The sequence below is a fragment of the Antennarius striatus genome, chromosome 6, assembly GCF_040054535.1.
Source record: "Antennarius striatus isolate MH-2024 chromosome 6, ASM4005453v1, whole genome shotgun sequence".
Lineage (NCBI taxonomy): Eukaryota > Metazoa > Chordata > Actinopteri > Lophiiformes > Antennariidae > Antennarius > Antennarius striatus.
The window spans coordinates 3,501,450-3,573,301 of NC_090781.1; the positions used below are offsets into that span (position 1 = coordinate 3,501,450).

At 42.0% G+C, this 71,852-nt stretch overlaps 3 protein-coding genes across 4 annotated transcripts; 2 read left to right on the forward strand and 1 right to left on the reverse strand.

Moving 5' to 3' along the window:
* Positions 1–8,888: 8,888 nt before the first annotated feature.
* LOC137597158 (A disintegrin and metalloproteinase with thrombospondin motifs 15-like) lies at positions 8,889–18,883 on the reverse strand. The gene is made up of 8 exons (XM_068318127.1): positions 17,797–18,883; positions 16,814–16,946; positions 14,808–14,975; positions 14,170–14,453; positions 13,919–14,096; positions 13,194–13,369; positions 12,333–12,508; positions 8,889–11,857 (listed from the first exon to the last, which is right to left on the reverse strand). The coding sequence occupies exons 1-8, from the start codon at positions 18,877–18,879 to the stop codon at positions 11,083–11,085; spliced, it is 2,973 nt and encodes a 990-aa protein (XP_068174228.1). The 5' UTR covers positions 18,880–18,883; the 3' UTR covers positions 8,889–11,082.
* A 1,341-nt stretch (positions 18,884–20,224) lies between these two features.
* Positions 20,225–33,251, forward strand: LOC137596967 (A disintegrin and metalloproteinase with thrombospondin motifs 8-like). Its single transcript, XM_068317813.1, has 9 exons — positions 20,225–21,214; positions 22,305–22,544; positions 26,659–26,791; positions 26,871–27,038; positions 27,782–28,074; positions 29,063–29,249; positions 30,869–31,041; positions 31,363–31,538; positions 32,033–33,251. Exons 1-9 carry the CDS (start codon positions 20,492–20,494, stop codon positions 32,775–32,777), a joined length of 2,838 nt encoding a protein of 945 aa, XP_068173914.1. The 5' UTR covers positions 20,225–20,491; the 3' UTR covers positions 32,778–33,251.
* Positions 33,252–36,378: 3,127 nt separating this feature from the next.
* Positions 36,379–54,153, forward strand: zbtb44 (zinc finger and BTB domain containing 44). 2 transcript variants are annotated; one of them, XM_068317186.1, is made up of 7 exons: positions 36,379–36,771; positions 39,418–39,557; positions 40,174–41,262; positions 42,963–43,047; positions 43,436–43,587; positions 44,549–44,849; positions 49,809–54,153. In XM_068317186.1, the coding sequence occupies exons 2-7, from the start codon at positions 39,488–39,490 to the stop codon at positions 50,203–50,205; spliced, it is 2,094 nt and encodes a 697-aa protein (XP_068173287.1). In that variant the 5' UTR covers positions 36,379–36,771; positions 39,418–39,487; the 3' UTR covers positions 50,206–54,153. The 2 variants fall into 2 exon arrangements, with proteins under 2 accessions (XP_068173287.1, XP_068173288.1); XM_068317187.1 differs by lacking the exon at positions 39,418–39,557 and having other exon boundaries at positions 36,385–36,771.
* The last annotated feature ends 17,699 nt before the right edge of the window (positions 54,154–71,852 follow it).

The following is a 71,852-nucleotide window of genomic DNA, read 5'->3' on the forward strand; positions in this document are numbered from 1 at the left end:
ATGACTTCACACCCACTGTTTTGCAGTAATGATTAATTCATCACTGAACATCATTTTGTATCGTGCCTTTCTTTTTCCTCAAGTGACAATAAACCCAAAAGAGAATCATACATACATCTTATATCATCACACAGATCAATGAAACCATCAAGCACATTTTGTATCTCTGATTTTTTTTTCTATTTGTAATTAAACCTTGTATCATTTGTCTTAAATTGCTCGCCTTTGTCCAACCTGTCAGCGAGTGCTTTGGTGGAAAGTTTGACCACTTGTTTACCAGGACGAGTTTCCCTACGGTAGACCACAATGTCTGAATTAGAGGTAAGATCAGGCCTAAAAAATCCAGCCCGACCTGACCCGAGCCCGAGGGTATTATAGCCCGACCCGAGCCCGAGGGTATTAAAGCCCGACCCGAACCGACCCGAACGTAATTATTGACATTTTGAGCCCGACCCAGCCTGAATGTCGGGTCGGGTCAGGCTTGGATTCGGGCTTAAGATCTTACCTCTACTTTCAGTGCGTACGATTGGAAAGGTAAAGTGACAGAAGATACAGCTGACGCACAGATGGATGTTTTCTCATACAGCGCCTTCTCTCTTTTACCTAAATTATTTATTTTTCAAGGGTATTCCTTAGTTTAATACCCATAGATCATTTGAGATACATAATATATAAATATATATTTATTAAAAAAGTTCCGGTTGGGCTTGGACTCGGTCTTAAGATCTTACCTCTAGTCTGAATTGCCAGCGGTGGGCACATTCACACCCAATGTCATGTCTTTGTCCTCCTCCATATATGAATCCCAACCATCAACAGATTTCAACAAGCAAATTGATAAAAGTCAAATGTTTATCGTCCTCCACAACCAATGCATTAGACTTGCTCCATAGTGTGTGTAGATAGTTAAATGGCCTTATAAAACTTTAATAGCACCACTCATACCTCTGTGAAGAACTGTATCCAACACTTTACCCGGTGCGGAGCTCCTGGCGTCTTCGTGTTGCTCCTCTCCTCTCCAAATGGCCAACATGGTGAAAATCCAGTTATTTCCAATAATCAACCGAAGCACAATATTGACTTATAATAATTATAATTATAATTATAGAGGCTAAACCACGCTTGAGTGATTGACGCAGTGAAGCGCTTCGTTAAACAAGAGTCTGACACGCCAACCTTTTGCTAGACTACTCCCTTTATTTCCATTTCACTCCTCTGTTAACTCGTGAATTGTTAACACTGATGAGCAGCAGCAAAGAAAGTCATAATAAACACGTAATGTTTGGCGAAAGGCGATGTAAGATAATATTCATTTTGAACATTTCTGAAGCTTTACTACGTGCTGAATTTTATCAAACAATGTGACACAAACCAAGAGAGGAAAGGAACGTGAACCTGTGAGACCGTGTTACCTAATATGGTTTGACTTTGGACGCAGGTCAGTTCATTCCAGCTGAACCAACCGCTCCAGCAAGAGGCCCGGTCCAGACGGCAGTGATTAATGTTCTGTGGAGTCCTGAGCCGTGCCGGTTACATCACTCTGCCTCCCCCTCGGCCAGGACGACATCTGATACCTCGCCCAACTAAATGGATCGCATTGGCACCATCAGTCCAGTGTCATGTGATCTGGTAGAGCGCCGCCACGTCCATAACCGACTCTCACACACACACACACACACACAGCTCATCATGTTCACAGTGAAACAACACCCTGTAGTGATACACTCCTGTGTTTTCTCTACACTGTCCCATCTTTTGATAATGGAAAAATCGGGCGCTTTCTAAAGCGTTGGCAGCAGCCATGCCTCTGTAGTCAAACTATTTGACTGCTCTCATTCCCAACTCTGTCAACAGCAGCATTTTGCTTTTCAAATGCCCCCCTCCCTTTCTTTCTTCTTATCAGTGTCTGCACAGACTTATAGTGTTATAGGCGATTCTGCTGCCTGGTCCTAAGGGCTGGTATCCTACAGTTTGCAAGAACAACAAGCAAATCCAAGAAGGAAATCAAGTTGTGTACGTACAGCACATAATGGAAACCACTTATGATAACCTATGTAACCCTCAGCACAATGTAAACACTTGCCCCGATGTCTAACCCTAACCTTCACCCAATCAATCTAAAGCTAAAGCGTATGCAGTGTACAGCCATGAGTCCATGCATGACAGATGGGATCACCAAAAATGACATTTGAAACAGTAAAAACCAATTCTTTGAAGGGAACTACAAGGACACCTTGGTTTTCAAACGCTTTAGACATTGAATAAATTGGAATTCGACCAAAAAAATTCTGATTTTTTTTTTTTGTCTTAGAAGTTGAACAAAATTTGGAAGTCAAACGCGAAACAAACGCCTTTTTTCTCTCGCCGCCAAGTGTGAGAAAAGGCGAGGAAAGTTGAGAGAAAACGCGACAGTAATGTGTTTTTTATTTTAGTTTACTGTTTTCAATAATTTTTCACTTAATTTGCGTTCCATTGCCTATGGTACGAGTTACGGTAGCGTAAACTTCTGTCCAAAAGACGACAGTAATTCGTACCTTAGGCTAACGTGATTACGTCCATGTTTTTCTTTCTTTCTTTCTTTCTCGTGTTTGCTTCTTTCTTTTACATTTCTTTGATACGTTTCATTACTATACAATTTGATATATAAATGACATCATGAAATAACATATTATGTTGAAAAAAGGTAGTTTTCTAGCATCTTGGAACGAATTAAGACCATTTACATTATTTGTAATGGGAAAAATGTATTTGAACTTTGAACAAATCACTATTTGAACAGCCTTCAGGAACGAATTGTGGTCGGAAACCCAGGTTTGTCATGTTGTCCGATGCATCGCCACCATAGGTTGATAACAGTCATTTTTTCCTGTCCGTTCTCTATGGAGGTCCAGTTCACAGTTTGCAGACCGCTCTGTGGCGCCGAACCAAAGCGGTGCAGAGGCCAGTCTGTTGGCATCTTCAGCGGATTCCTGCCATCCATCTCCTCCATAGCCTTCCCATAACAAAAGGCATTCTTGTTGAGTGAGACCAAGCAAGCGTTTAAAATGTGGAAAATCTCAGAGGACTAAGTGACTGAGTGGTCACTGTCTTCAGCAGGATGTCCGGCTGGGTCCCCGAGGTCCTGCCCTCCATTTATCAGCAGCTTGGCCTTCACTTTCTGAAAGTACAACTTTATTACGTTTTGTATGAAAAAAACTGTTTCCATCAGCTTCCAGCATGTATGAAGATTTTATGCTTATATTACAAGTACAGTGTTAGTGAAACTATTATAGGTCTATAAACTGTAAAACTGGGCTGGAATGTAAAGAGCTGTTTTTGGGAGCATGCTTTTCATTACAGTTGAGATGATTGCTGAAACATTAGGAGAGTGTTTGACTAAGCCCAGCCCTTATTTTGTAAAGTCTCCATAGCAACTTAAATCTATGTAGGCATTGGAAATACCCGAGTTTAGCCCCAATGAAATATTTTTTTCTTTTTTCTGAAGTTGTGGGGAACAAAGGAGGATATTTTAGGGTGAATTACATTGCCTTATATGGGAGCAGTCAGGATTTCTAGAAAGAGAGAAATACACTTTATTTATCCCTTTGGGGAAATTTGTTCTTTTTTCACTCATGATGAGAATATTTTTGAAAAATGCGTATATATGTATGTATACAGGCCCCTGAAACAAACACACACAAGGGGCCTGTAAGGCAAGCAAAGTATATACAATGGGACTCAGAGAGATGGGCATCATGGTGTGCCCCATTTGGGAAGCTTGTAGGGGAAGGGGGTGCCTTGCTCAGGGGCACCTCAGCAGTGACGTCTCCCACTGCCAGCTTACACTACAAATGTTTTGGCCCACAAGGGTCTTCAGCTGGCGTCTTCCGGTGCCCAGCCTGTCTTAGTGGACGGAGCTACTGTCCCCTCCAATTTACACCTAGACAGATATGTTCAGTGACAGCAATCGAAATTTACATCCTCCAACATTAAAGTGACACATTAATTGCCAGGAATCACCATCCTATTATTTATTGTCCATTACTTTATGATGGTCAGTAAGAACATACACTTTTGGTAAAACTGTTGCAAATTGCTTTTGCATATTCCATATAGCAGAATTCTGGTGTTTGCAATGGAGTACAGTTGTACCTCTACTTACGAAATTAATTGGTTCTGGAAGAAATTGGTAAGTAGAAAATTTTGTAAGTAGCGACTTTTTCCATGCAAATGCCCTAATCCGTTCCAAGCCCCCCAAAAATTCCGACATAAATGTTTTATAAAGCATAAAAATGCATCAAAACATGTAACAAATACATGTTACAACTAGATTATTACACAATAAATGAGAGTTGTGCATAACGTAAAAAACAAAGAATAGAGTAAAGAATAAAAATGATTGTCATTTACCTTTTAACTGCTGTCCTCACTGTTCTTTGCCCTCTTTGGTTCATGCCCTCTTGCCCCACCATGAACAACAGAGTGAATTCCAGTCCTCCTTTTGAACTTCTCCAACCACCCACACTTCATGGCTCGAGGGCCGAATAACACCTATCTGGCTACACACAGAGGTCCCTCTTAGCCAATGGAATACCAGGATGCTCTGCCAATGGCAGAGCAGCTGTAAGCGTGTTGCATTCAGGGACCTTTGAGAGCTGCGAGTCATATCCTGCGAAGTGGTGATGTATTGTATTGTCAGTGTTTGTGTGTTCGTCCGTCCGTCCATCTGTTTGTCCACCAAATATCTTCGTAACCGTTGCAGATACAAGGATGAAACAAAAAGCGCATTACTTGGGCAGCAAAGGGGATGACAATGAAATGATGACCTTGACCTTGAGAAAAATAGGTCAACGTCAAATTGTGATTTTTTTTACTCATCACAGATTTTCATGTGATACCGTACACACATTCTATTGGATGATGGCATCTGGAAGTGCTCTATGTTCTGTGAGTCTCGGACTTCGGTGAGACGCAAAAGTGCTTTAAACAGTCTATCAGAGTATGGGAATCAATGTTATCAATTTATCATTATATAACTGTGTGGAATGAGGTGTGATAGTTATTCCTAAATATCTAAATCCTTGTTTGGACCAGCAAAAAGAAACATGTTTATTTAAATGCGTAGGCCATTTCCCTGAGATCAGCATTGTTTCTGATTTGTTATTATTAATATTGCATCCTATATTAATATTGCCCTATATTTGTTTAAGCAGTGTAAAAGTTCTGGAATAAAGGTAAGTGGGTCTTTCATGTAAAGCAAAACATTGTCTGCAAAAAGGGCGTTTTTGTGAGGTGACCCTGTTTCATCTCGTAGCCCTTGAGTTTCTGCTTTTGGGCGTTTGGCCTCTGCTGGGGGCTCAATACTGAGGGCAAAAAGGATGGGAGATAATGAATCTCCTTGTCTCACGCCTCTCTCTACATTAACCCCCAAGAACCCACACCCATTCATCTTTAAAGAAAAATGATGTGGGTGACAACACAAACCAAGTGGACCACATAGAACAGGGATATTCAATGTGCGTGTCACACTGTTGTCACCGTGGGTTCTCTCAGGTTAAAAAAATTAAATTTGATCAATTTTGTATTAAATATTTGCATTCTGGTCACCAAAATTGAAGTTAGTATTTTGTAATCTACACATAAAAGGCCCATGGGGTGGTAGCTATTACATTGTAAGGGATCTTTCTCCTTCTTATATATAACTGTTATGACGGTTTAAGAGTTCAATTTGATTGTGTCTCCCAAATCCAATACTTAATTTATATACTTAAAATAGGAGAAAGGTTATTCACAAAAACTTTATAATATAATAACAATAATAAAATACTCCTTGTGATTTTTTATTTTTAAGTTTAGTGATGGTTTCTTTAATTTCGCCTTCTCTAATCGATTCTGTTAATTTATTTATTTCGTCTATCATTAATTTGACCAAGTTAAGAGGTTTCAAAAAATTATGTATTTTTTTTTCTTTTTTTTAAAACTCTGCTTCCTGACCTTTATATAGTTGCGTAAAGATGTTTTGTAAAAGCATTTGATATTTTTGTGTCTCAATCTGATCCATCTCCAGGTGTCTAATTCTAGGGATTATACGGCTAGATTGGATTTTCTGCAACTATAAAGCTAGAACTCTGCTAGCTTTATTTCCCATATCATATTATTTTCTGTATATATGAACCCCGCAGGACAGTGACATTTTTCCTTTATATCCATCCCTTTAAGCTGCTTGATGACTTCATGGACTTCTGCTCACTTCTTCAGTCACTCAGGAGAGTAATCGTGGTCAAAGATCCATTTACAGTGCAGTAGGACCTTTCTTTTACTCCATGCTCCACTGCGTCTTTTACAGCCACATCCAGAAATCTCAATAATCAATTCAGGAGGGGATGTGGAGCCCTGAGATGTAGACAACGAAGAGCGATGTTCCCTTTCACTCCTTATATCCATATCTGGTGGTATTTGAGTACCGTCAGCAGTACTTCTTTCACAAATCATTTTTTCCTCCTTCACTTCCTTCTGGTACCTGGAAAATTCTCAGGTTCTCAGTGAGTCTATGTTCGAGGTGTGATTGACAGATCAATATCACGTGGATCAGGCACTGCAGCATCTGTTGTTGTATCGTCCGCCACGCCAGCTCTTTCCTTCAGCTTTACAATTCTTTATTCATGTTCACCCACCTGGTATTTTACTTAATTACCCTTGTGTTTTATTTCCAGGGTAAGTAAGTAAAGTTCATTGAGTTCTTAATGACATTTGTCACGTGACGGGAGGACATGAGGGTGGGGCGTTCAGGGAGATCTCGGGAAAAGGCAGCTAATCAATGTAAGTGGATCACAAGGGGCATTTAACAATGCAATGCAAAGGTAAGACGCAAACAATAAGCTGTTCTCAAGCATTCCAGAAACATGTGTAGGCCTAACTAAGTCCTAGGCGGACCACCAGGGCATTCTTGCCTTCAGACCCAGACTACCTACCTATCTACCTACCTACCTACCTATCTATTGTCTATTTTGTTAATTAGAAACTTGTTGGAGTCTGAGTAGAATCTAAAGTAGAATCAAGAGGATATTATCGTGCTTCATGCTTTATTGATGGTTGTTAATTATGGTCGAGATTTTGGTGCTTTTTCTCCATGGTGAACCTCAGGTGGAAGTTTATAGCCCCTCCACATTGAATTCTGTAACGCTGGTCATTCCGACTTTACACACCAGTCAGTGTAAGTAAAGGCCGACATAAAGCCTCAGCAGTTCCCACGGACTGGGAAACATTAAACGTTCATGCTCATTAGCCAGGAGTTGGGTCTGAATAGGTGAAATGGCCTCTGTTGTGTGTGTGTGTGTGTGTGTGTGTGTGTGTGTGTGTGTATGTGTGTGTGTGTTCAGAACGCTGCGGGCCGGGGGGTCCACATCCTTTAAATGGGCTCTGGACTCACCCAGGAAACGCTGCGGGTCTAAGCTTCTCTGTGCTCAATAAAGAACATGTCAGTGGCGTCATACCCCACCTCCAGCAGCGAAAAGCCTGAAGTCAGTGTGGTTTGATGACGTTTGTCTCAATACGAAGCTGCAGAAGAATGAAAGAGAGGTTCTCATGGATTTCCTGGAGTAATTAATTGTCTAAAGAAGACTGAGAACCAACATGAGTCCCTGAACCTCAGATGAAGCAGAGCAGATGAATGGATAAACAGATTCTTCATGTTATAACATGGTTTGATGATGTTTATGATGATGATGATGACAGTGAAGTTGTTATTGATGATCGATGATGAAGATAACTTTAATGACGGTGATGATGACGGTTTGCTAGGACGACCTGGGCAGAGCTGCTGTCACATGATCAGATCCAACAGGTCATGTGTTGTGCATTTCACATCTCACGCGAAGCCTCGGGCTCTGCCTGTCTTCATTGTTAGGACTTCCTCTGAGGGCTGAAGATGAATCGTGTTCCATTCCGTCTGCCACACCCATCGTTAGAAACTCATCATTGAACCATGTCAAAATTCTTGGAATGGGTTTTAAAGACTGGGGAGTTTACAGAAATGTCAATGTGTGGAGAAATTAGACGTGATGTTTTCCATTTATAGTAATTAAGCAGATTTTTAAAAAATTCCATCTGCATTTTGAACAATTACCGAAATTACTCTTATAGATAGCAAGACTATTTCAACATCCAGGACTATTTACATATCCCTTAGAAATAAAAGTGATCAATAATCCTAACAGTATGTATTTGTTAAATCCCCAGAAAATGACCGTTGGAGCTCCTTGGCTTCTTCTTTTCATTGTTTTTAATGGGTGCAGGCGTTCTCTAGAGATGAAGGCCATATTATTCCCTATATCCTTCTTCATTCCTGTTGTTCTGGGAATTCAGTGGACTTGTGTCACTTCTGTGACAAACCGGACCAAAGTCAAAACATTTGCTTCCTCGTTTCTGTTGCGGAAATCAAAGATATGACAGAAGATTAAACGTTGCCTGATCTGGGGCCCTAGTCTCAGTGGTACTCTAAATGTCTTCGCTGTTGGGATGATTTTCCTGTAAACATTCTAGATTTCATTTTTATGACCAGCTGCCACCAATGAGTAAGAATTCTTAAACTCTCATCTGGGTCAAACAGGGTGAGGTCATCCCAGTCCATAGTCTCACTGGTCGGTGGGGACCAAATTAAGTGTTATTACAGCACAGTCAGACAATACAGCTTGAATCAGCAGAACAACACAATGAATACATTCTCATTTGCTGCAGTGCTGAGGTATCAGGAACATCTCATCTCATCTCATCTCACATGTCTCAGCAGAGATCAGCTGCAACAGACACCAGATGGCTGACATCCAGTAACTAAGATCAGATCCTGTCTGTGGGAACGCTTCCTGAAAACTTCCAGTACCAGAAGAGATTAAGCACATGGTTTGTTCTCTTTACATACACACATATACTTTATTTTATACAGCTAGATGAATGTATACATAGTATACAAGAAAAGCAACATAAGAAAACACCGTACAAACCATCTTTTAGATGGTATCATTGGTCCCATCAACAGTTCATCCTCCAACTGCTTGTCCTTTGTGACGTTTGTCTCGTTCTAGTTGTGTCTGAATGTTAGTTCAGCAGTCTATCTATCTCAACCCTCACATTTTAAATCTTTGGCTTTGACACACATGCTGGATTGTTCTCATTACCCCAACATTTGGGGTTACCATGTTGTCCACTTCCCCGAAGGTCGGGGGTTCGATACTGCAAAATGTTGAATGCTGGTTTGCATTGTAAAGAACTTTGATTGGTCAGTCAGACTAGAAAGAGGCTGCACGAGTGTAGTCCAGTTCATATTTTCAGACTGCTGATGTAAGTATTTTGAAGCGGCGCTGGGAATGCAGCGAATAAACGATCCTGTGTGGCGTTTTAGGATGGATGTTCCCTTTAAAGTCCCAAATGAGGCTTTAACACAAAGTCTCTGGGTTGATAGATGACACCAGAGCAGATAATCAAATCCTATGCATTTCATCAGGACAGGGCGTGATCTGCTGAGATGGTGCACCAGCCTGCCAAAAAAAGCACAATGGATGCATTCTGTCCTCTCATTAAGGGCCTGAGGTGATTGAACAGCGTGCAGCTTTAGGAGGCTGAGTAGATGCTACTCGCCAACAAGCATTTCCCCCAGAGCAACAGAGCAAACAGCATCAACCTTTATAAGATATGACCAGAAAAACTCAAAGAATAAAATCCAATCAGACGCATTTCATGGAGTTCATGACGATTCAAGGAGCTTACAAATAAAAATACAATTTACTTAATTCGTTTTTCAGAAGAGACGATGACATCTGAGGACTACTTAAGACATTAATAATCAGTGTTGCTACAGATTTATGTTCTGTTCATTGATTAACATATTATTGATTGGTGAACTAATTGTTTTGTTAAATTCTGAGGAAGTTTAACAGTCAGAAATATCCAATGAAAGCACATTTATTTGTCTGATTTTAGTCCGGAATGAATGATATTAAAATGTTTTGGAACAAAGAAACAACAAGTGTTATATATATAACTGAAACTCCATCTGCATCCAGATATCTCAATATGATGCTCAGATTCTGGGATAATGTTACAGGTTTACATAACTTCAACTTGATTTGTAAAATGTAAGAGTTCTGTCAAAATTCAACCATTTTTAAATCATCAACCACATGGAGAGAGAAAATCTCTCATTTGCTTTTACAGCATTCAGATATGTGTTGTTTTTAGTATACTGTTCTCTGAACGATGAAACAAAATACTTTAGAATATAATCTCCTCTTTTTTTTCCTCATAGATCTATCTGGGATATATTTTGTGGACAGGTGTGAGGGGTGCTGGCAACCAGTCCAACAGACGACTGGTTCTTCTGGTCTTTGGTTCCACTGAAAAGCTGAGTATCAGTTGGTTTGGTTTGGACTGAATGGGCACAGATGAATCATAATTACATCATTTAAACAGCCAACAGTCTTTATACAAAATGTGCTCAAATCCAAGCTCTCATTGTTTTTAAATTCTTGATCAGGAATGCTTTGACTGAAACTTGGGTGCTCTGAAACTGGATTTTCTGTCCTTTACATTAAGGAGGAATTAAAGCTTCAGCTTAGTGAAGACGTGGACCCGACTGGCTGCTTGACAACAACCGAACAAAAAGAGATGAAAGCAGATATAGAAGCGTCTTGGACCTGTGTGACTGATACAGTACTTGATTTCACATTCTAGACAGAAGTTGGATCTCACAGTGCTTTAACTGTTCTTCTCATGCTCCTCCTCCTCCTATAACTATGAAAAGACAGCATGGAGCAGATGTGTGATCATTGTCCTGCATATTTCTGCAATGCTTCTCTCTGTATGTCCTCATTGAGGTAGACCAAGCATAAATCTGTCAACACTGACAGTTCTTTTTTCTTATCTAATCAGATATTCGTCTATTCAACCAATGGTAGGAGACTTTTTCCATTGCCATTGATTGCTGCCCTTCGACATGCAGTCAGGCTGCTGTGGAGATTATTACCACCCATGGAATCACTGATTTAGGTGAAAGTTGATGTCAGATCTCCACTTGGACACACTTCACACCAATGGTCTGTCTGTTCGGCGCTAACACAATTCCAGGGTGCAGAGGTCCAGTTCCTGAGGCTTCCTCTTCCCAGAGCAGTGGTCTCTGGGTAGACTCAGGCCATTCTGGGTAATGCAACGCACAGGCCGTCTTTTAAAACCCCTTCCACAGGACCTGGAGCAGTGAGACCAGGTCCCTACGTCCCACATAGGACATGGATCCCCACATGTTCTCACTGCCACAGGTCTGTCAGTGCTGTCACAGTCCACTGCAGCGCGTCCCTCCATGCTCTGGCACTGCACCAGCCTCTTCTGCAGGCCGGTTCCACAAGTTACCGTGCAAGACTCCCAGCTTCCTGTCACCCAGTGACTTCCTGGCCTCTTTCCCATCATCTGCTTCTTTGCTTCTATTCCATCACTGTCTGCCAGGACACTGTTCTGTGCCACATGACTTCTCTCCTTCTGCAGAGTCCTCTCCTCCTTGCTCTCCTTGGTGATGTAGAAGGAGTAGCGCACCCTCGGGGGAGTCATTTTCCCCACAGACAGCACCTCCACAATCAGTGACTCCTGCAAGGGTCTGGTGGTTTGAAGGATCTCCACGGACGAGGAGGTTCCGCTGTAGCGCAGCAGGCTGCCCTTCACCAGGATGTCCCGCTCAGCGGCCGACACCACATAGTTACCATTCAGCAGATACCTACCCTGCCGGTTTTTCACTGCTAAGTAGTTTTCATCGCTGACCATTCCTCGGTAGCCGCGCTGGCGGATATCAATGTTAGAAGCTCCGACGGGCAGCGTCACCACAAAGTTGTAGCCATGGCTGAAAAAACAGACCAGAATAATAATGCTAATGAGTAGCTTACGGCTTATTATGGTGGCTTCTACAGAAATAAGGAAAGTGTGATACATTGCGCCCTCGTTCTTTGTGGTTAATGTGTTCCACGTGCATTAAGGAATCCGCGATCGAGCGACAAACTATTTATCTTATTATTTACTGTAATTTAAACGTTTCTGAACCCCCCCCATACTGATATTAAACCACCTTCTATCTGTATTACCTTTTTCCCACACTCTTATAGACCGTTTAAAGCACTTTTCTGTCTCATGTAAGTCTGAGACTCACGGAACCGAGCGCACTTCCGGATGCCGTCAGCCAATTGAATGCGCGTATGGTATCAAGCTCTTCCAGGACAAGCTACAAAAAGGTGTACTTCACACCTTGCAAAAACAGTGCAGTACAATCCTTCTGCTGTCCCCCCCACATGTAAGAAAGCTTCAGTCTGAAGTCTACTTACACAGGTTTGGAGAACATTCCTGAGACCTTCTTGCAGCCTTGGTTCTCCCCGCCACACACACCACACTTGTCAAACTTCCTGTTAGAGTCCAGCTTGCCGTCACAGCCTGCCTTGGTGCATTTACCTTGGACACACACAGCTGAGGTGTCAGGAGAGCAGGGTGTCCCATCCACGACCTGCAGGGTGTCAGAAACGGCATGCAGATCTTTAGGTGCACCGAATGAAAACAGGAAATGACATAACAAAAATAATTGCTCAACTTCATTCTTGTGATTTTGACCTATTGATCAATAAATAGAAAATCAGACAAAGTACCAGAGAGCATACGGTAAGATTGTAGTTACAGAAGAAGCAATTTAGTCATTGCGTGTTTGATTTTCTCACCATTCCATTTATTGTGCAGCTTTGACTGCCAGTCATTACATCTTACATCGTATAAGTGGAAGAAAGTCCTGAGCTGACAGTATTTCCATCAAAATATTTCAGCTACACCTCAAATGAGGGGTGACTCATGTGGAGGTGTTCATTGACAGGGCTATCACAATAGCTGACACCCATTGAGGTCAGAATATCAGAGTCGTTCAGAGAGATCTGAGTGAGGCTGTTTTCTATTCCTAACAGTGTAATGAAAGCTGACAGTATTACCTTATGCAACTTATACCACTGCAACCACATTTTACTGCAGCTGGCAGGTATCAGACTCAGCTCAGCATCGTAATGATGTTAAAGCAGTCAATTTGTCATTGGCCAAGACTTTAATAACAGAGAAATCGCTGGGTTATTTTGTGTTGTTGGACAAAAACACAGTCATTCTTGGTGATTTTACCATGAGAAAGCCATTAAAACATATTTGTTGCAAACCTTCGGAGCGAGGACGTAGAAGTATCCAGTCCCGTTGGCACGGCAGATGAGCTTGCATTTGTCCTTGGGGGAGATCCCTGAGTATTTCGGAACCCAAACCACGGTGGGACCCAGTCTGTTGGTGTTCAGGTTGAAGCCATTGAACGCCTCACACTGCTTCTCTCGGAAACTCTTACCTACAAATCCAGTAACAGAATAGACCGATAACTACTCCAGCACTGTTGAATTTACACCCTTAATTACTGTTGTTACATTGGGGATAATGTGGTATAAAAGACTGGTTTTATTCATATTCTTGGTTCATTTTCCAAATGAAAGAATCTGTAACTGTGATGGAGGTATGCATAAAACAAATGCGTCATTTTTACTCTATCACTTGCCAATTCTAAATGCTGCTGCTGACAGAGTTCTTTCCAAAGCTAGTGAGATAATTAAGCTAACATTAGTACCATTGATTGGTTGCTAATTTGTGTTTTGCTGATCTCTTGTGTTTCCTGCTAACTCAGTGAAATGTAATACTCTGCAAAAGTGGTCTTAAGAGAAAAAAGTTTTGGGTTAGCGGGACCTGGTTTTACTTTAGAATAAATGAAGGCTTATGGTTTACGGTTTTGAGAAAGCTAATAACAGACACATCTTCCTAGATGGTAACTAACCATCTGGCTAAAAGGTTCCAGTTCGGCTATTCAAGTGTCTTGCTGCATGAACATAAACAGAGTTGGGCCTACCTGTGTCTGGACAAGGGTTAAGGTTGCAGGAACGATATCTGATGCGAAGGCCGTAACAGTATTTGCCTCCGTTCTCAGGAACAGGGTTGTCACAGTCTCTTTTAGCCAGCTGAACCCCTCCACCACAGCTTCTTGAACAAACTCCAAATGCACCCCACTTCCCCCAGCGACCATCCACCTGGACAGAGAAAAATGGACCAACTGAGCATCTATCTTCGAAATAATTGGCAGGTGTGTTCACTGTCCCTCACCTTGATGTCGAGGGTGATGTTTTTATCGGTGCAAGCTCCTTGGTAGCAAACTCTGCCATTGCCACAGTTGGTACCATCTGACCAAGGGAAGTGTCGGGTTTGGCAGACGAGCTGGCCACGGGTCTTTCCGGTGCACCAGAGCTTGGAACAGGGCTGCATGTATGGGCAGGGCTTGGAACCGATGCCAAAGGCCAGCTCACACTGGCGGTGCAGGTTGTAGCTAGAACCAGGCAGGTTGTCTGAGAGAGACAGATGCTTTTGGGGTTGGTCGAGCAGACAGTCTCCTGCAGAAATAAAGCGACAACACAAATGTAATGATCAACTGCTTATCTACGTCACAAATATTGATAACACCTGATTATATTTTTATAGAATCAGGTGTTATCCATCCATCTGTCAGTCTGTCCATTCAACAATCCTTCCATCCTTCCATGGAAGGATTGTTGAATGGTTCTCATTGACTCTGTTGACTTCATCTACACCAAACAGATCTGATTGTGTTTTTTTTTTTTATCCATGAGGGCAAAACATGAAATAAATGTTGATGTCATGGACAGGGTGGACCTGAATCTGTGACATCATTGAGTCACAGTGTGTTTGCTCCAGCCAGCTGGACACATGCAGGAAGTGTTACTGACCGTGACCTCTGTCCAGGAACTCGGTGATTATGGCTGCACTGCATACAGACCAGGGGCGGCTCCTGTCAATCTGGATCAGCGTTGGAGACATCATGTGATTGTCCTTCAGCTTCCCAAACACCTCCTCACATGCTTTCACATTGTCGTGGGGCATGTTGAAGACGTGGCCTGAGGGGAGAGAAATACAAGCTTCCAGTAAAGTATTCAAAGTGTTTCTTCATGAATTGACCCTATGGGGCAAGGGTGTCAAACTAACTCAGTGTAATATAACATAAATGTAACTACTCCTTAATGTTAAATAACTCTGAATTTATTACTTATTCAAGTTACAAACATTACAGTTACACAAAAAAACTATGTTTGCTTGTTTCTCTGTTCTAACATAAATCCTTTTAATTAGTCAGGTTATTAAACCCACAGAACTCCATCAATCAAGGATCAAACTATCAATGACTAAAGAAAAATAACATCACACACAAGTTAGGACGTTAACTTTGTTCAAAATGGTTTCGTCAGAGTTAAAATGGGTTTGATTACTGCATTGTGGGAAATGAAGTTTTTGGTAAAAGTACACTTTTGACCTACTTACTTTTAGACACTATTTATGCTCTTGCGGGCCACATTTGGCCCCCGGGCCTTGAGTTTTTAAAAAAAACATTATTTTTTTTAAGACTGATTCTGATCCCTGATTCTGATTAGTGGCACACTCTAGTTAGTTGAATAGTTGGTTGAATATCATATGTGTTCACTGGCCCTGAACACACAAACACACAAGGGGCCTGTACGCATGCAGGGGGGAGGTAGAGTGGCGGCCAGCTCCTTTATGGTCCGCCCATATGAGCAAACTTGTCAGAGGGATGGCGTCTTGCTCAAGGGCACCTCGGCAGTGCTCCAGAGTTGAGCTGACACCTCCCCCTGTCAGCTCACCTCCGGGTATTTTTTCGGCGAGAGCGGGAATCGAACCGCTGATCTCAGAACACTGGGCGACCCGCTCTACCACTGAGCCACTGCCGCCCCCAATACACGTACAAGCAAACCTTGGTTTTTTCCTTCTTTCTTTTACATTTCTCTGATATGTTTCATTACTACACAATTTGATATATAAATGACATTATGAAATAACATATGTTGAAAAAAGGTAGTTTTCTAGCGTCTTGGAATCGATTAAGACCATTTACATTATTTGTAATGGGAAAAATGTATTTGGACTTCAAACAAATCGGTATTCGAACAGCCTTCAGGAACGAACTGTGGTTGGAAACCGAGGTTTGCCTGTACTATAAGCCATTAGTGATAGAGTAAGGCTTTCTGTTGTGGTGATAGTGATTTCTGAGATACTAACACAAGAAAGACCAAACATGGAGGAGCTAATGGGTGTCTGGGGGCAAACAGACCATGCTTGGACTGATTTGAGGATAATGTCACACCAGACAGGAATGTGTGAGAAGATTCAGTTCGGCTCACGTGTTCTAAAACAGCCAACAGGGGAATTCAGTTCCCAAGGAATTCATTTCATTCCCTCAGTACAAACATGTAGTATTTTCCAAAGGAACCAGAGTACCCATAAACCCTAGCATATTCAATCAGGAGATGTGATTACTCTACATTTATAAGTAGCGTAAGCCAAAGCGTGTCCTGGGACTCGGGTCTCAGCCATGATGACTGCATCTGGTTTCAGGCAGGAGTCTCACTTATTCTAAAGCCATCATTAGAGCTGTATCATAAATAGGCTTTGCTCTAAGCAGAGGGCTTTAGACTTTATGTCATTACATAGCTTTTCATGAAGGATTAGCACCATTCAGCTCCTTACCCATTTTCACCTCTGACAGAACATTGTTCAAGTGGAATTACACCACATTAAATCAACATCTTTACATTTGGGATAAATTTAGAGTCTTGACTTCCCCGATGAAGATGCCAAATGTGCATCACCATACCTCTAAAAAGTAGCAGCACCCTTTGCTGGTGGTCTTTGCATTTTAGAGTTGTTGGTGAAACTTTCTTACCAAGTTCATGGGCGGTTGTGAAAGCTGAGGGCAGGCCGTCATCCTCGATGACAGAGCAGCTCCTCTTTGGGTCACAGATGGTCCCAACGTCAGCCATCCCCAGGGTGTCACAGGTTGTGGCCCCACAAAGATCCTGGTGACACAGATTTGAGTCTGTAGTGTTGTTATTTTAAAAATCTGACTGGAAAAAAGCTGCAGTCCAAACATGATTTTATGTGTCTGGGCTATAGAGGGAGGAAGAAGGAGAGGAAGAAGAACTGTGGTTGACTTACTGCTCTAGTCTTAACGAACGCAGGGGGTCTCGACAGCCTCAGTGCGTCAAAATTTTATACTAACCAACTTTTTAGACGTTTAATACTATTTAACATAACAGGAAAATCGTTCTGAGATCGACCTGAGCTAAAGCTAAGACTCCAGTTCTCTTTTGTCAGCTGTCAATATTCCTGATCAGGGTTTTTGTTCTCATCACATATCAGCGTGATGTTCTGTTCATTCTCAGTGAGTGAACAATGACCTGAGGTCCACCACACTCACCCTCCAACCCGACAGCCTTTTCCCATTGCAGCAGCTGCACTCGTCGTGCCTCACAAACATAACATTAGACCCTCCTGCATACATTACCATCAGCGTACACACAAAAACGTGTTTTGAACTGGGGTGAAGTGGACCTAATGCTAAGCAGATATCGGAGGGGGCCTCAGGATCGCCTGCCAGCTGGGATCCGACCGGATGCTGTCAGGAGTGTCAGCTTTTATCAGTTTGAACGAATGAGCAGGAGAATAGTGGTTCTGAAGGTGTTTATACGGTACAGCCTAGTTCATTTTCTTTCTTTCTTTTTTTTTTACATGGAGGTCTTTCATGGGAAGAAATTGCTCAGATTCTATTTTCCAGATGCAGAACTAAGACTCCTCATCATCCATCCAGCAGAGATTCACTGAGTGCGTGTCTGTAGACGCATCAGGGCTGTTTGTCCTCCTGCTTACCTGTCTGGTGAACAGTATGGCCGTGTCCCAGTACTCCGGGTGTTTGTCACTGTGTTTATTCAGCTTCTTCTGCCAGGAACAGAAGTTGCGCAGAGTCAGGGCGGCGTTACTGGAAACTTTTGGTCCCTTGTCAGCTTCATTCATCACCATGAAGCCCACCACTACTATGTTGATGGAGTTCAGAATGCTGGGGTGCTTGTAGAGCCGAGCTGCTACTGACATGAGGGTCAGAAGGTAATGCTTGAGGTCATCCCCGTGAAATTTGGCCATAGATTCGTCTGCCACCACCAGCACTTCCACAAACCGGGGGATGGAGGCGAACCTCTTTGACCTCCCCAGTGTTTTCAACACTTCCTCAGATAACTGGCCGTGAGCCTCCAGTTTGATGTGCTTGTATTCCTCCAGTGAAATATTGAAGTTGGTGTCAGGTGTGACCACACACCTGCTGGTGGAGTTGCTGCCGGAGCGCGCAGCGCGTCTCCGTTGGATGACGTGCGTCCTTTGGAAAAGGTTCCCAAATCCAGACGTTACTGATGCGTCCTCAGTCCTGGTGCGGTTGATGAAATACTCCATCCCATCATAGTAGAACCCCCCGGTCAGACCTGAGCACAGGCTCAGCGCTGCGAAGGAGTCCGGGTCTGCGTTGACATCACCAGAGTAGAAACACTCTCTGAGGTCAGTGGATGCTGAGGAGCTGCCCTGGGGGGGCCATCTGCTCGGGACAATGAAGCTGGAATCCGGGATGAGGTGGAGGTAGAACTCCTGTTGAAACGCGCTGAGTGTGAAAACAACGCGCTCCTCGGTCACCTGTTCGCGCCACTGCTGATGCTTCTGATGCTTTGGATGATCCACGCGGATTGGTGTGCAGAAATCCACCTCCGTGCAGCGTGTCGGATTGAAATAAAGTAGGACTTTGGTGAAAATAATGACGGAGCTGATGAGTAGAGCCATCTCTGCTCCTCTGGAGTAGCGTTGCTTTGCAGGCTGCGGCTCTGTGTTTGCAAGCACTGAAGTTGTGCGCAGTGCTATGCAGCACTCACTGAGCCCCCCCCACTGCCTTCCAGCTTCATTCTTGTCTTGCATCCGTTTCCTTACTGACCACCCAGTTCTCTCAGCTGCGGACCTTTAAAGCCGCGGTTGGGTGTCGTGTTCAATGTGCGCGCAGCGTTCAGCTCATTGGCCGGCCGTCCAGGTTTGAGCCGCATCCACTTGGAACTCTCCAAATACTGGTGGTCAGCAGGTGTGGCTTTTCTGTGACTATTTAATTATAGAATAAAGATAATATTATAAACTTCACTAAAACACAATAAATTAATCCATCTATTTATATATTATTACTTTAGAGTAATAATGATTTACAACCAGCTGAACGTTACGCGTCAGACATTCGTGCGTAAAATGACGTGCGGGCCTGGAGCGACATCTGCTGGTACTGCGTGACCACCAGCGCCTCTGCGAACACGTTGGACAAAATTTGGGGAGCTTTCTACGCGCCACGTTGCCCCTCAACAAATTTGCAGTGCTTTGGCTCCACCTACAGGCACAGGAGTGGAACTACAACCCTGTGTCGGTGGGCGAAGAGTCACCGTGAGGTGAGTCGGTGGATGGCATGTCTGGTCTTGTACAGCAGCAGAGAATAATCAAAAATTAAATGCATTTTGAGGGCCTCTTGTGGGGCTGGAAGAATAATAATTGTGTTAATTTAATTTAATTTATTTTTAAAATCTTTTTTAAATTAAAGAAGATGAACAAATGTGTTAATTTAATTTATTTTTTTAATTAAAGATTAATAAATGTGATAATTAAATTATTTTTTTATTTATTTAAATTAAATAAGATTAATAAATGTGTTAATTTAAGTTCTTTTTTGTATTTTTAAATGAAAAAAGATAAATCAATGTGTTAATTTAATTTATTTAAAATAATTTAAATGAAAGAAGATTAATAATTGTGTTAATTCAACTTAAAATTACTTTTAAAAAAACTTTAAGAAGTTATTCTCTGTTATCTTGTGATTAAAATATGGGTTTATTGTGAGTGAATCTTTGCTTAATAAACTGAAAACTGTTGTGTGTGTGTATCTGTGGGTGGGGGTCAGCTCCCGGCTCACCCCCAGCCCCTGTCCACAGCCTTGAGAGGCTTCGGAGTCTGCGGGGGGGCCCCTGTCACTCACAGACGGCTCCGAAATATCTCGAGAAGCGGACTTCGAACTATGTGTAGTATAGATGCCTCATAGCACGCTGTGTTAATAATAGGAGCATGGTTGTCAAGCTATTTCAGACTGGGGGGGGGGGGGGTGTCGATGTATCCTCATTGGATCCCTTTTATTCGTGAGTATCTTGAGAAGTGAGAGTGGGAGGAGAATTTCCAGCAACCGAGGATATCAAAAATAAACGTCCTCGTGTCCAGAGGAGAGAGGGACGTATAAATACCCCCGATGCGTCTGGACTGCAGCGGTGCAGCTGAGTGGTGCAACAACACCGAGCGCGTTCAGGGGATTAGAAACGGAAACTGAGAGCCTGAAATGCAACATCAAGACACGCTTTGACCAAGACAGACTTTAGAGCACCGGAAAACCACCTTCAATCACAAAAGACCAGATCAGAGAGGAGACACCCTCCACTGGAAAAGACACTAATTACACATAAAGGACATAAACTGATTTAAAAAAAATCTTTTGTTTTTATCACAGGAGATGTGTTCCATTCTGAATTTGATGTTTTTGCTGCTGTGCGGTGTGAACGCGGCTCTTTCCACTCCGTTCGAATCAGAAGATGTTGTACCTGTTCGGATAAACGGAAGGAGCAGCGGCCGCTTCTGGAAACGCAGCGAGGACCCACCGAGATTCATCCTGAGCGCCTTCGGTCAGGACTTGACCCTCAGCCTCATCCCGGACACCAGCTTTCTGGCGCCCGCCTTCACCATCCAGCGCGTCAAAGCGAGAGATGTTGGAGCTTTACGCAGCGCTTTACGCACGGATCTCCAGACTTTCATGAACCAGGAGGAGGAGAGTGAAGGTCGACTCAGAAGCTGCTTTTACTCAGGGAACGTAGATCAAGATCAGAACTCTGTTGTTTCTGTCAGTTTGTGCTCTGGGATGTTCGGCTCCTTCGTAACGGAGGGGAAAGAGTATTTCATTGAGCCCAAAGTTGGCGGGGGCCTGGGACAAGACCCCACACAGCAGCTGCATGTCATCAAGAGGAGGACATTCACTAAGACCCCCGGTGTTCCCCTCCTGTTTGATCATGCGGCAGCGGAGAGCCGACCGGAGGGGTTGAATGAGGAAAGCTTTACGCACGACCGGAGTGACGCGCAGAGGGAACCTCGCCGGAGACGCTTTGTTTCCGCTCCGCGCTTCATAGAGACGCTGGTGGTAGCAGACTCCACCATGACCCACTTCTATGGAGATGAAATAAAGGTCAGACAACGTTGTGGTAATTCTTTCCTGTACATACCCATGATAGATACCTTAACATCTCAGAGATCATTTATCAGAGGAGATGAAGACGTCATCCGTCTTTACGCACAACCTGTGATTAGAGCCTAGTGGACATATAGTGGCAGGGATTTGTTTTTCTGTGCTACTTCATAAAACATGTCTTGGCTGTGGCAGAGCTGAGAGGAAGTAGACGGGTTCCCTGTTTTCCACCCATTCAGAAAGAGGTCAGGCAACAGAAACGCGAGCAATGCTGAAGCACATTCCTCAGGACTTGGTCAGGATTTGGCAGCTCCGAACTCAAGAGAAGAGTCACAATAAGTCTCCTCTGTCAGTGTCGTAAATTCATTAAATTGAGCGTTTTATGCCCCTGCCTCACATAAAACACACAAAATATTCACACTTCATTCATGACAGTAATATAAAAAGTAAACTGCGGGTTTTTTGGGTTTTTTTTTACTCAAACATATCATCCCTGTGTGTGCTGGAGCTGACCCAAGCCATGCTTTTATTTAAAAAAAGGAGGACAGTCAGTAAGGATCAGCCAAATTCTTGTCTGTTTGTACTTAACAAGCTGCTGTGCTGCCAAAACATCTGCCTCATCCCACATTGAGCGTTTGGCTCCAGACCCGACTGGGGCCGGACAGCAAACCAGGTCGAGGCGGCTCTTTACGCACCACACATGTCTGGTTTCATATTCATGACCCGGTGGGAAACAAAAAAACAGATTGAAAATATTGTTTTTCTGTTCCGCAAATCATTTTCTTTTCAGGTACAAGTTACATGTGAGTGTTTTTGATTGAACTCACTGTCCTGTGTGAAAGAATAGCAAAAAAAAAAACCCTGCAGATTTGTTTGCAATAATCAGAAATTTTTATCTTTCCTTTACCTCATTCAAATAAGGCAAGGTTGTTAAAGTAAAATCTAAAGTATAAAAATGTCACTGCAGACATGGTATCTGCATTGCAGGCAGAAGCATGTCATGCAGACCACAGTAGATGAAGGTTCTGTTACTTAACCCCTTCCTCAGAGCTTGTGGTTTTAAAATGCTCCATCTGTTCTCCTCCCCCAGCACTACATTTTGACCCTGATGTCGATGGTGGCCCAGCTCTACAAACACCCCAGCATAAAGAACTCCGTAAACTTGGTGTTGGTGAAGATGTTGGTGGTGGAGGACGAGGAGGTCGGACCAGAAGTCTCCAGCAACGGCGGCGTGGCGTTAAGAAACTTCTGCTCCTGGCAGCAGTTCTTCAACCCACCCAGCCAGAGGCACCCAGAGCACTACGACACGGCCATGTTGTTCACCAGAGAGGTGAGTGTGAGGCACACACCTGACATAAAACACACCTGTCTGGGAAAACCAGATTAAATCTGGTCACAGCGTGGGCTGACGTTAACTCTGAAATGGAGCTGTTTGATTGGCTCATGTGTTTGACCAATCGATAAACACTTGCACGACTCACCATCCCTATTGGAGAACACCTCTGTCAAAGCTGAATTAAGGACAACCGACATTCCTTGTTCCTTCAGGGTGGATAACACAAACAGGAAGTTTCTTATAAATAAGAAAATGTTCTCTGGTTCAAAATAATAAAATTCTATTTTTAAGGTCATGTGATGACAAGAGAATCATGTGCAAGAAGAAGAGTGTGATCTCATAGGGGTCTGCAAAATTCAAACATCAGAGGGACAAGTATTGATCCTTGGGATCAATACAATTCAATTCATGAGGAGTATCAGAATCAACAGAAATAGGGACGTTTACAATGTTTTGTCGGGAAACTATAATTATCGTTTTATATAACTCAAGCCTGTTCGTAATTTGAAATGCTCAAATAAAACATACAAAGTCAGCAAAAAAACCCCAAAACAACTAAATTCACCATTAAATGTTAATATATTAAATTTCATTCACGCAAAAGTTATCTCAGAGTTCTTTATATTTGTTTCAACTAAAATGTTTGAAGTGCGGTTCTTCGCATTAAATAGTTATGTGTTCGCAAGGCAGTAAGAAAGACAGATACACATCACGATCGCAATCAACTTCATCGGCCAAGTTTGTGCACGTGAAACATGAAACTCCAGTTTAACTTCACTCACAGTGTACAAGGTGTTGGGAATTTTAAGTAAGAAAAAATGGAATAAAGATAAAATGACAAAAACAGTGGTTCAGTGGTGTTAAAACACACACATCAGGGTCCTGGTGGTCCAGGGCCGGACAAGAACAAGGCAAACGATATTACCAAAAGATGATATGAGTGGCTTGTCAGAATTGACGGTCCACTGTCTAAACAATAACTCCCACATAATGAGTGACTAAACGCAGCAGAATTTAGTTCAGCTGTAGTTCATAAAGTGGTTTAGAGACAATAAAAAGGACTTGAAACCAAAATGCATTAGAACAACAGTGATTCATTTTAGGGTGAATTGTGTTTCTTGTGTGTATCAGAGCTGAAAGGACCCCTTGCTCTGGTGCAGTTGAAACAAGGTGAGATTTACCAAAAGAAACCTTTCTAGGGCTTTGTGGAAATGAAGGAATCTCAAGATGGGCGTGTTGTATCCTACAACGAGAGCAAACTTGTTGTGCTCTGATGATGTTTTAAAGGAAATAAATAGACTAATCCTCAGAGTTGAGGTTTCTGCTGTATTCCAACAAAAAAAGAGTCATTGTTAGCTATCGCTAATTACACTGATGTGAGGATTCATGTCATCATGTCGATGCAGTGATGAACTAAACATGTGGGATTTTACAGTCTGGGTTCAGTTGGGAAAACCGTCTTTCGCACTAACCTGGTTTGTGTTTATTTTTCCATTTCTGCGGAGATATGCCTTGAAACGGAGGGCGGAAGGCTCCTTGTGGATGAGCTAACTTTAGTGCCGCTGCAAATCACGCTTGACACCGTTAGAGCCCATTCGCTAGTCAGGCCTAGAGACGGTAGTACGAGACAGCTTGAAGGTGTTTCCACAGTGGGAAGAGACGGTGACTGCTGATAGCGGCTGTTTTGAAGTCGGTTTGCGTGCTGCGGGTTGCGCTGTATGCCATGCACCCAGCATTATTTCCGAGCATCTGTGTGTAGAAGAGTGATGGATGCTACTTGGAACAAGTTTGGGCTGCTTTCAAACAGCAGCTCCAGATGTGTTTTATATCACAGACGGTTCTGCCTTGTGGTTTTGTGGAGGCTGAGGTGAGGCCACGGCTGCATCCGTCTCCATCCTCCAACAGCTCTGATGCACCACACTTTTCCACGTCCCCTCCCCTGGACATCTGCATGCTGACAATATTTATTTGCTCTATGATGGAAAGACCTAGCAACATGTTTTTTAATTTCTTAAAACTAGACTAAAAACAGCTGCTCATAAATAGACAGTCTTCCACCCCACATGATTAGTTTAACAGTCAGACAGGGCCGCCCACACACCTTCTATATTCACTGCAGTGTTTAATATGATGCCATTAGTTTGTCCCCTGTGTCAGCTGGTAGTTCCACTCAGATTTAAATGAAATGTCCTTAATGGTTGCACATCAAATAGATCCACCACATGTGTATGTGTTGTTTTTCTGTTTTGTCTGTTTTATGTCTGTTTTGTCTGTTGTATGTCTGTTGTATATTTCCTGTATATCTGTCAGATTTCTCTTAGACTCAAGGGGAAGTTGAATTTCCCCTAAAATGTCAACAGTTAAATGGTCAAATATGTATTTTTATTTTTTTAAATATATATATTCCTACAAATGTATTATAACACTTTCATCTCAAGGCTCAAGGCATCAAAATAAAATGATAGAACTAGCATAAAAACATTTTTTTTTGTAAATATAGTACTAAATATGAATCCAATATGTGTGCAACTTTATTAGCAGCGTCTTCATAGCATCGTGCCAACGTTCTAATACAATCTGTGTTAGCAGCCGGAGCAGCCCCTTTAAGAAGGTAGTCATGTGACCGAGGCAAGCGTCTTGACAGGTCTAAAGAGTGACTCGTAGACAGATGTGGAGGAGAAAATCTGCTTATTTCCCAAAAGAAATTGGCCCAGTACCAATGGACCCACAGACTGGTACCGGTATGCAGCCTAGGGGTTGGTGACCAGTGATCACTGCTCAGACATTTTTTAAATTATCTGATGAAATTGTGGCACGGACATATGATGGAGCTGCTGTTTTAATGTGAGCCTTCAACGGTTTGCAGTCCAAAGTGAATGCAATTACCCCAAGTGCGACGTTTGTCCATTGCTAAGCACACAGACTTAATGTGGTGTTGTCAAAGGGCTACATGCTTGTGTGAGTGCAGAATATATTTTACATCACTCTCTGGGTTTGCCACATTTATCTCCAAACACACAAAGGGGACATCTTTTCCGGAGTCTGCAGGCTGGTCATGGTTGCTCAGAAACGCTCCTACTCATGGAATCTGGCGTCATGTAGAGAGAGCACAAACAACTATGATGGCCTCCTGCAGACTGATTGATAACATCATTGAAGATAAGTCAATGGACAGTGAGACATTGGACTATGCCAGAAGTTTTGTAAGAAAAATGCAGGATTTTGTGTTCATGTTGTACACATATGAACAAATCTTTGCGGTCTTTGATATTGCCCAGCAGAATGCCACGGACGTTCTGTACTGCAAGAAAAATTGAGTCTCTTCTTGCTTTGGTCAAAGACAAGTGGTTAGAGGAGGCTGTCCAAGCTGTTTATGCCAAAGCAGCAGGTCTCACATTTAACCAATGAGATGAGCCCATAAGAAAATAGAGCGCTACAAAAATATGTACAGGGCCTTCCTTGATAATCTCATGGAGCACGTTCCTTGTTTTTCAAATTTGGAAAGTTTGCACTTCTTAGAATTAGTCAATCCAGAAGTTTAGTGAAAAAAAATGGACATCACAATTTACGTGTAGATAAATAACTAATTTTATGATGTGTTTGTAGTTAATGTTGCTGGTGACAGAAAGTCTACTGACCAAACACAGAGCCTCTACATAATCTCATTTATCATATCACTGATCTTATTAAGTTACTGAACTTTAAAATGTGTGGTTTAAGTTAAAAATAAGTAAAATATAGGAAATTCCTACCTTTTGTTAAATTTTAAGAATAATGGGGCCATAACTGGCAGATTGTTGGTGCTCAAAGATGTCTGTTTGCTTGACGAGAACCAGTAAAATGTTTCTGTCCCTGTGTAGACGTGTCCTCACCACTGTAATGATGTCACCACATTGTGGATATGTCATGACCTTTATGTTATGCTTGAATTCCCCAAAGAAAGTTAAAGATTTTGGGTATGTCATAAAGTTTGTGAGGAGTTTCTAATCGAGATTGGGAATAAAAATTAAAAATGTGAGATATTTTAGTGTAACAGTTCTAAATGTCAGAGGGCATATCTGTCACTATATGGTGGGGGAATAAAGTGGATTATGTACTTGGGTTTTAGGACATTTGTGGACAGAACAGCTGCAGCACTTTGGGTGTGGCCGACGTTGGGACGATGTGTGATCCCAAGAGAAGCTGCTCAGTGATTGAGGACAACGGGCTACAAGCTGCCTTCACAGCTGCTCATGAGCTTGGTGAGCTCACATTTTCAGAATGACATCAGTAAAGTGTTTTACTATCAGCTGAACCGGTGTCTGTCCTCTGCCTGTGTAGGTCATGTGTTGAGTATGCCTCACGATGACTCCAAGACCTGTGAGAGGATATTTGGAGACCTGGGGGGACATTACCTGATGGCTCCTCTGTTCGTCAGCCTGAATAAGACGGCGCCTTGGTCACCCTGCAGCTCTCTCTACATCACTGAATTCTTTGACAAGGGTCATGGTACGAAATGTGTGTGGGTTATGTGTTCTGAGTGGTTCTGTGCCAAAGCCGATGTCTGTCTAACAGGGGTTCTGTTACAGAGGCCATTACATTCCTCTGGATTCCGGCTGTGGGTCCTGCTCATACCTGTAACCTGTCCCTTAAAGTCTTGACTGTAATACTTTATCTAATCCTCACATTTTCTTTTTCCTCATCCTCACCTCCATACCCTTTCCATTTATTCTCTTTGCCTTGCCTCACCTCTGCTGTCCCCCTTCCCATCTCATCATGTGCATCTTGTAGTGTTTGTATGCGCGGTGTCCAATGAGTGAACCTTCTCTTGCACTGAGTCATGAAGTGAGCTTCTTCCTGTTCTTCGTCACTGCAGCCAAAAGCAGCAGCTGGGATCGACCATATATGTTCTTTATCAGTTGGACACGTCATCCAGCAAAGGAATGTTCATTCCAATGTACGGACATCACTGACAACACCAGACAAAGAGCTTTTTGAATGCTAGGAAGAATTATTAGAGGAACACTGAATAAGGTCAGATTTACAATAGCTGTCAGTTACCCAGATTCAGAGCAGGAGGCTGCCGATGAACAGACATTGCATCAGTTACATCTAGAGCCATTTTTATTATCGGGACACAACTTGACCCAAATATCTTTTGTCTGTTGTCATGCCTCAGACAAATGTCGCAGCCCGTATTCTCCATAAAACATAATGAGTCTCATTCTGTGTTGTTTCTATTGTTACCCCAGGGGACTGCCTGCTGGACGTCCCAGAGAGTACCATGCCTTTACCGAGAGAGCTGCCAGGCACCAAGTACAGCCTGGACCAGCAGTGCCAGCAGATCTTTGGAGAGGAGTTTGTTCTGTGCTCAAACATCTCAGCTAGTGATGTTTGCAGTCAGCTCTGGTGTCAGGAGGATGGCACCCATCAGTGCTCCACCAAGAACGGCAGTTTGCCCTGGGCTGATGGGACACCCTGTAGCCCCAACGGTACCTGCCTCCACGGAGCATGCAAGCCAACCCAGGAAGTGATGCAGCCACTGGTACGTCTGCTGGTTTTTAAAGTAAGAACTTGTGTCAGAAAAAAAAGAGAAGGATTAAACCGTTGTTCTGATTCTCGTTTAGAATCCTCAGAAATTTTGATCCTACAACCCTGACTTAATGTAATATTAGCAGTGCGCTAGTTACCAGTTTACCGCTCATGACATGTTGCATGTTTGTGCTGCTGCTCAGCATGCTGCTGCAAAGCGCCCAGAATTCCTGGTGACTCATTTCCTTTGAAACATATGGCTCATTTTCCCTGGAATGGACCAATCGAGTTTATTGTCGTAAAAGTCAAAGACTCTGAGTGTCTCAGCAGAATGATGAGTGACAGATGGTTCTAGTTTCACACTCATAAATAAGCAGAAAATATGTGAATCTATATCTGTCTATCTTTCTGTCTGTCTTTTCATCAGTGGAAGTTTGAAGTGTGTCTGTTTTGTGTAGAAGATGTGAGTGAAACTCCAGGCTAACACAGGATTAGCACTCTGTGGTTTTGTGGTGAGTTTAAATCTGCTGTTTGAGGCCTTTTAATGTTTCCTTAAAGAACATTTATATTTCTCAGTGTTTTTTTGGCTCGTCTTGATATCTTCTCCTTGTGTTCTGATCACACATCTGTTCTTGAGCCCAGAACTGGCAGCCAGGATGTTAGCCGGTCCAAACTCATAAAGCTTCTGGAACACACACACACACACACACACACACACACACACACACACACACACACACACACACACACACACACACATACACACACACGCACGCTGGTTTCTCTGGTAGTGATTGACATGTGCGGGTAGTGGCAGACAGCAGGCGTGTGCCGGGCTTCAGCACAGACGTAGCCTGAAGCTGCGGCGCGCTAACACGCTGTGCAGCCTCAAGCCCAGAAACCAGACTGAGGTTTCTTTTCGCAGCAGATTGCCTTTAGTGCTGATCTCTGGCCAACCACTCAAACTTCTCATTCCCTTCTTCTGGCCTGTTTGACCGCAGGTTGCTGTGGATGGAGGCTGGAGCTTGTGGGGACCGTGGCAGCACTGCTCCAGAACATGTGGAGGAGGGGTGGAGTTTTCCTACAGGGAGTGCAGCAACCCAGTACCTCAGAACGGAGGGAAGTATTGCGAGGGACAACGGGTTCAGTACCAGTCCTGCAACACGCAGACCTGTGACAGTGATAGAGGTGAGAGGAGACAAAACTCAACCCTGATAGATTCTGTGTTAGAAGTTCACGTTCGGAACACAGTTATACGTGAATGTTTTAAGAATTCAGAAAAAGTCTCAAAGGTTTCATTAATTTAAACTCAAACACAGAAAGAGACAGAACCCCCCCCCCCCCCCAGAAGATTTTCCAACACAACCACAAAGCAGAAGGCAGGAAGATAAACAAAAAATAAAAACAAGGCAGTCAGACTGCAACATCCCACGACACCCCAGAATTCACATTTTTCCAAAGGTGAAGGTCATCGTCACAATTTCTGTGCCTCTGGCTTCCAGAAGATGTTGCTCCTTGTTTTGTGATTATATCTCATCTGGTTTCAGAGAAGTGTACCTAAAAAGTCAGTTAGCTTTATTGTCAAGTGTACCATATATACACAACATACAGCACAGATGAAATTGCAGTCCTTTCTGACCCACGGTAAACAGGCAGTACAACTCATGCAGTACAACAGGCAGTACAACTCAGGCAATACAACAGGTAGTACAACACAGGCAGTACAAGGTATAAAAGGTGAAAATTTGACCTTGTTTTTCAAGGTCAAGGTTGAGGTCTAATTTTTATCGCCTTGCCTCCTTGAATATAATGCCTTTTGTTTCCTCTTTCTATCTTGTCTGGTTCCTGAAATATGTACAAAAAAATGTACAAGAGTTGAAATTTGATCTTGACCTAATTTTCCTCAAGGTCACGGTCATCATCTCATCTTCATCCCCTTTGCTGCCCGAGTAATGTGCTTTTTCATATTTTTATCTGTAACAGTTCTGAAGATATTTGGTGGACGGACGAACACATGAACGCTGACAATTACATCACTGCTTCGCAGGATGTAATTAAGTATGAAGATGAACTACAGTTCATTTTCCTTGATGTGAGGAAAATGAACTGTAGTTCATCTTCCTTGATGTGATATTTTTATATGATTATATCATTATTTTCCAGAATAGCATACAGTGTGTGTCCTAAGGCGATAGGTACAGGACTAACTCCATCTGCTGGTGACCTACCTGACTCATCTTCATCTTAATCATTCTCAGACACTAAAACACATTCAGTTCACAGAATAGACAGAAAAGTTAATGCTAACAAGTACAAGTGGATAAAAGGTTGTGTCAGAGAGTTTATTGAAAAATTTTTCTTTACTTAGATGGGTAATTATAAATGTCAGGCAAGACTATGGCGCAGTGGGTAACGCTCTCACCTCACAGCCAGAAGGTTCCAGGTTCAAGTCCTTTCTGCGCAGAGTGTGTATGTTATATTGTCTGCGTGCGTTCTCTCCAAGTTCTCCAACTTCCTCTCACCACCAAAAAAACGCAGTTTATACGAATCGATCATAATTGACTGTAGGCATCAGTGGTTGTTTGTCTTTCATGTGGTACCGGTATAGCAACCCCCATGACCCAAAAAAACAGAAGAAACAAGGAAACGGATGGATGGATAGATTAATGTCAATGTCATGTCATGTCCTGTCTTGACTATCAGACACTTTAATGGCAGTCACCCTGCAGATTCTATTGATATTATTATATATTGACCGGTCCCTATGCTGGAGGGGCTTCCTGTTGACCTCAGTGTTTTTCCGTCAGGGAAGAGTTTCAGAGAGGAGCAGTGTGAGAAGTACAACAGCCTCAGCTACCTGGACTACAACGGGAACATGAAGCAGTGGATCCCGAAGTACGCCGGTGTTTCTCCCAGAGACCGATGTAAGCTGTTCTGCAGAGCCAAAGGCAGCAGTGAGTTCAAGGTGTTTGAGCCGAAGGTAAGGAGTCCCATTGCTGCTCTGATTCTAAGATCACCGACTCACACTCTGCAGACATTTAGAGCATCGGTTCCTGGAGAGCTTCATCTCTCACTATGAGGTTAATCATGGAACCTGATAAGACTTTCAAGGGGACTGATTGGGAACTAGTATGAGGTAAATTGTCAAAATATTAACCCAATGAAACAATGAATAGTTATACTGGACTACAGAAAGCACTGTGTATTCTAACCTCTTATCTAGTCCAAACACCGTTTCAGTGAAGGGAAGTTTTTACATTTAATCTGTGACATATTGATAAAGATACTCGTGTCCTTGCAGGTGATTGATGGCACTCCCTGCGGCCCTGATACCACATCAGTGTGTGTGCAAGGCCAGTGTGTGAAGGCAGGCTGTGACCAGGTGATTGGATCCAACAAGAAGGTGGATAAGTGTGGCGAGTGTGGAGGGAGTGGTCTCACCTGTAGGAAGATTACAGGCTCCTACAACAAGGCAACGTAAGCGTGCTGATTAAAGGCATTAACAGTTGCAGGCATTTTCATGGCGGGTGTTGTTGACTTACTGTGCTATGCTACACTATGCTTTGCTATGCTATGCTACAAATCACCAGTCAGACTAGTTCATGGAAATATTTGAACCTCTATATACAGTATAGCATCGAATGACAGCAGCTATTTTTTAAGGAATCTTTGCCCTTTAGTTTTTCATTGTATTTGTAGATTTAGTAGACACATGTTGTTGAGATTCAAGCCATAATGTGGGAAAAAAATAGTTGTAAATGTTGTGTTGTATTGACGCAAGGAGCAGGTGGGCAGATTCTTTAACCGTTGATCAGACCAAAGCTAGCTGCCTTCCCCTGTCTCCTATGACCTTCATTAATCACATCTCAGCTCTGACTCTATGCTTCACATTTATTCAGCCTCTAAACCTATATGGGAAAAAAACTGATAAGTGACCCATGTAAAAATTCAGATCTTTTCTTGTCCACCAGCTATGGATACAGTGATATCGTCACGATTCCTGTTGGAGCCACAAACATTGACATCAAACAGCGGAGCAACAGAGGGATCAAACATGATGGAAACTACTTGGCTATAAAGCGGGAGAGTGGCAGCTACATCCTCAATGGTAACTTCTCTGTTTCCACGGTGGAGCAGGACATTCCTGTGCTGGGGGCTGTGCTGAAGTACAGCGGCTCCTCCACCACGCTGGAGAGGATCCAGAGCTACAGGCAGCTGAAGGAGGCCATCATCATTCAGATACTGGCAACAGCAGGAGATGTCAACCCTCCCAAGGTCAAATATACTTTTTTTATCCCAAGAGATGTGACCTTTAACAAATCAAAAGAGAAGAAGGGTTTATCACCATCTTTACATGTCATTCAGCCATTCGGTATGCCTGATTGGGTCCTGGGGGAATGGTCTGAATGCTCCAAGAGCTGTGGTTCTGGCTGGTCTAGGAGAAATGTGGAATGCCGAGATAGTGCAGGCTTCTTCTCCAGCCTGTGCGACAAAGACCTGAAGCCTTTAGACATCAAGGCTTGTGGGGACCTGCCATGCCCCATATGGCAGATGGGACCGTGGTCGACATGTTCACGAACTTGTGGTCGGGGAGAACGCCACCGAAGCGTCTTCTGCATAGACTACACCGGGATGACAGTTGATCCAGAGAGATGCGATCCAAAGAAAATCCCTGATCCAGTCTCCACAGAATGCATCAACAAGGAGTGCTTATGAGAGCTCCTAGGAGTCCCAAGGGGAAATTTCTTTTTCAGTCCCACTGCACTCATCAACATGATAGATTACTCAATGTATGCAGTTCTGATGTCTCCGGTGGTCGACAAGCACACACACAAAAAACGACAAATAATTTGTAACAAAGCAACAAAACGACCACCAAAAGACTCAAAGTGATGACAGGCAATGCACAAGACAAACCCAAAGACTTCAAAGTGACAACAATGAGACACAAATGAAAACAGATAAATTTTACCAAAAGAGGTCAACAAAACGGTCATAATAAGAAAGAAACTGACACAATGTCCAACAATGAGTAAATTTCCAAAAGACCACTGCAAAAGGACACAAACAACTATATCCAATCTGTCAATGTTACTGTTTGCCTGTGTGTGTGTGTAACAGTTGTGATTCAGTAGCATTACATTATTTACCACATTATTTAGTCTTTTTCAGTTGTCTATTGAGAAGCAGTGGGGGTGGGATTGGGGGTGGGGATGTGTGGGGTGGGGAGTCTAGGGGGTGGTCCAGGCCAAGGAACCCATTGCTTTATAATCTGTCCAAGTTACAAACTGGTAGCATCAAGTCACATCCAGGGCTTTGCCAGTGACGTACCTTTCATTGACATTGACAACCACTATTAAGATATTTGAAACAGTGGAAATCTACCTCAGGATGTACATGTCACAACATGTATAGAAGCTAGATGAAGGTGCTGTGTGTTTTCTCCACAAAAAAGACGTCTTCTAGTCCAACATTAAAAAGAAGCTAATGATCTGAAGTCTTGTCTTTTCCAGTTAGCTGTCGTCTGAGGTTGGGCTACAGCAGTGAACCCTGCTGTCAAACACCAGCACAGTGTAAATATACCTCCTGTTGTCTTCCACAGAAATAAACCCCTGTAAAGCTTTGAGCCATTTGCCTGTTGAGACAGCTAAAGACTGATGCATTGGGATTTTATTTTCTAAGGCGCTCCTGTTTTTTGTATTGAACATGTGATTTTTATTATGAAAATCAGTATTTCTGACTCATGGGAAAGCATTCAGTGATTTTTAATCTAATACTTCTGGCCATTAGAGTAAACATCATGACAGATTGCTTCAATGCTGATAACATGTGCAGAATTACAGAAAGGGCGAGAATTTGGTCTTAGTGTGTTAAAAGAATTAGTCCAGACAATGGCCAGAAAACTCACGACAGAGTTCCTCTTCCCAGTAGTCTGGTTTTATCTTTCTCCCAGGTGTATTAGTATTGATATTGTTAATATTATTATTATAATGTAACCAGAGGAACAGTGGTTCAAACAATCTGCAACAATCGTTTCTTTAGAGGTGATATTATTAAGTGGTAAGCATACTATCTATCACGTATATAAAACACATTAATTTTCAGACTTATTGTGAATTAATCATGTACAAACTCCCACAGCTGTTTTCAGACTAGTGTATGTATATTTGTTTTCTTCATTCCTGTTGTTAATTTTCAGTATGTTTTAAAACCAACGAGATGGAGCATCTGGTCTATATCCCTTCAGTGAAGGACCATACATACTATTTTATTATTACAGCTTTCTTCATAAGCTATTTATTTTTGTAAAATTTGTATCTTGTTATTTACGTGGCAGATGCTGCTGTCTTTGAGATTATGCTCTCTAAAAATGGTCAAATAAACACAATTATGTCAAAAAGGCAGTATCTCTTTTGATTGACTGGTCCTCCAAGATAAACTAAAGGTCTGTGCAACATTTCACCAGCTGTCCATATATGAAAACATGAAAGAATCTTTTTCCGTTATTTGCTGTGTAAACTTGATTTCTTAAGGAGACTACAGTAGGTTTTCAACAATAGAGCCCCAAAAGATGTTTCTTACCACCCGTAGTGACCCATAAACACCAACAAGTGATTTCCATGTTTTCAAGAGCCCTCTGAAATTGACAGTCAAGAGTGACAGAATTATTTTAAGTGGTTCTACAGAGCTTAAAAGTAAAGCTTCAATGACCAGACAACAAATATCACATTTTAATTATTTTCAACCATAACTGGATTTGGGAGACGTAAAACTACTTCCATTGCTGTTGAGCTTTATATTATTAATTCACACTGTGACTCGTAATTTTTTTTTTTTGAAGAAACTGAAAAGCATTGAGATCACTTCATTGTATGTTTGTGGTATGTAAAGTTAAAACTGTGACATCAATCAAAGAAAAACAAACACACATACATACACACACATAAAATTATTTAAGGATTTACTTATTTATACATACATAGTACATATATATATAGGGTGTGATTTGTCAATAAAACAGAGGGAGGATGTCTTGTTTTGTTTTTGTATCATGAAAAAAAAGAAGTCTTCAACAGGCCTAATTGTTTCTTAGGCTAATGGTAGACCCTATGAGACTAAATTTTGAGTAGTTGCTCATTTATGTTTTAATTTAGATTTAAAAGGACATGAAATATTTAATTTTCTGTGCCACGATGTGGAAGATGAAGATGATCATGAAAATCATCTAATCCAGGACCCTGGCCGATCACGACAACAAGAGGGTTCAGCTTAATGTTAACTGTTTGTAAAATATAACTTTAACATCCAATAGGTTAAGATTTCATGTTATGTCACAATAACTCAGCAAATACATAAGTGAACAGTTTGCTGATGTCAGACTACAAGTGGCCTTTCCAGCTTTCCTGTTGGAGCTTCATCTGCAGCATTTGGTCCTTCTTTTATCCACACCTCTGTGATCTTTCGAGCAGGGAATGAACGCATGCATTAATGTTCATGGAGACGTTCACCAATGTAGAGAATTCAGGTCAAGTCAAAAGTTAGTTAGTGAGAGGAAACTAAACTGTAGACTACCAGATAGAAAACGCCGTTATTTCACACTTTTTTTAGTTTCAATGTAAAGAGTTAAATGATGTATTGGGTCTCCTGGGGATAATTAGTGGTCAGGTATAAGAAGGACCCATTTTAATATTAATTAGAACTAGAACCAATGCAGTCAGATACTGCAACATCCTGCGACACCTCTTAATTCAAAATTTTACCCTGACCTACTTCCATAAGTCAAAGATCAAAGCTAGTGCTCTGACCTACTGTTATAGATCAAAGCACTAGCTTTGATCTATGTTTCTTACACTGGCCTTCTCCCTCATCTTTCCATCTTCTTCGGTTCCTGAGTGTACAAAAGTAGAAACCTGACCTTGAGCTAGTTTTCTCAAGGTCAAGGTCATCATCTCATTTCATCTCATTTTTATCCCCTGTGCTGCCTGAGTAATGTGCTTTGTGTTCCTTGTATCTGCGACGGTTGCAAAGATATTTTGGTGGGACATAAGAACGAACGGACGAAAATGACGAAAATAAACAGTGACAATTACAATACATCACCGCTTCGAAGCGGTACGTAAAAATATTAAGACGAACTGAGCGATACGCTGAGATACGACACATTTTGCAGTACAAAATAGTCGAAATACACAAGATACAAAAGAAAAAAAATAACCAACAAGTTACGAAAAATTGATGCAGTGATGAAAAATGAGTGTGACAATTTTTTTTAATACTCACAACATACTCAAAACATTCCTAATATTTCGTACCTCGCCTGCCGCCGTTCACGCAGCTCCATGCACACAGTCGGGACATGTCGCCAGCGGGGAGACTTCCTGATTCTCTCGTGCCGTTAGAGATGCGCGTTGCATTGTGGGGATACAAATACAGCGCAGAAATGACAGCGGGGAGCACAAAGGAATGAAGAGCATTTCGAAAACTTTTAACCTCCGCCTGTTGTGATGTGAATTCACGTCAGCGTTGGTTCGACTGTGAGTTTGGGCGGCTGGCAGGCGGACAACTGCCGTAGCCGCGCAGGGAATGTGAGTGATCGGAGCGAAGCGGCACGGCTCACCGCTGTCTGCGGCTATCGCTGCGTTTGTCAGCTGAGCGGTTTTGGCATCCCGAGGCCCAGTCGTTCTCACGGACCGGATCCCATCCCTAGGAGGTAAATACCCCGCGTACAACACACGGTGCTCCCGTGGCGTCGCTGCGGTCGGTTTGATCAGTCTGCGTTGTTGTTTGCCTCTCGATGAGCACGAAGGGACCAACTGGTGGCACTGCGTTGTGTCGGCTAGCGCTAGCTTGGTGGCTAACGACCGTTAGCTAGCATCGTAGCAGCTTCGTAAAGCGCACCGACGTTACCTCCGGTCAAACCGGAAGTTAGACAAGGTGGACTTCAAAATAAAATTCTAATTCTAATCTCACTCGAGCAACAAAATATTTATTTTCTACGTATGAATAGATATAAAAATTTGAAATAAGAATAATATATAGTTTACAGATATTTATATCTAAATGCGCTGCATGGCTCAGTTGGAAACGTCAACATAATTCCCTCTGCTTGTTCTTACATGTAAGTGTAATGTGTTACCACTTCTCAGTGTTGTGGTTTTGTGTAAATATTGTAAACAATCCGACTTTCATTTTTGACAGTAAAACGGATGTTTTTGTCTTTTCCTGCTGACTTGACGGTTCAGTACTGCTAGCGACTGTTTGTTAAACTGTGATTGTCACTAAACGTGTTTGTACAGTCAACTGATACCAGAATATTAACCTGACGGTTTCATATTAATCAATCTCTTCTTCTAGATGATGTAAACACAGTAAAAGTAACATGCTCTGTCGTCATCGGAAGTATTTTTATACTCAGTTTAAGTATGTAAAACTAAAAACAAGTGTCAGTCTTTAATCTGACCTGAAGTTAAAAAAAAAATCACGACAAAAGTCGTCTATGATGTTATAATACAAATCAATAAATTTGAATATATCGGCACCGTTTTTTTTAAAAAATTCTAAATATATTTACATAGTCTTTGTGAGACTTTCGGATCAGATCTCTAGCTGTAACAGTGCAGTGAGAGTGAAATCGACACATGTTCTTCTAAAATTCAGACATAGTCGTCAACTTTTCGCTTCATCCAAAGGAAAACTCTCTTATCCGTGACTTTTTACATTTAAACTGTTCAACAGTAAATTGTGGGTGAACAACACACAGTTCTTTTGTTGTATTTGTGAAGTCAGTAGTTCTCTACCTGACCCCTAAACTCTTAAAATTAAACCATGTTCCCTGTGAGTAGTTTTTTGCCCCCAGCTGCCCTGTTATGTTTTATTGCTCTTAAGTTGTGCCTTTTTTTCTTATGTAGTATTGTCTTTGGAATCAATGACCAAATGCAACCTATATTTCTGGGATGTTTTGTAAGTGCCCCTGGGAGGCCATGAACCCTGATATGAGAAAAGGTGCTACTCTTTTGTGCATGTTTTCAGAATTGTGTATGATGATGTTTTTCCAAGCTGAATTTAATGCTTGTTGTTGTTGAGACACCTTCAAAACAGAAGAAGGTTCCACAAATACATTCAATTACTACAAACATTATTCACTGAAATTAAAGACATGATAAACACCGGTTTATCTTTTGGTGTTATTTTCTACCTCTCCTCTTTTTGGTCCATATACAGATGCGTCTAAAAGATTAGAATATCATAAAGACATTCAATATTCTTTGTCACTCACTTCAGAAAATGAAATTCAGACAATATAAAGATTCATTTCACATACAGTAAAAATATTTCAAGCATTTATTTCTTGAAAGTTTGATGATTATGGTTTACAAATAATAACAAGCCAAAATTCTTTATCTCAGAAAATTAAAATATTGTGAGAACGTTCAATATTGGAAAGTCATGATGTCACAACATAATCAGCAAGGTAACTCACAACATATGCAAAGGTTTCCCAAGCATTTAAATGATATTTCACTTAGGGTCAGTAGGGTACACCATCATGGGAAAGACCACTGACTTGACAGATGTCCAGTTGACGTCATTCACTCCATCCATAAGGAGGGTAAGCTACGATAGATCTTAGCTAAAGACACAATGAAAGTCGTTCACAGTGTTGAATCCAAGCATATTCATAGAAAGTTGAATGGAAAAAAACAAGTGTAGGAAAAGGTGCACCAACAAAAAGGATAAATAAGGCTTGAGAGGATTGTTAAGAACAAATTCAAGAGTTTTGTGGAGCTCCAGAAGGAGAGGATTGAGGCTGGAGTCAGAACATCAACATCCACTTTACACAGATGAATCCTAGACACGGGCTGTTGTGAGCACTTGTGTCTAGCCACTCCTGAATCAGAGACAACATCAGAGGTACCTTCCTCGGCTGTGGACAAAACCTGGACTGTTGCCAGCGGCTCAAAGTTCTATTTTCAGATGAGAAAAAAATTTGGCATGTCAGTGTGAAGCATTGCCACTGCTTCTTCTGCTGCTGCTTCTCTTTTTTTACATTGATGCAGTAATTCATGCAAAAGGAGGCCCATCCAAATACTGAGGGCACGGAAGTGAACATATTTGTCAGGACCCTGACATTTTCGTTAAAAAAAAGAAGAAAAAAATTCTGAGACACTCAATTTTTGGTTTTCATTATTTCTCGGCCATAATTCTCAAAATAGGAAGAAATGAAGGCTTGAAGTTTTTATGGGTTTCTTTTTCTCAAATTAGTGGGAAATATTGAGATTTTTCACATTGTTTTTTTTTTAAATTTACCTGTAGTTTTTTTGTTCTTTTTATTTTATTTTTTACTGTTTTTACCCAGAATCCTTGTGGACATCATGTAGTGAAACATTCTCCAACAGGAGACACTTTAATCTCAAAGACACCCCATCATGGAGTCCAAGCTCCTTCACTATTCCTATGGTCTGGCGCTCCTCTCCGGCTGCACCCCCTCAGCCTCAGGTCTATAATTCATTTGCTTTTACTGGGCCAGCGTACCCAGGAGTATTTTCCCTTTGCCTGGTTTTTTTGTGTGTGCACGTAAATTGGACTTTGCCCTCCCTGCTAGAGCCCCTTCATTGGAGCTTTTGTCTGATGGAAAATCTCATGCCTCAGAGGATCCACATGTCTCGCAGACAGCTGCCGAGCATCCTGTAGTGCACCGGCCTCCACATGGGTCTGGCTCGCATCGCTTCACATCTGCTTTCATTGTTGTTACATAACTTGGAATTTTGTCCTCCGCTCTCCTTACTGTGCTTTTACCTACCCCACCATCACCCCCTACTCCTTCTTCCCCTCTCTGAGCACCTATTTATCTCTACCTCCACCCACAGCCTTCTACAATTCAGTTTCTGCCTTTCTGCCTGTCTTTACCAGAGGACTTCTTTTGATTTCTAGTTGAGAATGTCAGAGAGAATCCGTTAGCACACTTGGTTCTTATGTAATGTGATTATGTAATCATCCAATTGCTGTATACAAACAAAAATTGTATTAAATACACCTCATGAAAACTCAGAAAAAAATGTGTTAAATATCTAAACTCTGTGTTTTCTTGGTGTTTCTCCCCATTACTCTGCAGGACAATCACAATCAGAAACGAACTCCACTATGGGGGTCAAAACCTTCACCCACAGCTCGACCTCCCACAGCCAGGAGATGCTAGAGAAGCTCAATGCTTTACGTAATGAGGGCCATTTATGTGACGTCACCATCCGGGTCCAAGATAAACTCTTCCTGGCCCATAAAGTAGTCCTGGCCTGCTGCAGCGAGTTCTTCCGCTCCAAACTTGTGGGCCGGCCGGAGGAGGAGGACAAGTTTGTGTTAGATCTGAATCATGTGACCGTCAGTGGCTTTGCTCCTCTGCTGGAATATGCCTACACGTCTACGCTGTCTATTAGCACAGAGAACATCATCGATGTTCTGGCCGCTGCGAGTTACATGCAGATGTTCACGGTGGCGAGTACGTGTTCAGAGTTCATGAAGTCCAGTATTCTGTGGAGCGCGGGGAACAACAACAACAGCATGGTGGTGGATAAACCGCAGGAATCAGCACCGGAGAGTGCCTCAACAAATTGTGCCATGACGCCATTGGATGGTAGTGTGTCCCCTGTTTCTTCTGACTGCAGTGTGATGGAGAGAAACGTTCCTGTGTGCAGGGAATCACGACGAAAACGGAAAAGCTTTGTAACGATGGCGTCGCCGGAAAGTCCGCTGAAATGCACGACGCAGATGGTCACCACCTCTCCTCAGATCACCAACCCGTCAGCCTCCTTCTCAGACAGCACAGCCCAGCCGGTGGAGTCTTCCCTGGCCTTCCCGTGGACGTTCCCTTTCGGTATTGACCGGCGCTTCCATTCGGATAAGTCAAAGCTCTCAGAGAGTCCTCGTTGTTTAGAATCGGGCGCCCCTGGGACCTCGGAGGTGGTCGTTGGTCGAAGGCTCAGTGACTTCCTGACATGTGAGAGCTCCAAAGTGGTGTCGTCACCAGTGGCTGCAGAGGAAGAAGATGTGAGGGTGAAAGTGGAGCGTCTCAGCGACGAGGAGGTCCAGGAATCCTCGTCACAACCTGTCAGTGCCTCCCAGAGCTCACTGAGTGACCAGCAGACGGTGCCAGGGAGTGAGCAAGTCCAGGAAGAGCTCCTGATCAGCCCGCAATCCTCCTCTATAGGTGGGGCTATTCTCCTACCTCAGTGACTCACAGCATGCTTGACCTCCAAAGCAGTCTTTTTCCACAGGTCTGCAGTGTATTTATTATTGAGATGTGCACCTGTGTCTCCTTATGTTCTTACTTTGGTGTAGAGGTCCAATGTGAAGTCCCTAAACACTGCCCAGAGAGCTTTAGGGCTGACACATCTCCCCTGTGTGGTTGTCCATTCCAGTTCTTTTATCATGAATGACATTGGCTTCCATTGTAAAATATTTATCCTAAGTGGAATATATTTCATTATTCGATTTAGGCACAGCATAAAAGATGCCCCAGTGTTAGAGAGCACAGACCATGGTCGAAGCTGATCAGTTTCTAAATGATGTCAGCTTCAAAATGTGGTACTGATAACCTGAAGACCCTGAAGACCTGCTCCTGTTAGCTGATGCTAGCAGCTTCCTATATCTACTCGTTGCTTTGCTCACATGTGAAACGTGCTTTTAAAAATGAAGCATTTGCGTGGTCTGGTAGTCCCACTAATGGGACCCACATGTGGGTGGGAGACCACTGAGCATTGCAGCAATGAGATGGAAGTGGTTGCATGAAAAATGGTAAAGTAACCCTACATGTGTCATGTGTTGTGACATATCTTAAATACAGTATTTCCCGAACTATAAGGCGCACTGTCGGATTTTGAGAAAATGAAAGGCCTTTAGGTGCGCCTTATAACGCAAAAAATACTGTCCTGGAGCTGTGGTCCCTTACACTTTTCTTTAAGAGATTGATCACATTTGTCAATACGATTGTGGAAACTGAATCTCAGTTTTAACACTTTGTCCTCAAACATTTAACCGTTAAGGTAGAGAACCTCCTTCACCGACACAACACAGCTTCAGTTGTTGAGACATTAGCAGACAGTAGCAGCTCAAAGAGACAACCTTTGAATTTCAGTGATGTTTGAGGCTACAGGTAGATGATTGGAAGTGATAAAACATCCATCTGATATTGGATATTCAAACTAAATGAACTCATCACCTGAATGGAATGTGTGTTTGCACTGCAGTGACTGAATGTCTAAGCTGTTTAACCGTTAACATCACAGTTGAAGTCAGTGTCGTTCATCCAGTACTTCAAATGAACTTCACATGAACTTCAAAATAGTTTTACAGAGAAGATAAAAAGGCCAGATCATCCAAACATCTTCAAAGTAGTATTGTTCTCAATGAATGGATGTATTAATCCACATAAATACAAAAACATGTTTATTTTTATTCACATTTGAGCAGTCAGCCATCAAACAAGAATCAAAGCTGCTGTGGGTGAAGGATGAGATTTACAGTGAGATGGGATCTGCAATATTTTGTCCTTCCACTCATTATAGTCGGTCATCCCTGTTTAGATCTGATGAAAACACCATAATACGCTGTCAGAATTACTTCGGCCCACCCAAAGTTGAAGTGCTGGCGCCACGTCTGCTGCTCACCTGCAGAATTTCTGTTTTATAGTGGTCTGTACATTTTTATTACTTGATGTCTTGAAAAGTTTTTCTGCCCTGCCAATCCCATAAATGAAATGAAAATGGAAACTCATCATCTACTCTTAAATTGTTATATAGCACAGAGCACATAGGATTAGATTACCGGTAGATCTATTGAGATTGGATTTAGGATTAGAGTCAGAGTCTGTCTATGTCTCCATCTCTGACTGATTCTTGTCCCTTCCAGGGTCGATGGATGAGGGCGTGTCAGAGGGTTTGCAGTCTATGCAGAGCACCTCCAACACTGGAGGACATGCAGAAGATGATGAAAGGTGTGTGATTAGTTATAACTTGCAACGGTGTCAGTCATAAGCAGTAAATCTACAGGTCATAACTGTATCCAAGCCACACCTCACACTTGCTCACATCATTTAAATGTCATGTTGAAATGTCAACCCTGATACGCTATAATATAAAGATCTGGGAAAGCTTCAAGCCTCCACTCTGATAAATGTTAGGGTGAGGCTGAAGGCATCTGACCTGTACCCGGCGCAGTAACAGAACGTCCTCAGGGCGTGATGTTTGACATTAACAAGAGGACTGTCATTTCACGACAAAACTATGTGAGGAATCAGATCCGTCAGAAGAGTTACCTCACTGACATGATGAACATATTTCATACAGTGGAAGAGCGTTAAGTGTCTTGTGTTCATCTTTCAGGTTGGAAGGCATTCAGTACCCCTACCACTTGTACATAAGCCCCTCAGCCCGGCCCGGCACCAACGGACCCGACAGGCCTTTCCAGTGTCCGACCTGTGGAGTCAGATTCACACGCATTCAAAACCTGAAGCAGCACATGCTCATACACTCCGGTAGGTCACCTGAGGTCAACATAATCAGAGTAGAAGGTTTCTGAAGAGTGTGTGTTCAGGCGGGTGGAGGATTCTCTCTGTTTCTCTCTAAGCCTCCATTAATAAAAAGGTTGGAGATCTGCAGTTAACAGTTATATTTCTCTTTTTAATCTAAATGTGTCTTCTGTTCTCTCAGAGACACTGTTTTTCACTGTTTGCTAGACTACCAGAGGCTCAAAAAGCGTTCCTTCTTTTTGATTGGCCATTGGTTGGTTTACTTTATGTATATTTGATTGGTTTATTTACCATTTTTTATATTATTTGTTTTGTGAAAATCTCTTTTGTATATGTTCATGATTGTGATTCAACTGTAAATTTGATTTTTGTAAATAAATGTGCTTTATAAAATCAAAATCTCTCTTTAACTCTCTCAGAACTGTGAACATGTTACCAAACAAATTATCCAAATTATTTCAACAATGTCATCATTGATTAACTTGCTAATGTTAGCTTGAGCTATTACATTAGGTTCATCACTCAGTCCACTATTTGGTGCTACTTCACCAAATAATTTTCCCTTAGAGAGCCTGGTGGGAGGTTTCACCCACTGGTAGTTCATCAATCACTGCATTGACATATTAGTTGTCTAAAGGACAACTTAAGGAATGTGTAACAGTTCAGGGGAATTCCTTCTTAGCCTCTTTGAATTTGGTTTGGTGTTGAAACTGTTTTCAGCAGCTGAACTTAAAGGGAAGATCTGGTTGCTAATAGAGTCTTAATAAAAAATGAAAAGATGCGTTTGTTCTTTTCTATATCCTGTTTAAGGTGTAGTGATGAACTGATTTTTTTCAGGCATTCTGGGGAAACTGATTTAGAAAACAGTTACGAGGCATTTGTGTGGAAAATGTGTAGTCATAAACTCCCCCCTCGCCCATATTCGAATTCTAAGGCTTATGCTAATATAAGTCTTCTTCTTCCTCAGGCATTAAGCCTTTCCAGTGTGACCGCTGTGGGAAAAAGTTCACACGGGCCTACTCCCTAAAGATGCATCGGCTGAAGCACGAAGGTAAACGCTGTTTCCGGTGCCAGATATGTAGCGCCACATTCACGTCCTTCGGTGAATATAAGCATCACATGAGGGTCTCCCGACACATAATCCGCAAACCACGGATTTACGAGTGCAAAACGTGTGGGGCCATGTTCACCAACTCTGGCAATTTAATTGTACACCTGAGGAGTCTGAACCATGAGGCGTCCGAACTAGCAAACTACTTCCAGAGCAGGTGAGGAGTTTTGGGACGTTGACACCATCATTTACTCAGATCTCACCTGGATCACAAAATAGCTTTAGAATACCTGAGGTTCATTGATTTGTTTCTCTTTTCATGACTTGTTGAGATGATTGAAGTGATTTGAATGCTCAGACTGAGTGTACCTGACGTACGTATGTGACTGCTATAGAGAGATTTTATGTATCTGACAGATTAACTTCTCATTTTAGGACTTATGATGTGTAGATATAACATGATAAGGATAATAACATTCTATTTTTTGTATCAATTAGCAGGTGGAGCCAGCTGCTGATTAGCTAAGCATGGAGTGCTAACTGCAGTCCTGCTGTTCATAAACATTGTTCAACCCATATAGAAAAACAATTTGTAATTGTGAAAATGTATATTGTGTTCTGACAAAGTGCACAGATTTCTCCAAATACATGCAGTGTATTGTTCATGAGCAGCCAATCACACTCTTTATTTTAGGAAGTCTGAACAGTTCAAACTTCCTGTCTACAGTCATTCTCCATCAGGTTACCCTCCTGCTGTCATTCTACCTTTTGCCTGGAGGGACGAATGCATGTAGAGTATTACTGTATTAAGTATGACTGTATTAAGACAATTTCCTAACAGTAGCTGTCTCTATGCTGCATTATTTCATTGCTGGCTCCTTTCAGACCTCAGAGGAATGGCAGAATGCAGTATTGTCATTGAAGCTTATGAGTGTTTTTATTTCTCAGACTCTTCCCTCACAGGTTGGCAGAGGATTTATAGTAGCAGGTTGACACCTCTCATCATAACAGTGGAAACTTCTCTGGCAGAACTGGCACACTGTATTTTTAATGTTGTGTTTGCAGATTGAAACTTGTTCTCTGTAGTAGAGCAGGTCAACGCGACTAAGTCATTTCAAACTTTCTTCATTATAAGGAACGATTACTTCATGTGCTCTTTTGACATGGACTCAACATGCTTAGGTTCTAGCCCCCCAATCTCCCTCTCTCTCACTCTCTCTCTCTCTCTCTCTCTCTCTCTCTCTCTCTCTCTCTCTCTCTCTCTCACATACACAATTACAGTCTACTAGTAGCTCAATTCCCTACCCTTGGACTATATGTAAGTTTCAACAAAAACAAATGTTAGCTGTCATTAGTAACTGATTTTTATCATATACAGTAATCCCTCGTTACTTGCCTTTTATGCGTTCTTGGACCACCCATGAAAAACGAAATTCCGCGTTATAGCGACAATCTATTTTATTATTTACGGTAATTTAAACATTTATGAGCCCTCTCCATACTGATATTAAACCACCTAATGTCTGTATTACCTTTTCCCACACTCTTAGACTGTTTAAAGCACTTTTGTATAAAGAAAAGTCACAGGAGGAACCATGAGTCTGAACACAGCGCACACACAGTTGCTGTCAGCCAATGGCATGCGCGTATGGTGTCACGTGACTACCTACTAAAAATCAGCAATGTAGTGAAGCTGTGCATCTTGACGCGCGAACTAGTGAGGGATTACTGTATTCAGGGTCCTGAAATGGGGTCCTTCACGGGACCCCTGTAGGGACTCCATTGTTCTCATGCAGGACTTCAATGCACATGTTAGCAATGATGGTAGACATCCTGGAGGGTTGTGATTGGGAGGAATGGCATCCCTGATCTAAACCAGGGCGGTGTTGTGTTGTTGGACTTTTTTGTGTTAGTCATAGATTGCCCATACTTAACACCGTGTTCGAACACTAGGATGCTCATAAGTGTACCTGGTACCAGAGCACCATGGGTCGGAGGTCAATGATCGATTTTGAGATCTTATCATCTGACCTTGGTCAATGTGTTTTGGACACTAGGGTGTAGGGAGGGGCAGAGCTGTCAACTGATCACCACCTGGTGGTGAGTTGGGTCCATTGGCGGGGAAAGCCTCTTGATTAACTGGTAAGCCCAAACGAGTAGTACAGATGAACTGGGAAACATCTGGAGGAAGACTCTGTCCGGACTTCAACTTCCACCTCCGAGGGAACATCTCTTGCATCCCTGTGGAGGCTGAGGAAATCAAAAATGAATGGTTGATGTTCAAAGCTTCCATTGCTGAAGCTGCAGCTGAGAGCTGTTGTCTCAAGGTCTTGGTGCCTCAAGAGGTGGTAATCCTTCAATACCGTGGTGGACTCCGGTGGTCAGAAAAGCTGTCCGACTGAAGAAGGAGGCTTTCAGGGGCTGTAGTCCCTGGGGACTCCTGAGGCAGTTGCAGGGTATTGACAGTCCACAAGGGCTGCAGCCTCGGCTGTGATAGAGGCAAAACAAGTGTGGGAGAGGTTTGGGGAGGCCATGGAGAAGGACTTTCGGACGGCACCAAAGTTGTTCTGGAAGACTATCGGACACCTCAGGAGGGGGAAATGGGGGACCATCCAAACTGTGTACAGGAAGGATGTAACACTGCTGATCTCGACTAAGGAGGTTGTTTGGTCGAAGGAAAACTTTACTCCTGAATCCAACTACGCTAACTGACCCGCTACAACATACTCGGTTGGAGGATGAAAGGGGACTCGAATCAATCCCTCTGGGGGGAAGTCACTGAGGTCTTTAAACAACTTCATGATGGCAAAGCCCCGGGTGTTTTTGAGATTCCCCCTGACATGCTGAAGGCCCTGGGTGTTGATGTGCTGTCATGGATGACACACCTCTTTACCATGGTGTGGAAGGCTGGGACAGTACCAAAAGAGTGGGAAACTGGGGCGTTGATTCCTCGTTTTAAAAAGGGGGACCAGAGGGTGTCTACTAACTACAGGGGTATCACACTCCTCAGCCTCCCTGGGAAAGTTTACTCCAAGGTGCTGGAAAAAAAGGGTCCCCAGGGACATATTGTTGGAGGTACTGCACGAGTTTTTGTTAAGGGGGCCAATCCTCATCCAATCCCTGTATGCCCAAAGTGAGAATTGTGTTTGAGTTCTCGGCAGTAAGTCTGACGTGTTTCAAGTGGCTGTTAGCCTTTGCCAGGGCTGCGCTTTGTCACCAATTATGTTTGTGATTTTCATGAATAAAATATCAAGGCGTTGTCGTGGTGAAGAGGGTTTAGAGTTTGGTGGGCTAAGGATTGCATCGCTGCTTTTTGCAGACGATATTGTCCTGTTTGCATCATCGGCCTGTGACCTGCAGCACTACTTGGTCCGGTTTGCAGCTGATTGTGAAGCAGCAGGGATGTGGATCAGCATCTCCAAATCTAGTGTTTTCTGGTCCTGCTGACAAATGAACAACCTGAAACCCCAACCCATGGAAAAAAAAGCTGTTAATGCCTAGTAGTGAAAGTAGCATTAGCCGTAACATACTCAGTTAAAGCAGAGCCGAGGGTAACGCCACCGTTCACTTTGACTAACAGAAGTTCATATTTCAGTTTGTCGCTGAACTGACAGCTTTAGCACTGCTCACACTCCTCATCACAAGTCAGTCACCAGTCATTGTAACCAAATACACACAGTACGCATTATCATACAAACAACTCTTTACGACCAGACATATAAATCCACTTATCCACCTACAAAGAAAAGCATAAAAAGCTGTCAGAATTTTAGTAGAGTTAATACCGAGAGGATGGGATGGAAACGGTCTTGTGTAGCCACTTTGGTTTAAGAACACATTCTCAACATGATGCCAGTCTTTAGCATAATCTCCCAATCTGTTAAACTATGCAATTGCAATTTATTCCCCTCGGCCAATCAGCGTACCCCTCTCCCCAAACAAATTACACTTGTTTAGATAATAAATGGTGGATGTACTGTATTTGATGATGTGGATCTGTGCAGTGTGAGAGCAGAAATAAGAAGACAAAACCCTTTTAAGAACAGTCATCAGAATTCATACCCTTTTTGTCAGACAGGTGTGAAGAAATGCCTCAAGGCAAGAATGACTCTAATATACAGAAATTTCTTATGCTTATTAATTTGCAAAAAGCAAAGTGAGCAAACAGATAAAAAATGGAAATCAAAGCAATATCTATTGTAACGTTTGTCTTCAAAACAGCATTAATTCCTCAAGTTATATTTGTAAATTAAGGATTTTATAAGATCATAGACAAGATTACCAGGTACTAATGATCTCCAATTTTATATATAGGTTTAAACGGTTGTTAACTGAAATAGAAACAGCTGTGTAAGAAACTTAAATCTGGGTGAAGAACACTAAACTGTTACCAAGTTAAGTTGTGGAAGACATTTCATGTCATAGATCATACACCATGAGAAAACTGAGCACAGCTACAAGATAGCAGTTCCTTGTGAGTTCTGGGCTGCATTTGAGTCAAAAGGGGTTGGAGATTTGGTCGGGACGAATATTTAGAAGTACACTCAGATTCGTATCCACCGTGCAACACCATCAACGTGGCATCTGATAGGCCCCAGACTTTGGAACCATCTTCAGCGGAAAGAAGAACGAGTCCTGGAAATGATAGAATAGCTCCCACGGATTCCTGCTCACAGGATCATGGACTGAGAGGAGGACCTGAAGCAGTTTACATCCACAGAAGACCTGTGGTTAGTTCTGTAACAACCTGCTTGTCCAATTCTTTCGACTGTGGGCAAGTGAACCTAGAAGAACTGATGCTGTTTTGAAGGCAAATATTGATAGATATAAACAAATTTTATATCATTATATCATTCTTAATTTGCAGCATTTCCTCATACCTGCACAGCACTGTATGTCATAATGTATAACAAACTGTTGAATGTCAGTTCCTGAGTGTCCTTGTAGAAGAGTGATGACCTCTGTGGAGGCAGTTCTTTTTGGAGCTCCATTTGTATGACAATGTTTCTCAGACTCTTTTAGGATAGAGTTTAAAGAAGAACTTTGTTGTAGACCTGAAACGTGTATATGTGGAACATTTGATCATGTAACATCTTTAAAATTTAAGGGTTAGGAGAGTTTATAACAAGGTTTCAAATGATGTGCTGTTGATCTCACACTGACTTCATCTTTACAGTGATTTCCTCGTGCCCGACTACCTGAGCCAGGTACAGGAGGAGGAGGAGGCCCTGGGAGTCCAGTATGAGCTAGAGGAGTCTCAACATCACCCTATGTACCCGGGCAGCACCTCCACCTCTACTACCACTGTGACCTCACCCTCCTCCTCCTCAGTCCAGACGCCCGTCATCTCCCAGGTGTCCTCCTCTACCCAGAATTGTGAGAATTCCTCTGGCTTCCTGTCACCCGATCCCTTGGAAGCACCCGCCTCCCTCAAGATGGACATTGATGAGACGGCAGTTTTGAGAAAGGAGACCAAGATGGACGACAGTGAAAGCAACAGTTCCCCGGAGGTGCTTGAACCGGAGCTGCAGCATGCCCCAGCCAAGGAGCTGGCCTCTATCACCATAGAGTGACTGTTGGTCCACTAGGTCTTACTGCGCAGTCATGTCATATGGGAATATCTTTTGGAACGCCTCTTTGCTTGAAGGAACCAATGGGATGCGTCCGGGAAAACAAGGAGACACTGTGATTGAAGTTTCTTGAGGACTTCAGTTACTGTGATGTTTTTCCACTTGTATGTTTTAAGACTCTACCAATCCAGCAAGTAAATGATCTGTTTGAGTTTCACTGTTTTCTCACTGGAATGAAGCTGCCTTCTTGCTGGTGCCATGAGACTAAACTAGAGACTCCCCCCCAACCAAAACCAGTGAACAATGGAAACCAGTGGGTGTGTCTACCCCAGTACTGTCATTTTGATCACATCAAACATGTTTACCATGGATGGCTATTTCATGGAACTACCGTATGAATGTCTGTAAAGTTAAGATGCATTGAAAATGTCAACAACCTAAAGGTTTGAAGGACAAATGTTCTCTAGATGTTCTGGTTTGATTGTAAAGGATTGAATACAGGGACAGTGTAGAAACCTGATAGTAAAAAAACAGAAGGGGTGGGGAGATTATTGAAGATGTGTCATTTTCTAAAGACAGGAAACCATAGAAGAGTCTTACTTCCTGTTTCCCCCTGACATAGGAGAGTTTGTCCCAAAGGTCACTGTCCTTCATTGAGTTGCGAGTGATCATTAAAAGTATTGACCACCTGAGCAGACATTTCTCCCATATGACATGAATGCAGCTCAAGCTAAAGTCCTTTCTGTCTTAGACAATTTGAGGTTTAAGTACAAGCCTTGTCCTACTTTGCAAAGTGCCTGAGAGTTCCCGTTTTATCAAAGCAGCTTAGAAGAACAAGAAGAACATGAAGTCTTGATTTTGCCAACACTGACGAATCAAGTCTTTGCAAACTGAGCTCAACAAAAAACCTTGTTTTTCATTTCTAGTGATCATGCTAGTTTGTTTGGGCTGAGACTGTGTTTTTCTTTCAGTGCCGTCGCTATAGGCAACCTGTTAAATGTCTCTTATCTATATTGCAATAGCTTGTACTGTAGTTTTTCTATTTGAATGCTGTGTATGTTGGATGTTGTGGAGTATGATTCGTCAGGTGTGTGTATGTGCATTTCTTTTATCTATTTGAACAGTACATTTCATTTTTTAAATGTTTAAAACTTGAATCTATATTAACAGAGAATTCCCACAGGATTATTGTGCAGTATATATTTCTGACATTTTCCGTTTGAATGAACACTGTTGTTAAATCAAACCAAGTAAAAAAAAACGACCTAGATCGAAACAATACGACTGAAAATTTTGCAAAACAAAGAAAACAAATAGTTTGAGAGTTTTCTCCCAGCTGCAGTGTTGTTGTCTTAAATGTGCTCTAACATATGCTAATGTAGCATTTGTCCCAGATGAGGTTTGTGTGGGGGTTTTGGATATTTATGTCAAATGTAAGTTGTAACTATTTACCAACATCCTAATGTTGTAGCATTAGCATTAACGGTTGATGTACCGTACAGGTTGGTCTGCCTCCACCACCATGCTATCCCAGCAGCACTGAGGAACCACCAGGGTCTTAATTGTTTTTTTCAAGGGGAATAACTAGTAGAAAATTTCCCTCTATAAAAACAAAAACAAGGAACAAACAAAAAATGTATATCTGCATCAAGGAAGACAGGAAGTGATGCAACATGAAGGCTTCTCCCATTGCCTTATGATATGGATGACAGACAAAGTTTCTTCAAATCCCCCAAACTTCGAACCGATCTCTCACATGTCAGATAGCGTGTGCTGCTATAATGTTGTCCAGTGGAGCACATGCCTCCACAACACACACGCATGTACAGAGTCATCAAGACGAATACAGAAAAGAGTTCCTGAATCTGTACCTTTCTTCAGATCTTCAGTTGTTCCTGATCTGTATCCCACCCTTGTGCTCATATCATTGTACCCTTACCCCTCTACCTCCTCCCTTCTATCCTTTTACCCTCATCCTTCTACCCCTATCACTTGTGGTTAATCCTAGCAGTAGACAGATTAAACAGCTGTGGAGAAATGGTAACGTTGATGGAATGAAGTGTTTCCTAACCTGGTTCTGACACCTGTTGAGACCCAAGCTGACTCAGACTAACTTCCTGCTAGACCTTCAGGTCCTTTGGTGTGCCGGCCCTGCTGTTAGGCTGACCTCTGGCACTGGGTGTGTATTTTCTGTATTGTAAGGAGATAATGACGCCGTGGTGATGACCCATGAGCTGAACGCCACTAACTAAACTGTTTCAGTGAAATATTTTTTTTGTTTTTTGTCCCATAAACAAACATCTGACTTGCAGTATTATTGTACTGATGGGCAGGGTTGATGGTACCTGTACCGGTGATGTAAGGTCTATCCCACAGGATTGTATCATCCTGTTTTTCAAAAAATTGTGCCATTTTGCCCTTTTTCACTGGGTGTGAATCATGCTGTTCTCCTTTTGGACCAAATGTTCTCTATCATATTGGGGATTTGCCATGGCAATCAATTATTGCACATAATCAAAGAGATAATCATTTGAAATGGTCCACGTTATTTCACAGAGGGGTCCTTTGCTGTGCCCCTTTAAACACTGTATGATGTGCATTTAAGAGACTAGCCTTAGTGAATGGACCTATTAACTCTAGTTGCACAATATCACGATCCTAAAGGGTTTTCTATTCTCCATTTGTATTCATGCTTTCATTTGTTTTATCTGGTGTCTGTATTCAAACAACTTTTTTAAAATGAAATGCTGCTGTTTGTTGAAACGCAAAAGTGCCCAAAATATTTTTGTGAACCGATAGTGTGCAATAAATGAGAGGAGCTGTAAAGGTTTTGTTCTTTGGGGACAGTGAAGAAAAAGAATGTATTGTTTAGTTTTACTCTAAATGTGACTGAAGATGAATCAAACCGGGAAACCCGTGGGATCTGTGAAAGACGCTCTGTCGAAGGAACGAGCGCTTTGTTGGCTCCTTCCTGTTGCATGTAGGTGTCGTGAGGTGGAGAGCATGTCTTCAGCTGACGATGACTCTGTCCATGACTCTTCATCAGTGTAACTTGGATCTGTTGCTCAGCATGCCCTCTTCTTTTCTGTGTGTTATCCTTTTTATGTGCAATGTTTCAGATATCTCGATTATATACAGGACATGCCTTTTCAGTGGACACTTGATGTTGTATACATTTTCCAATCCTTAAATTAAAAGAAGGAAAATCTAAGAAAAACACAGTAGCTCTTCATACTGGCATATCTATTTTTAGTGACTTTTGTACTATGGTTGCTGTTTCATGGCATCTTTGGATATTCTTGTTTAATGTGAATAGATCAGCTTAGTTTTGGAGTGTGTGCGCACGTGTGTGGGTGTGTTGAGGAAGGTGTTGGTAGTTTTCACTTTAAATGTCTGCGTTGTGTGTGTGTATATATGTGTATATATATATGTGTATATACCTGTATATATAATATACATACAGTATATGTGTGTATATATATGCATATATATAATATATATAATAAACATATATAAACACACATATATATGTATATATAAATCATATATATAATATATATAACATATAAACATATATATATTTATATATATATATATAGTGTGTGTGTGTGTAAACACACTCATATGCAGTGTATACACTCATACTAGGTTGCGTATTCTTTATACTGTTGGCTACTTGATTACAACATGCTTTGAATCAGATGTTGTATTTTGTGTCTTTGATACTGTACTAAACCATCCCAGGTCGTACTCGACCTGCTCGTCGTACCGGCAGAAATGATGTTTGGTGTTGAGTGTTTAACTGGATTGGCTGTTAAAAACTGATGAGACCACTCTGTGTTCAGGAGTTCATGGTTGTTCTGAATCTTTGCTAGTGTTCTGGTTTGCTGTCCTGGTATTAAAAAAAAAAGTTGTTTTTTGTAAAAGTATGACATGTAAATAAAAACTAAGAATACATTTAAAGCTTGCATTGGTTTATTTCTCTCATGTTAATGTGACTCCAAATCATAATGGGAATGAACACCATCACAGCTGTGTAGATTTACACCAGTGAGAGTAAAGTATTGTAAGATGTCTTGTAGTTACTATGGAAATGTAACTTCAATGCACCTTTTGAGAAATTCTTTAATGCAACACTTCATCCTAAAAGTTGTTCACTCTTTGAGGCCTGTAATGTGATTCGTTGACTCATATGTTCAACCAATTAGCACACAGACTAAGTTAATACACTCCTGAACAAAATTTTAAGACCAGCTGAAAAATTGCAAGAATTCACATTTTACACTGTTGGATCTTAAGACAGATGTTAGTAGTGTCTCAAAATGCAACAAGAAGAAATTGGAGTGAGACAAAAAAATGAAATATTGAGTAAGCAATATATTGCTAACAACCATTAAACTGAAATAGCTTGTTTATCAGCTGATCAAAAGTTTAAAGAAGAAGATCAACTTTATTAATCCCCTTAACAGGGAAATTATTCTTTTGACTCTATACATGACTTTTTGTGTTAGATACAGAATATATTTGTGCAGGCCCCTGAAACACAACACACAAGGGGCCTGCGAGCATGCAGTTAGTAATCACAACACAACAGTACATGTCTATGCTACTTGTGTTGTTATGTTAGTTATTTAAGCTATTACATTACTCTGTTTAAAATTGACCTTCAACGATAAATAAAGCAAATTGAATTGAAATTGAATTCATGCCATCCATGATTATCACACTTGCCAGTGTCCAGTTTTTCAGACACACCCGACTCCTTTTGAACCAATGCTCCAATCATATGCATCGCCTGAAATATCCACAAGAAGAATTCTCCTGACAGCACGAATGCAGATCAGCAGATCTGCGTGTTGCCCTTCTAGGAACACAGTCATCACACCACTAACTGTTGCAGTCGGTGAGCAGCCCGGCAGCCATTCATCTGATCCTTCTTCTCCTGTTCTGTTGTTGACAATTGGGTCTGGGTTGCTGCCTCCAGAGCTAACCACTGTGTTCTTATTTCATTACCAAAAACCACAATTCCTGTGTCTGTAAACACCAAGGGCATCGTAACATTGGTGTGTTTCCAGCACACAGCAGACTCCTGCTGGAGCTCACATATCCTCGGCATGAATCTCGAGTTCTGTCTGTTGTTAGCTGTGGCTACACTAAAAGCTAACGTCTTTCTTCACAATAACTGAGAGCACTGTTTAGCACATGTAAGTCAACAGGTTCAGTGTTATTATCATTTAGTCATGTTAGCCTCCGTCCCACTAGTATCTCCAAGTCCAATCTTTGGGTCTGCAGTTTTGAAATATGAAGCATGTTTACTATCCGTTGAACAAGTCTTTTCTATGTCATCACTGTATATGAGACAAAAATACAGGCAAGTGAAAGAAAAATTAATTAAAAAAGAAAGCGCTTCTGTCTGCCTCTGGAGGTTTCAACTGGTTTCTGTTAAATGGCCGGCACAGATTGGCCGATGGTTTGGGGTTGATGATGAAATGTTTCCATTCCACAGAGCCAAACCTTTGTTGATGTTGGCCTCCGATTGATTGTTGGACCTTCAGAGAAAATTCATCCCCCTTTTAGAGCCCTCTCCAAATATATCAAAATGTTTTTCCTCGGAATATAAAACATATAGAATATCAATCCCGTGACGTGTTTACTCAGTCTGGTCTCTTTGCTTGTATTTGTGTGGGAATAAACGTGAGTTTATCAGAGGATGGAGTCTGTCATTCACCTTCTTTTACCTCACTAGTATTGGCTTCGTTACAGCTCTGTTAGGTAACACTGGGCTTTTACTTTGTTCCTTGTAAATTTTTTTTGTGGAACCAGAAGTGTGTTTGAAGATGCACCCATGAGTTGTTTACATTTGGGGCTTATCTGTTGGAATCTCGGCCCAGGAGGGGATTTCAGACAAACTGGTTGCAGCAGTTTGTGAGGAGAGTGATAATGCTAGTGCGAGCCTCAGTGCCAGGAAAAATAAAATACACTGCATGACTAATACACATGTCATACATTCCCAATCAATGGAGGAGTCAGATTCAATGGAATATTCCACAAATTACAACCTTGCCAGGTTCATTAGACTTTTGCCTCCAAAGAAAATGATAGTTTGACATTAAACTTTGAAGTTGAAGAATAACTCCCGTCCTTGTATGTCTCTCTGCGATGCGTGTGTTACATGCGATACATTTGTTCCTATATTTTCCGAGATTGAAGAGACAGTGATGACAGATATATGAAAAGAATGGATCACGATAGTTTCTCCCTTTTCCTTTAGCTCAGCTGGTGTCATCCACCAGTAGCTGTGCTGCACCAACTCCCTCCCAGAGAGACAATAAGACATTCATTACTGTGTCAGTTTCCATTCAGCTTTGATGAGCTTCTCAGACATTTACTTGCTGTTTTATTCTTTCCACTACGGCTCAGGATTTCATCTGCTCTCTGTTGCTGGGAGCGCCTTGTTTAGACATGGAACATCCCGCCTTCATTCCAGTGTAAATTCCTCAGAATCACGTGACGGCCCGCACTACCATGGATGAGGGGAGGAAGGGGAGGCAGACTTTTCGTAGGGCCTGCTGTATTTAACCAATGGCTCAGCAGCTGGCTGTTAGCCCCACCCTGTTTGTTGGGGACTGATAACTTGGACAGTCTTGGTACAGCTTGATCATCCAGCTAAAGCTTAACTGTCTCATCAGAGGACCTTGTTTGCTTTGTCGTTTGAATTTCTTGCACATCATTTGTCAGAATGTGTACATAATGAGGATCATGTTAGGTCATGTTTGCCTGCAGAATTTTTCAATATCATGGGACTCAGTTGTGATGTTCACTTGATGCCAGAAGCATAGACCTATTTCAGGGAAGGACTCAGTGTGTCTGAGGACAAAAAGACTAGGGCTCCAGCTGTGTATGTTGGGGCACTAAGGTAACAGACTTCATAACTTCATCAGGGTTGGAAAGTGTCCTTCATCACATTAAATCCCAATAAATGCTTCTAAGAACCCACGTCTGCAGCATGTTTGCAGACTAGAGCCTCCATGATCTTCAGTTTGTATCTTTGTTTAATCCAAACTCAGATGTACTTTCATATTCAGGTCATTACGTAACTTTCCGCATTTGAAAAAAAATCCAGTGATTGATCAAAACCATTGTGTCACAAACACAACAAACATTAACTGCAAGCTTCCGTCTCCAGAATGGAACAATTTCACCACTGCTTGGAGAAAATTTCACCAAATAAAAAACATTCAATACAGTAGAGCCAATCATAAGTTCGCTGGTATTTTTTTATGAGAACAGGCATCTGATCACAGGCAGTCAGCTGGTCCATCTAAACCTGAGCTTTTTATTTTTTTATTTTATTTTATTTTCATTTATTTACGTTCAAGTACTGCATTGCAAAGCTCTTAAGGTACATACTGCCACCTACTGCACAGAGTGTGTAAAATCATGTCTTCCTGTCATTGTGAGCTTTCTTCACCAGTTTTCAAGAAAATGTTCAGTTACTTTTTTTATCCAGTCTTTGTTCCTAACTACTCAGTTCACCTGCTTCCATTCGGGAAGGTAAAACATCTTAGATTCACTTCTTCACTACTTAATTCTTACAAAAGTCATATTCATAATCAGAACAGGTCTAGAACACAGCAGACGTTCTCCTCTGGATGTAGGCATCTGATTCTCCTGCCCAGGACAACTTCTCACGTTATCCTCTGCATATTTCATACAAGCAGCAATTAATATTTAAAAAAGATCTTTATGCAAAGGAAGGCAAGATGGCCATTGTAAACACTCTCAATTCCTTTTGACTGATAGTAAGTGGTAAAACATATTTATTTAGATAAAAAATATTTTAGATTTGGACTTGAAACTGAAGTTTCCAAATGTTATCTGCCAACCCGTCTCTCCTGAGGCCAGGAGCACATTTTCCAACACTATCAGCCCAGCCATTACGTAATAAACCCAAAGTTTAATGCATGTCTGGACGGCGCGGCTGATGTGTTAACTTCCTATCTGATGCCTCTGACACTTCTCTGAGCCGTCTGAGCTGAAGCCACGCTGTATGAATTCAGCAGCTGCTGCCTGCAGGCGTGCTGCACATTCTGCTTTAACCTGCGTGACACAAATTCATTGTTTGAAGGGAATCAGTCAGAAGCTGCTGCTGTTCTCCCCGACCCATACCATCAATGTAAGTCGACATTGATCTCAGGATGTAACTGCTGTTTTTGGAGTTAATCCTTCATATTGAGGAAGAGGTGGGGGTCAGGAATCCATTTGTTTTTGTCTTGATGGTTATCGGATGATTGCTCCAGCTAACACCTTGAACTATAACGACTTCACCAAACAGAAACACAAAAAAAGAAATTAACACTTCTTTCACCTTCATCATTTTAATCTCTCAGAGTGGGATGTTTAAGGAATCAGAGGTGCTTAATTTCTTCTGTTTGTTCTTGAAACCAATAAATAATTTGAAATTATGATTAACGATTATCAAAACATTCATTTATTCAATTCATCTTCTTATGCACTTTTTCCGCTTTCGCAGGTCACAAGGGTTGCTGGTGACTATCTTGGAGGACTTACAAGTGAGGAGCAGGGGAATCTCAGTAAAGATGTGTACATTTATCATTAAAGCCAATCTGAGTGGGCTGAAGTAGGATATTGTTCATTTTTTGTGTTATTGTTCGCCTCAGGTTGACAGAAATAACCAATCAAGATGAAGAAGATTGATTTATTTTTGAAATTACATTTATCATAAGACACCTTTGACACCCCATAAGTTCGTAAAAGTGTCTAAATCATTCATAGCTCTGAAATAGCTAAAATCGATTCTGATTCTTGTTTGAAAATGGCTTCTGCACTGCAGTCAGACGAACCTTCAACCTTTTTCCTCCTGCTTAGATAAATTGCCATCTTTGCTTGGCCCAGAAGAAAGTTTAGAATCTACCAATTCTTTCTTTGATTCTTCCTGCGTTTCAAACCAATAATATATACCTGTTTGTTGAAAACATGACCGAATGAGAGAAAGATTTCCTCTAAAAACAGGGACAGATTGTCGAGTCTGACAGCCTAGGACGCAGTGGAAAACAGTTTCTTTGTGAGAACAGAACGGACAGTTTTCTGACATGTTTCTGCTCTACCGCAGAGTCACTGCCGCCGTGGGGCGGTGGTAGAGGGGGTCGTCCAATGTTCCAAGATCAGTGGTTCGATTCCTGCTCCCACCCAAAAACACCGGGAGTGTGAGCTGACAGTGGGAGGTTTCAGAGCACTGCCGGGGCGCCCTTGAGCAAGGCGCTGTTCCCCTTGCAAGTTGCTCATTTGAGGCGCACCAGGAAGGAGCTGCCCTGCCACTCTACCGTCATTGCATGCTAACAGGCGCCCTTAGACTTAGACTATATATATATATATATATATATATATATATATAAGTAGTGACTCTGTGACTCTGCGGTAGAGCAGAAACATGTCAGAGAGAGTATGGGAGGGGGGAGGGACGCTCTTCTCATCCATCACAGGAAGTGCAGATGCTGTTGTGCTTTCTTTGCCAGGGAGGTGGTATGAAGTGACCAGCTGAGGTTGTCTGTGATGTGTGCCCCCAGAAACTTGGTGCTGCTGACGACCTCCACTGCTGTGTTATTGATAAGTAGAGGTGTGTGGCTGGGTTGGGATCTCCTGAAGTCGATGATCTCCTGATCCCTTTTGTCTTGTTGATGTTCAGGAGGAGGTTGTTCCTCCTACACCATTCCCCCAGATGTTGCACCTCGTCCCTGTAGGCCAGCTCATTGTCTTGAATGAGGCCCACAACTGTTGTGTCATCCGCATATTTCAGGATGTGGTGGGTTTTGTACCTGGGACGACAGTCATGGGTCATCAGGGTGAACAGCTGGAGGCTCAGGACGCATCCCTGGGGGGAGCCGGTGCTCAGGGAGATGACAATGGGGGTGTTGTTGCCCACTCGGACAGACTGGGTTCTATTGGTGAGGAAGTCCAGCAGCCAGTTGCACAGGGGGGTGTTGAGCCCCAGAGGGCCCAATTTGCATACCAGATCCAGGGGGATGACCGTGTTGGATGCTGAACTGAAGTCCAGAAATAGCATCCTCATGTGGGTGTTCTTCTCCTCCAGGTGCTTCAGGCTCAGGTGGAGAGCAGGAGATGGCGTCGTCGGTGGAGCGGTTTGGTCAGTACGCAAACTGGAACGGGTCGAATGATGCGGGCAGTTTGGATGTGATGTGGTCCTTAACCACCCGCTCCAAGCACTTCATGATGGTGGATGTTAGTGCAACAGGGCGGAAGTCATTGAGGCAGAAGATGGTTGGTTTCTTTGGCACTGGAATAATCGTGGCTGACTTGAAGCATGGGGAGACAATAGCCTGGATGAGTGATGTATTACAGGGACGTGTACACACCAATATATATATATATATGCATGCGGGTGATTGACTAAAACACTAGAGTGTGCCTTCTTAATTTCCTTTTGGGGATCATAATAGTATATAAATAAAATATTTGGATTTAATCTATACTTTATTCATCCCTCTTGGGGAAATTCTTTTTAAATTCGAAACAAAACTCTTGACGGCTACAGCGCCATTTAAAATCCTCCATTGGAGATCTCCAGCCGTCATTGTTAATGGTGGCTTGTACTGTAGAAAGACTCCCATGAAGGGCTCACAACCGACGCCAGACCAAGTTGAACCGTCCATGGTATGTCAAGCTGATCTCTAAGTTTATCATTGTTTAAAATCTTTACCATCAGTTTATACATGTTTTTTTCCATTACTGTCACGGAGGCTGATCGGGTCTAACACAGAGTAGTTAAAGCAAAGAGACAAACTCTCTATGGGGAAGGGATCAGCATCATCTGGATTTAAAAGGGCTGTACAGTAAAAATCTATCAAAGTCAGTTGCTGTGGGGTGAGTTGGCTCTCCCAGGTCCTCAAAAGGCTTCCTATTAGCCTCACTGAGGTCACACCCACAGCAGAGGACAGAGCTTCACCGTCATTCAGAGTAGGTCCACAAATCTCCACCACACAGTCAGAGTGGAGATTTTAGCCGTAATGAATTTGGACTCCATTGATGCTTTTTCAGTAGTTCCTACATTAAAAAGCCCTCCTCTGATAACAGGTTCCCTTAAAATCCAGTAGAGTGATTTAAAATCCTGTGGTCTCGTCTTGGACAAGTCCCTAGATTCTAAAAACACTCTGAAAAAACAAAGAAGATCTTTCAGTCGGTCATTTCTCAGGTCCATTAAGAACAACGAGCGATCAAGTCCCAGGTCAGTACTACCTGCATTGTTAGCCACAACACCAGGTCCTCAGGGCCAGTCAGGAACCGCTGAATGAATTGTAGCCGGAACACGTTTCCAACGTCTCTGCTGGTCAGATCGATGAGTCCCTGCCCTCCTTCCTCCGTGGGCAGGAAGAGGACACTCTAAGGGACCTGGTGACGGCAGTCCTAAAAAACTTCATCACCGCCTGGATTTGTGCAGGCAACTTTGGTGGGGGTTCAACGCAGGACAGCCGGTGCCACAACATTGACGAAACCAAATTATTTATAATTAAAACTCAAACTCTAAAAGTCAGTTTTGATTAAAAAAATTTCCAGCTTTGTAGCCTCCTTTACATTTTCTCTAAAACATTTTATCAGTTCTTTTCCATAATAGTGTTTCCCAGATACACTCCAAGGTATTTGATCCCGTTTCTTTTCCACTGGAATCAATCCGGGAGTCTGATCTCGTCCAGCCCACCTCCCGCCGTAAGGTGCCCAGTTGACTTTTGGCAGGAGAGATCTCACTAAAAAGTTTTACAGTGCATTTTGAAAAGTCTACTTTATGCCAGTCCTTGATTGCAACAACAATACCATTAGCATATGCAGACATCTTTAAACCATAAAAAGAACCAGGAAAATGGAAACCTGCTCTCAGCTGGTTCAAAAAAGGCTCCAGTGCCAGAGAGTAGAGCATCCCTGAGAGGGGGCAGCCCTGTCTCACACCCCTCTGGGCCTTAAAAGGAGCACTTAAGCCACCGTTAACCTTAAGTACACTCTCAATGTCTCCATCTGAATCTTGGCAATAAAGTTAGAGCTGAAACTGAAACCTCCTAGCATCTGCCACAAGTATGAGTGTTCAACTCTATCAAAACCCTTTTCTTGGTCTCTGAAAATGAGACCAAGTCCTGTGCCCAATGAACCTGAGAGTTCCAAAACATTATGAATCAAATGCACTTTATCTGTGATTAGCATGCCTCGTACACAGTAAGTCTGGTCCACATGAACAACCTGCTCCAGCTCTTGCAGGGTGATATCAGAATCTAGGTGGTGGTTTTGTTCCACCGACTCCTTCGGTAGATCGGACAGAAAGGATGTCAATATTTCAGGTTTCTCAGAGTATCCAGAGTCAAACAATTCTTCATAGAAACTTGCAGCGTATCTACGGATTTCTGCACTGTCCTCCAGCACAGTACCCTCCATGGATAGTAGAGAGTGGATCAACCTCCCCTGCCCATTTTTCCTCTCCAACCTAAAGAAGAAGTGAGTGGGAGCATCCATCAGCGCAATGTTATTAAACTTACTGCGTACCATGGCGCCCCTTGCAGGCACATCGAGCAGCTCAGCCAAGGTACAGTTTTGGTCTTTGAGGGCCGTAATGTGTCTTCTTTCTTCTGTGGACTCTGCTAACATCTGCAGTTCTGCCACTTGCCTCTCCAGATCTCTGATAGATCTGACCAAGTCACCGGAGGCATTTTGAGTGTGCTGTAGACATAGATTGTTGATCTGGCTTTTGCCTGCATCCCACCATTGCACTAGAGCGTGATCTGTGAATCCAGCTGGCAAGATGGAACAGTTCTTAAAAAAGTTTAAAGGGTGGGCAAAACAATAGAATCTGTCCAGTCGTGACATGGATAGGTTTGTCTCCCCACAACCTACCCATGTATACTGTCATCTTGAGCTGTTAAAATTCCTCCACGTGTAAGTCAGATCATTTGTTTCTATGAAATACCTCGGTTTCTTGTTCCATGCAGCATGAGGTTTCCAGTGATTACTGTCTAAAATAGGTTTTTTGTTCAGTTAAAATCCCCTCCTTAATTCAGGTGCTCATCTCCGCTGCATTTCTGAATTTCATCATTTAAAATAAGCCACTCTATCTGTTTTGAAGAGTTTTGTTAAAAACTAAATTTTGTGAAATCAAAAATAATGTCTCAGTAATTTGGCGACAGCAGGGAGGTGGCAGTAGCTCAGACCACTAAGTCTTTGGCTTGAGACCAAAGTGTGGCCAATATAAGGCCCATGTGGGCAAAAAAGATTTCAGAGTGTGAGCTGGCAGTGAAGAGGTGCGATTTCACCTCATCAGCACTGCCGAGGTGCCCTGAGCAAGGCATTGTCCCCTTTACAAGGCTGCAATCAGACTGGCTGCCACAGTCCGATTTTTAGCCCATCCTGATTGAAAGGGGATGGCTCTTTTGTAGTCTTAACAGCCACATACTATATCAAAGCAGATTTTGCAAGATTAATTGAAACCACTTTTTGGAGGCAGTTTTAAATCACATTTGGACAAATACATCTCAGTCTGAACGCTTCCAAACACGCCGATTCGTTTTGACTGTCCATGACGTCACTGTATGATGCAAGAGCCAATGCACCAGAACAAAGAGTATCACGTGTTACGGAACAATGGAGGAATAAGTTTACAGTGTCTGGTTTGTTTGAGATTTTCTGCACCTCTACTAGACAGTGTATTCATTCATCTATCTTCACACTTACTAGCAATCTGGGACTGGCACTACTAGACAGTGGTAACACCAATCCACTAAGGTAACCAACATCTATGTTCGTCCTTGCTGTTGTTGCAACTGTCAAAATTACATGACGTCAACCACTACACACCCTGGACGATACCTCCATTCCAATGTCGTTGCTAGGGCAATAATGTAGCCCAGTCTGTACAGAACAAGATCCCATTTGGACACTTGCTAAAAACAGTGTGGGCAGTCTGCCCTAGAATTTGGATGAAAAAGCCAAATCAGAATTTTATTTGTCACTCACTACTGACAACCTAAATAACTCAAAGAAATTATGGACAGTGGGTGGCACGGTGGTGCAGTGGGTAGTGCTGTAACCGCACGAGGCGGCTCCTGGTTCAAGTCATACTCTGTGGAGTTTGCATTTTCTCCCCGTGTCTGAGTGGGTTCTCTCCAGGTTCTCCAGCTTTCTACAACCTCCAAAAAACATGCACTTCAGGTGAATTGGCCGATCTCAAATTGCCCGTAGGTGTGAGCGTGTGCGTACGTGTTTGTTTGTCTTTGTGTGGCTCTTTAGTACACTGGCGTCGTGCCCAGAGTGTACCCTGCCTCATGCCCTAAGTCTGCTGGGATAGGCTCCAGCAACGCCGCAACCTGGGGAAGTGGAAAAAGAAGGTTGTTCAGTGATTCAAGAATCGGCAGTTTGATTCCCACTCACGCCTAGTCATTTGTTGTTGTGTCCTTGGGCAAGACACTTTACCCTTCTTGCTTACAACCACCAAGTATGAATTAGGAGTGAATGAATAATGGATCCACTGTAAAGGTGACTTTGAGTGCCCAGAAAAGTGCTATATAAATCTAATCCATTATTATTATTATTGTTTATAAGAATTCTATTCAAGGATATGACTGAAAAGAGAAATTAGATTGTTTAAATAAGCGTTTTATATCATCAGGCTCCTAGTTTGAGTGAATGGAAGCTGTTTCTGTGAAACCCATAAACCTGTCAGTGCATGCTGGGAAGCTTTTTAATTTGTTAGTCTTTTCTGTAGATGAAGTTCTTCAGGCTCTTAGAACACAAAGTTAGAATTAGATGACAGGGAACCTTCTGGACTTGATTCAATAATAGATTTAATAGATCCTTAGTTGTTAAAGCTGACAGCTGACTTTGTAGTAGAGACTAACTATTAATTTTAACCTTACAGTGATAACATTTTTTATTCCCTTTGTTTGGAAATCAGCTTTTGTTCTGAATTTGAGATGGTTCACATGCATAAATGTCTGTTTTGACTGACACCAGCTTTCTGGCAAATCACAGAAATGATCTTAATAAGCTAACTGTTGTCCCAAAAAGAACCGACGAAGAATCCTGAGAATATTTTGGCCAAATAAGGTCTTAAATGAACAACTATTAAATAAATGCGAACAAGAGAACATGGGATAGGTGATCCCATGAAAGTGGATGGGGCATGTCCAGAGAAGGAATAAGGATGACAAAGCAAGAGCAGTGCTATACTGGACCCCGGAAGGTGGGCCAAAAAATAGTGGCGACAGAGGTGTAAGCAATGTGAGGTACGTGGCCTACCACCCTAAGAAAGGCCAAAAACAGACAGTAGTGACAGCCTTTTGTTGCTGCCCTACATGTCAGTCAGGCGTAAAGGGCAGTGAGTTAAGCAGACCTCTTTTGTCTGCTGCCTTATATGGTCTCTCCATCAGCAGGTTTCAGGATAACTGTCTGCTAGCCTCATTCACTTCCTGCTCTACACAGAGAGGGTTCAGACTGTGAAATGTGAATTTGGATCATCACTCTCTATCGTCTCCTAACCCAGCCCCTTGTGAGGGCCAGGCTGGACTGGACGGGACAGTTTGGACCTGTCTTAATGTTAAACTAAATCTCTTCCTCATGACAATGAAGAAATAATTAGCAATTCTGAGTCAACGCAGGGCTTCTGTGCTCTTGAGCTGATTCTGTCCTGAGTGTTGTATTCCCACTAAAATCTGTCTATTGTAAAGCAAATGCCATCTCCACCCTCACAGATGTTTCAGCACCTTCTCCTACTAATAAACCATCATGTTCATGGATGATCGGCATGTGTTCCAGTGTAAAAGCAGGTAGTATATTCAATATTTTTAGGTGATTCTTTTTCTTTCCATGAAGCAATGTGTTAGAATATCCCTTCATGACCTTTCAGCCTGTTTCTCAGCGGTGGATTCTGTTAGTGACCAGAGCAGTGCACTAATGATGGTGCCTTCAGTGACTCATGAAGATGCAAGTCACAAGTCAGCATCCTCAGTAAGCTAACTAACAGTGAATAATGTGACTTAGGCTTCCGTACTTTGTTGATTGTTGTTCTGGTTTCATCCTGGTTTCATCCAGTTAGCACAGTGTTAGCAATCCTTTGGCGTTTCTTTTTAAAACAGTGGACAAAATGTTCACTGTCCCTTTAAGTAACATACGTCATGGTCAACAATGACGACTTCCTTATTTTCTTACAATTACTTCTGCTAGTTTTTAAAGTTTTGTTTGTTTTGTTTGTATGTCAACAGGATCTCACAAAAATTACTGGCTGGATTTGTACAATGTGTTCTGGATGGCTACGCTATGGGTCAGGAGCAAATAAGTTCAACTTCGGTATAAAAATCAGAAACGAGTCTTATTAATTGTTGATATAGAACAGTATGCGACGGCATCTCAGAGGCTTTTAGGGTTTCATGGTGTTGGTGGTTTCATGGTGATGGAAAGAATATTTGTGCTTTTGGCCCCTGAAGATGAAGCAGCATCTCCTGGTGACCTTGTCACTGGTTTCTCCTTACACACACTCATTAGTTGTTGTGCCAAACACAGATTTTTCCACATCAGATGGTTTCTTTTAAAGGAACTTTAGAAGCCCAGAAAAATTCAATAAAGGCACGACATGTTTAGAGAAAACTGTTATTGTTGTCTGATGGGATTTATGCTTCTTAACCATTTAATCCCATTTTGGGTCTGCCCTTCAGAACCATGGGAGGACAACATCTGTGGCTGAAGGCAATTTTGTTCTCATTTAAGGTGAGTCCAGATCAGATGAGATAAGATAAACTAAAAGATTGTTACTTCAGTAATGCGAAACTGGGAAAATTAGGGGAAAAATCCATTAGAAGGGAAAGAAAGTTTAGAAGTAAAAAAAAAGGAAAAAAGTACATCAGGCAGTATCTTGTGTTGCTGCCATTCATTCAAGTGTCACATAGAAAACAGACCTTTAATCCTTGTATTTAATCGAGTCCTTATTAGGTAGAAGAGAAAAAAAAATTGAACATTATTTATTTCATCCTTCTGGCAGCTTGCTCCCGAATTTTGATTTTGGAGATATTCAACATTTTGAATAAACAATTTGATAACTGGAGAGGAGCACTCATATTTTTGTGGCTTTTCCAAAAGGATTATTTCCAGATCCAACATTTAAATCAAGGAACAAAAGTAAAAGTCAATTTGTTTTATTTTGCCCTTATTTTACCTGTTGGGTTTCTGAAGTTGCTATAGTAACATGATGGCTTCGACCTTAAGGATGGTTGGAGTTATGTCTGAAACCTGAGAATGGAAACCATCACACCTGGTGGGATCTTGGATTTCATTCTGGCTTAGATACAGGTAAAGGTTGAGATCCATGATTGTTCAATTCAATTTATTTCACTCTGGTTCATGTGTTTCTTCTCTAGGTTTAGCTCATTAAAACAGGGGTTTCACCCCAATGACAACATGAAGCAAGGTGTTCAGTAATAATGTAGTGTTGGTATGTTTGAGAGTAAAAAGACAACAACCCATGCAGCTTGTAAAAAGTGAAACTTGATTTTAGAACTGGTTCTAAACACTTACAGTCTGGGCCTCTTTAAAGCCAGTTCCCATTTAGCTGATCAGCAGTCTTTGGGTCAGAAAAAATAAACTGTGCTCCAAGAAGCCACAGCATGGTTTGTCTTTAGTGCTTAGATGACCAGAATTCAGTATAACAGTTATTGATGGAGTGCAGGAGACATCAGCCGGGCCACACCCTCACGCCTGATGTTCTGAGAAAAAGAGCAGATGTCCTTGATAAGAAGCTGGAAAGGCCTCATTAAACAGGAAGGACACAGTGTGAGTTACGTAAGATGATGTCCAACAGTCTGAAATATCGAAATTCAGGTTTCATCTGCTGTTAGTTCATCAAGAATTGTGTCATCAATGGCTTGAAAGGCTCAAAGACAGACAGACAGACAGACAGACAGGAAAAATATATTAAGGAGACAACATAAATACACACCAAGAACATAGAAATACACAACTGAAAACATATTAACATAAAGCAAAAGGAAATATAGACACGTAAAACTACACATATATAAAAATACACAACTAAGGGAACATATAAACTGAAACCCAAAACAAACATAAATAAACAGCAAAAGAAAAAAATTAATGCAAAACCCAAAGAAGCAAAAATGTATTGTGAATTGAAGGCCACTTCGTGCTGTACTGTCTGTGTTGTACTGCCTGTTGCCCTGCCTGTTGCCCTGCCTGTATTGTCCTGCCTGTGTTGTCCTGCCTGTGTTGTACTGCCTGTGTTGTACTGCCTGTTGTACTGCCTGTGTTGTACTGCCTGTTGCCCTGCCTGTGTTGTACTGTCTGTGTTGTACTGTCTGTGTTGTACTGCCTGTTGTACTGCCTGTGTTGTACTGCCTGTTGTACTGCCTGTGTTGTACTGCCTGTTGTACTGCCTGTGTTGTACTGCCTGTTGTACTGCCTGTTTACCGTGGGTCAGAGAGGCCTGCTATTTCATCTGTGCCGTATGTCGTGCATAGATGGTACACTAGACAATAAAGCTGACTTTGACTTTGACTAGTTGGTGATCCAGCTTAGAATCTGTGGTTCCCCAGCCATGGTGTTCAGTGTCTCCCACAGTAGCAGAAAACAGATGGTGTTAAAGGCCCTCTAAAGCTAAAAAGGAGCACTATAACATCACAGCCCCTTGAAATAACAACTTTTCAGATTGGAAATCTGTGACAAGTGTGACTTTTTTCAGCACTTATTTGTTCATCAAAAATCAAACAGATACTAAAGACTGGAGGCACGCTCTCTCTACCTATTTTTTCTTGACCAGCTTTTTAAGATTAACACTGAATATTTGTTACTTCAGATTGTGAAACGAGGAGACACTCTAATTGGTCATCATAAGCTTGACGTCATCATCCACAGTCGGACGAAACACTGTTTTCTGACTGACTTTTTTGACTTCAACAAGGCAGACTGTCCCAGCAGTCAGCTGTGAAGCAGTGAATGATAGGAAGTTCACTCATATGATGTGGAATCAACTGAATTCTGCATAAAAATTGTACACACAGTATTTACTGCTGCTAACTGATCACTCAGTGTTTACATTGAATTAATAAGAGTGGACTGACTTCCGTCACATCCTGTAGGACTGTTTACAGTGAACAGCTGATCCTGATGACTCTGCAGCGGAAGAATGTAATCATTAGAAGTGAAATGCCTGCAAAACAGTATAAATGAGCCAGCAGATCTCATCCTGCAGGAAAAATATTTCTCTAATGCTTTACATTTACACATTATTGCTTGAGCCTATTTGCCCCGTTCTGATTCTTCTTGCATCGGCCTCATCCTTCCACCACTGGAAATGAGCTGCAGTGGATGCAGCAGTTTTACAATGTGAGGAATCTGAGAGGAACCGACATCAGAGCATCGCTGTGAGCACAAACTCCAGAGCTGTGAGGTGGTAGGCATGAATCTGTTGACTCACTGCCCAGACATTTAAACTCTCCTCCAGGAATGTGTTATTCATGTTACAATACTTGGCCGAGGCTCTTGGCGGCACTGCTCCCTGAATCGGCTTTGTGATTTGTTGTTTTCCTCTGTTGCTAAGGAGACTATCTCTGCTCCACGCATGAAACTGATGTCAAACTATGGTCTCATCTTTCCAGATAATCTTCCGAGAGATCTCAGAGGTGCTGCCTGGATGGCTTCTGCAGTCGGCCATGCGTGTGGAGGAGCACAGGCCCGATTTTCCACTCTCTCTTTTACGTATTTACTTGCACACGCTGTGAGTGGTTCCACCTGTTCACATACGTGTTGAAAGGAGGCCCTTAGGATGACGATTTTGTGACATTAACCACGTGCTGGAGACATTAAAGCATGCTTTCACTTTTTCCCTCATTAGCACACAGCCGCTGTCTGTGCTTCATTTGGAGAGTGAACTTTATATCAGATGAACAGGACCAATATTTAGAGCACATGAGGGATTTTTTAAGCGATGCTGTGATTTCCAACCCACCAACCAACCATCAGAAAAGGTTCTGGAGCTCCTTTTTTTCCATTCCTTCAGAGCAAAGTCTTTCCATTACATTTTGGGGAAGTCATGGAAAACAAAACCTGACAGCAGTGACAGTAAAATGCCCATGACACCTGTGACATTTTCCAGTAGTTCTCCTGTCAGCTGACACATGTGGCTGGTCTGTGGAGGTCAGGCCCACCACGGGTTCCTATAGAACATGGAGGGATACTTCTGACTGTGACTTCCTTAGAATTCATCAGAAGAGCGTTTACTGCTCAGCAAATGAAATGACAAAAACTCAAAGTGGATGTGATGACTTTTCACAAAATAATGTTTGAGTCCCCCTCTATCACCTCTTACCCATGGAATAACGTGTCTGAGTCCAGAGAACATTTCTGGGGCTGCCCAGCCAATCAGTGCTGAACTTTAAAGTATCTGATGTCAGTTTATATAAATCACATCGAATCACAACAGAAATTAAATTCAATAATATTTGGATGGATTGTCTGGGATTTTCAATCTATTCTTGTTTGGGCCCACTTCCACAAAACAGTTAGTTTGTTAAATAATTATTTCATTTATGCTAAAGAAAAAAAAAAAAATATATATACATATTTAACAAGGCAGACTGTTATATATATATAATCTGTGTGTCATCCTCAAGCTCGGGTCCTCTACCACTAGCAGGATTTAGACTTGGAATTTGCGTTTATTATCATTTAATTATTTTTTTTAGGATATTAGCATTAAGAATATTTCTGATTCTTATTACCAGAGTGTGATTTACTGGGCAGGATGGGGGGATCAACCCGATGTAATGCACAAAAACACATTGTGGATTCACTCCCTGCTCAGAAGTTCACGGAGACATGGATAAAAGAAGGACAAAACACTGCAGATGATGCCCCAGCAGGAAAGACCAAAACTCCACATGTATCTGACATCAGAGCAAACTGTTCACTTATATATCTTATATTTTCGTAGTTATTGTGACATGACGTGGAATCTGAATATAGAAGAAGAAGAAGATTTTTTTTATTTTTAATACATAAAATAAATAATGACAACTAATACTGAAACTAAATACCAATACTAAACACCAGTTTGATTATTGTCATTATTATACGATGACATTTCAAGGTCAGAGTGGAAGGTTCATCCTGAGCAGCTGGCCAGCCTAATGTAATACAGTAGTACCTCTACTTACGAAATTAATTGGTTCTGGAAGAAATTTCATAAGTAGAGACGCGTTTTCCATGCAAATGCCCTAATCCGTTCCAAGCCCCCCAAAATTCAGACATAAGTGTTTTATAAAGCAAAAAAATGCACCAAAATAGGTAACAAATACATGTTACAATTAGATTATTACACAATAAATGAGAGTTGTGCATAATTTAAAAAACAAAGAATAGAGTAAAGAATAATAATGATGGTCATTTACCTTTTAACTGCTGTCCTCATTGTTTTTTGCCCTCTTTGCTTCATGCCCTCTTGCCCCCCCATGGACAACAGAGTGAATTCCAGTCCTCCTTCTGAACTTCTCCAACCACCCACGCCATGCCTTAAACTCCTTAAACTTCCTTTTGTTTTAATAACGTGGTGATTGTAGAGGCATTACGGCCATATT

Excerpts from the sequence above, each read along its gene's own strand:
- LOC137597158 (XM_068318127.1), bottom strand. The coding sequence starts at position 18,879 with ATGCAAGACAAGAATGAAGCTGGAAGGCAGTGGGGGGGGCTCAGTGAG. Across the intron at positions 14,976-16,813 it reads CACAACCGCCCATGAACTTG|GCCACGTCTTCAACATGCCC; the intron begins GTAAGAAAGTTT and ends CTCTCCCCTCAG. Across the intron at positions 11,858-12,332 it reads GGAATGTTCTCCAAACCTGT|CCATGGCTACAACTTTGTGG; the intron begins GTAAGTAGACTT and ends CTGTTTTTTCAG.
- LOC137596967 (XM_068317813.1), top strand. The coding sequence starts at position 20,492 with ATGTGTTCCATTCTGAATTTGATGTTTTTGCTGCTGTGCGGTGTGAAC. Across the intron at positions 21,215-22,304 it reads TCTATGGAGATGAAATAAAG|CACTACATTTTGACCCTGAT; the intron begins GTCAGACAACGT and ends CTCCTCCCCCAG. Across the intron at positions 28,075-29,062 it reads AGGAAGTGATGCAGCCACTG|GTTGCTGTGGATGGAGGCTG; the intron begins GTACGTCTGCTG and ends GTTTGACCGCAG.
- zbtb44 (XM_068317186.1), top strand. The coding sequence starts at position 39,488 with ATGGAGTCCAAGCTCCTTCACTATTCCTATGGTCTGGCGCTCCTCTCC. Across the intron at positions 39,558-40,173 it reads CTGCACCCCCTCAGCCTCAG|GACAATCACAATCAGAAACG; the intron begins GTCTATAATTCA and ends ATTACTCTGCAG. Across the intron at positions 43,048-43,435 it reads CATGCAGAAGATGATGAAAG|GTTGGAAGGCATTCAGTACC; the intron begins GTGTGTGATTAG and ends TTCATCTTTCAG.